General features: G+C 44.0%; 1 protein-coding gene across 1 annotated transcript; it reads right to left on the reverse strand.

Moving 5' to 3' along the window:
* Window positions 1–7,159: 7,159 nt before the first annotated feature.
* Window positions 7,160–48,210, reverse strand: LOC122931068 (short transient receptor potential channel 2-like). The gene is given in 14 exon segments (XM_044284978.1): window positions 7,160–7,821; window positions 10,033–10,072; window positions 10,074–10,163; window positions 10,259–10,328; window positions 10,640–10,767; window positions 10,985–11,177; window positions 11,887–11,979; window positions 13,407–13,569; window positions 13,864–14,064; window positions 16,112–16,286; window positions 22,725–22,889; window positions 23,228–23,431; window positions 24,573–25,265; window positions 48,092–48,210. Coding segments are annotated over 14 exon segments (2,568 nt in total). The 5' UTR covers window positions 48,107–48,210; the 3' UTR covers window positions 7,160–7,483.
* Window positions 48,211–72,089: the final 23,879 nt, after the last annotated feature.

Below are 72,089 nucleotides of genomic sequence, written 5' to 3' on the forward strand. Positions count from 1 at the left end.
ATGGGCAGGAAAGCAGATGGCCTGGTTAATAAGGCTTGAGAAGCCTTGACAAGCCAACGTTGCAGCTACTTTATTTGATAGAACTATTTTATGTGTATAAACCATCTGGACAGCCATCTGAAGATGAAGACTCCCTGAGAACAACTTATTGATTCTCTTTCCCCAAGCAAGGTTTTCAGATAGAACCTCAGTCTTGGAAAGTGCATCCATAAGAGGCCTCTGACATAATAATTGGTCAAGCAACAGCTTATCTTAAGGTAAGGCTACGTCAACATCAGCCTTTCTAATTCCGGTATTCTTTTTCGGTGTAGGAACAGAATTCCGGAATTTTCGGATCCAGCATATGCCAGGCACCACTGGCGCCTTGCAGGTCCCATTCTCTATAGTAGTGTCTGCCTGGTTCCTGGCATGAATGCCAGCATTCTGACAGACAAAATACTACTCATGTTCACGCTGAAAACACTGGAGGATCCAGTCCCTCTTCCAGTTTGTCAGTCTTTTTCACCGAGGTCCATTCTTGTACCCATAGGTGGAAATCCGCATCCTGAAAGGAAAATTCTGTTACTTCAGAGAGAACAAATAATTCAGATCTTCAGGAATCAAATATTCCCCATTTCTGGACATTTTCCGAGAGGGGCTATATACAGGACTTTGTGGGTCATTTGCTAAGTGATATACGGCAGTTTTTTGGCATATATCTGTCGCAGATTATGGTGCAAAGGTTATTTGAGCCACAATCTGTGACTCTTCCCTGCTGACTCCAGATCTAAAATAGTGGTAGTGGCGAGGAAGGGGGCGAGTCGGCAGACCCGTCTCATTTATCATTTTCTACACCCGTTTTAGGAGTATAAAATTATCTAAATTTAAGGCCTCCTACACGCAAACTTTATTTTTTTTTTGTGTTCCGTATACGGACCGTATACAAAGCCATTTATTTCAATGGATCCGTACTCCATATGCCTTCTGTTCAAAGATAGAACATATCCTATTACTGTTTGCATCACGGACAAGGATAGTACTGTTCTATTAGGTGCCAGATGTTCCGTTCCGCAAAAAAACTGAATGCACACGGATGTCATACGTATTTTTTGCGGACTACAAAATACTGAAAACGCCATACGGTCGTGTGAAGGAGGCCTAAGCCAGCAAGGTTCTGTAGATTTAGACCAGTGGTGGATGCGCCAAAGTTATGTAGAGGTTGGCGTCTCTACATAACTTCGGCGGATTCAGCGCAAGGGGTTATTAAGACCATTTTCGCTGTAACTTCTAGAACAACATGTTCACCTTGAAATATTCTCTCATCTTTCCTCCCTCTCACATTTAGACCAGCTACTATCTGGCGTTCAACTGCATTACCACTGAAACTGCACTGACTAAAGTCACTATTGATCTGCTATCTGCCAAATATCATTTCTCTTTTGTCCCCTTCTAGACCTGCCCATTGCCTTCAATATAGTCGACCAGTCCCTCATTCCTCTACATCAGAGACTTGGCCCTCTCCTGTGTCTCCTTGTACCTCACCAACCGAGCATTGTGTCTCTCACTCGCACACTACCTCCTCTTCCCATCTTCTCTCTGTAGGTGACCCTCAAGGCTCAGTTCTTGACCTCCTCCTCTTCTCCATTGATCCTTTCAGTGCCATTTCTATTCTAATGGCACTCAAATGTACCTGTCTTTCACAGATATTACTATCCTACTACTCAGAATTCCAGTGTGTCCTTTAGCTATATCCTCTTTCTAAAACTCATCCAAAAAAAAGAACGACTTCATCTTTCCCCGTCTCACTTAGCCACCCCACCAGACATCAATCCCAGTTAATGTTTCCATGCCTTCTCCATGTCTGCTGCCTTGGGATACCATTTAATTCAGCCCTGTTCTTCACATTGCAAATCCAAGCCCTTACCACCTCCTGCCGCCTCCAACTCAAAAACATGTCTTGTATCTGCTCAATCCTAAATCAACAAAAATGCTAGTGCAAGTCCTCATCGTCTCCTCTAGATTACAGCATCCTTTTCAGTGGCTTCCCATCGAACACCTTTTGAGTCGTAAACTTGGCTGGCCAGTTAATTCACCTCTCCCCTAGTTTGTCCTCCAGCTCTCCCCTCAAACTCTTGACTGGCTCCCCACTGAATTGAATTCCGATTACTATAACATACAAGGCCATTCACAATCCACAGCCATATGAGCAGCTTCTACCGTCATCTACTGTCTTCTTACCTTGTAGATTGTGGACTCATGCAGGTAGGAGCCTCTAAACCTCTGTACCAGTCTGTCACTATATTTATTGTGTTTGTATGAAGTATTTAAACCTCTCTCCATATGGACAGCACCGGGGTATGAATCGTGCTTTAAAATAAATAATAATAATAGTTATTTCAAAGTACTGGATGGTGGTATGGAGAGGAGCCTTCTTTGTGTTCCTGCCCCTGCAGAGGACTGGGGGTATACTCTAGTCGTGCTGTTATCATGGACTAATGGAAACCGAGTTATCACTAGGAACTAATTCCCAATTTGTTTTTTTATTGTGCAAATAAGACCGCTATATGTATATTAGGATTCACCATAATGGTACTGACACGGAGAGTAGAAATGTTCTGTCATTTATGCCACTCAGTAAACACTAAAAAACAATGTAGGTGGTGACATCTGAGAGATTGCATTTCCATAGGAGTAGTGTTGTGCAATGGAGACAGCACTGTTAATGATAATTATCCTATACTGATCATCAGTTACATCCTGTATTATACTCCAGAGCTGCACTCACTATTCTGCTGGTGCAGTCACTGTGTACATACATTACTTATCCTGTACTGATCCTGAGTTACATCCTGTATTATACTCCAGAGCTGCACTCACTATTCTGCTAGTGGAGTCACTGTGTACATTACATTACTTATCCTGTACTGATCCTGAGTTACATCCTGTATTATACTCCAGAGCTGCACTCACTATTCTGCTGGTGCAGTCACTGTGTACATACATTACTTATCCTGTACTGATCCTGAGTTACATCCTGTATTATACTCCAGAGCTGCACTCACTATTCTGCTAGTGGAGTCACTGTGTACATACATTACTTATCCTGTACTGATCCTGAGTTACATCCTGTATTATACTCCAGAGCTGCACTCACTATTCTGCTGGTGCAGTCACTGTGTACATACATTACTTATCCTGTACTGATCCTGAGTTACATCCTGTATTATACTCCAGAGCTGCACTCACTATTCTGCTAGTGGAGTCACTGTGTACATTACATTACTTATCCTGTACTGATCCTGAGTTACATCCTGTATTATACTCCAGAGCTGCACTCACTATTCTACTGGTGCAGTCACTGTGTACATACATTACTTATCCTGTACTGATCCTGAGTTACATCCTGTATTATACTCCAGAGCTGCACTCACTATTCTGCTAGTGGAGTCACTGTGTACATTACATTACTTATCCTGTACTGATCCTGAGTTACATCCTGTATTATACTCCAGAGCTGCACTCACTATTCTGCTAGTGGAGTCACTGTGTACATTACATTACTTATCCTGTACTGATCCTGAGTTACATCCTGTATTATACTCCAGAGCTGCGCTCACTATTCTGCTGGTGCAGTCACTGTGTACATACATTACTTATCCTGTACTGATCATCAGTTACATCCTGTATTATACTCCAGAGCTGCACTCACTATTCTGCTGGTGCAGTCACTGTGTACATACATTACTTATCCTGTACTGATCCTGAGTTACATCCTGTATTATACTCCAGAGCTGCACTCACTATTCTGCTGGTGCAGTCACTGTGTACATACATTACTTATCCTGTACTGATCCTGAGTTACATCCTGCATTATACTCCAGAGCTGCACTCACTATTCTGCTGGTGCAGTCACTGTGTACATACATTACTTATCCTGTACTGATCCTGAGTTACATCCTGTATTATACTCCAGAGCTGCACTCACTATTCTGCCGGTGCAGTCACTGTGTACATACATTACTTATCCTGTACTGATCCTGAGTTACATCCTGTATTATACTCCAGAGCCGCACTTACTATTCTGCTAGTGGAGTCACTGTGTACATTACATTACTTATCCTGTACTGATCCTGAGTTACATCCTGTATTATACTCCAGAGCTGCGCTCACTATTCTGCTGGTGCAGTCACTGTGTACATACATTACTTATCCTGTACTGATCCTGAGTTACATCCTGTATTATACTCCAGAGCCGCACTTACTATTCTGCTAGTGGAGTCACTGTGTACATTACATTACTTATCCTGAGTTACATCCTGTATTATACTCCAGAGCTGCGCTCACTATTCTGCTGGTGAAGTCACTTTCTACATACATTACTTATCCTGCACTGATCCTGAGTTACAGCCTGTATTATACTCCAGAGCTGCTCTCACTATTCTGCTGGTGCAGTCACTGTGTACATACATTACATTACTTATCCTGTACTGATCCTGAGTTACATCCTGTATTATACTCCAGAGCTGCACTCACTATTTTGCTAGTGGAGTCACTGTGTACATATATTACTTATCCTGTACTGATCCTGAGTTACATCCTGTATTATACTCCAGAGCTGCGCTCACTATTCTGCTGGTGGAGTCACTGTGTACATACATTACTTATCCTGAGTTACATCCTGTATTATACTCCAGAGCTGCGCTCACTATTCTGCTGGTGCAGACACTGTGTACATACATTACTTATCCTGTACTGATCCTGAGTTACATCCTGTATTATACTCCAGAGCTGCGCTCACTATTCTGCTGGTGGAGTCACTTTCTACATACATTACTTATCCTGCACTGATCCTGAGTTACAGCCTGTATTATACTCCAGAGCTGCTCTCACTATTCTGCTGGTGCAGTCACTGTGTACATACATTACATTACTTATCCTGTACTGATCCTGAGTTACATCCTGTATTATACTCCAGAGCTGCACTCACTATTCTGCTAGTGGAGTCACTGTGTACATATATTACTTATCCTGTACTGATCCTGAGTTACATCCTGTATTATACTCCAGAGCTGCGCTCACTATTCTGCTGGTGGAGTTACTTTCTACATACATTACTTATCCTGCACTGATCCTGAGTTACAGCCTGTATTATACTCCAGAGCTGCACTCACTATTCTGCTGGTGCAGTCACTGTGTACATACATTACTTATCCTGCACTGATCCTGAGTTACAGCCTGTATTATACTCCAGAGCTGCACTCACTATTCTGCTGCTGCAGTCACTGTGTACATACATTACTTATCCTGTACTGATCCTGAGTTACATCCTGTATTATACTCCAGAGCTGCACTCACTATTCTGCTAGTGGAGTCACTGTGTACATATATTACTTATCCTGTACTGATCCTGAGTTACATCCTGTATTATACTCCAGAGCTGCACTCACTATTCTGCTGGTGCAGTCACTGTGTACATACATTACTTATCCTGTACTGATCCTGAGTTACATACTGTATTATACTCCAGAGCTGCACTCACTATTCTGCTGGTGCAGTCACTGTGTACATACATTACTTATCCTGCACTGATCCTGAGTTACAGCCTGTATTATACTCCAGAGCTGCACTCACTATTCTGCTGCTGCAGTCACTGTGTACATACATTACTTATCCTGTACTGATCCTGAGTTACATCCTGTATTATACTCCAGAGCTGCACTCACTATTCTGCTAGTGGAGTCACTGTGTACATACATTACTTATCCTGTACTGATCCTGAGTTACATCCTGTATTATACTCCAGAGCTGCACTCACTATTCTGCTGGTGCAGTCACTGTGTACATACATTACTTATCCTATACTGATCATCAGTTACATCCTGTATTATACTCCAGAGCTGTACTCACTATTCTGCTGGTGCAGTCACTGTGAACATACATTACTTATCCTGTACTGATCCTAAGTAACATCCTGTATTATACTCCAGAGCTGCACTCACTATTCTGCTGGTGCAGTCACTGTGTACATACATTACTTATCCTGTACTGATCCTGAGTTACATCCTGTATTATACACCAGAGCTGCACTCACTATTCTGCTGGTGCAGTCACTGTGTACATACATTACTTATCCTGTACTGATCCTGAGTTACATCCTGTATTATACTCCAGAGCTGCACTCACTATTCTGCTGGTGGAGTAACTTTCTACATACATTACTTATCCTGTACTGATCCTGAGTTACATCCTGTATTATACTCCAGAGCTGCGCTCACTATTCTGCTGGTGGAGTCACTGTGTACACGAGCTCGCAGCACAAAATGTCCCTTCTTGTCTCATGAGCACGGACTTGCAGACTTAAAAAAGAAGTATATTCACTCCGAAACGCGCTGTCATCTACATCTCAATAAAAAGGAATTATCTTCCATACATTGAGGTCGAGTTTTTGCTCCAATAACTATCGAACCTTACAGACTTTTACAGTCCATGTCTTTCTATTGTCCATTTTTAGATTGTGTCCCTGTAAGTGACGTCATTGTTACCCATAATTCATTGTGTTTTTTATTAGTTCAATAAATATATATCGTTGTATAGACGTTTAAAAGGAGACATCACAAGGTTATGGTTATACAGAGGGAATGTACTCATCCTACTAACCTTCTACCCTAGGACCAGTTACATCAGTTCATTTGCAAACCTCCTGACTTGAGGCTTTTGGCCCCACCTCGACCTGGCCACTGTGTGGTAACCCCCCCCCCCCCCCCCCTCCAGCTTACCCGCTTACCCAGGAAGAGTCAAACTTTCTGCAGGTTTACTTAACACTCTGGCTATGCTGTGACTAAGTCCATTTTTAGCTGTTAGTTTCAATGATCACAGTTGATCTAGATTTTTGGGCATGATCGAGCCCTGGTGGTGTCCGGCTATGCCGGATACGGTAATTCCTGTAGTCTGCTCCTCTGCTGGAATAGATTACTGGATTTACCAAACACAGATGTAAACCTAGTTTATTAGCCATTTGAGGATAACTGTAGGCCTGCTCAATAAAGTCTGTTGTCTCCTATTATCAGCTATTCTAGGCTAGGGAGCCGCTCCTCTTTTAACGCCCCTGTACTTTAATAGGATAGAACTGATTTCAGCTGCTCCTCTTATAATGCCCCTCTACTGTAATAAGTGCCAGATATCAGCCGCTCCTCTTATAACACCCCTGTACTATAATAAGATGTGACTGATATCAGCAACTCCTCATATAATGCTGCTGTACTGTAATATGTATACTACGGTGTGATATTACTGCCATATTCACATTGGGCTCACAGTCTGATATTACACATTAGGGGTAATTATATAGGAAACTGATGGAGGAAACATTGGGAGAACATACAAGCTACATGCAATTGTTAGACCAACTCTGACCCCATCTCATCCCCATTGATGGTCGTTAGTGGTGTCCACAATTTTGTGGTCCAGTAATTTTTCCTGTACATTATATAAAGTATCTAGACAGTCACATGTCCTCTCCAGCCTCGGAATTGTCCCCAACTTGGTCTAGGTCATCAGCGAGTGACACATCTTGGTACGGGGGGCAGTCATCATCTGGGAGAATGTTCTTAAAACTATCTTGATGAACAGTGACTTCTGAAGAATCCTTCCCGGAACTCACTGACTCTTGGTCGTAATTCTGGAAACTGTTCTTAACTTTCATTATGTAGCGGCTCAGCACATTTTCATTTTCTTTAGGAGTGATGTTCGCTCCGGTGTCCGCCAAGGAGCGTCTAAGATGCTTCACGTCTGACTGGAGACGGATGACATTCTTATTTAGCTCTGTGATACGGTTCCCAAGATCTACAAAGAGAAAAGACATCACTATAGACAGCCTGAGGATGATACAGAGTTACAGTGCATGAGAATCTCCGTCTGCTGGATCCTGTACTCTATCCAGTAGTCCACAATAGAGACTCTACAGATAACGATTAAAGCACCACTGAGAGAACTACCCAAATGTGGAGCAAGAAAAACCTCCTAGATAAAACAAGAACAGATATTGACAAGTCCAGTAATTTTTATGGGAAGGGGGTCTTGATCAGGAGTCTGCAGAAACTGGGGCATTAGGAAACCCTAAAGAAACCTCACCTGGACTGATGTAGTTTATCTTATGGAGAAAGCACAGAGCTGACAAAAGGTTGGTCAAGAGTGGACTCATTGGGTGCTCCAGTCTGGAAGAACGTCAGAGAGTACAGACCTTCGAGAACTTGCAAAAGGAGAACTGAACTGGTGACCAAGCAGCATCAATCTACTGGTTCCAGAAGAGCAGACCCAAGACTGTTGGAGTTTGAGAGCCCAATATGCAGTGCATTCATAAAGTTTGCAGACCCTTTCACTTTTTATCACATTATGTTATGTTGTAGCCATGTGCTAAAATAGAAAAAAAAAATTCAAGTTTTCCCCCCATCAATCTGCACTCAATCCCCCATAATGAAAAAGTGAAAAGAGAATTTTAGAAATGTAAGGAAAAAGTTAAATTTTGCATGGACATAAGTATTCACACCCATTGCTCCGACACTTGACATTAAGCTCTGGGGCCTCCTATTTCTTGATCATCTTTGAGATGTTCCTACACCTTGATTGGAGTCACCTGTGGTAAATTCAGTTGATTGGACATGCTTTGGAAAGACAAAAACATTTGTGCACTGAGCGCAGTGGCACATAATTCTTAAATGGAAGAAGTTTGGAACATCCAGGACTTGGGGGGACAACTAAGTAATGGGGGGAGAAGGATTTTGGTAAGAGAGGTGACCAAGAACCTAAGGGTCACTCTGGCTAAGAGTCACTCCAAGCGTTATATGTGGAGGAAACAGGCACTGCTAATCATCTGCCCAATATCATCATCATTACAGTGAAGCATGGTGGTGACAGCATCATGCTGTGGGGGGCAGGGAGACTGGTCATGTTTAGAGAGAAAGCTGAAAGAAGCAAAGTACAGAGATAGTTTTAATGAAAACCTGATCCAGAGCACTCTAGACCTCAGACTGTGCCGAAGGTTCACCTTCCAACGAGACAATGAACCTAAGCACATAGCCAAGACAACACAGGAGTGGCTTAGGGACAACTCTGTCCTTGAGTGGCCCAGCCAGAGCCCTGAACCCAATGGAACATCTCCAGAGAGACCTGAAATTGGCAGTCCATGAATGACCCCCATACAACCTGACAGAGCTTAAGAGGATCAGCAGGGAAGAATGGCAGAAAATCCCCAAATCCCCAAAAAAGGTATGCAAACCTTGTGGCATTAACCCAAGAAGACTGGAGGCTGGAATCACTGCCAAAGGGACTTCAACTAAGTCCTCGATAAAGGGGCCAAAGACTTATGTCAATGTGAGATTTTAGTTTTTCCTTTTCAATAAGTTTGCAAAGATTTCTACCATTCTGTTCTCCCTTTCTCATTATGGGGGATTGAGTGCAGAATGATGGAACTTATACCACAAGGATGAAGATATCAAAATGTGAAAGGATCTGAAGACTGTACAAATGTACTGTATTACCCAAAGGCCAATTTGCAACCCAACCTAGGACTAAATAGCAGAGACAAAGCAAAACATCCCATGCCGGCAGAGGCCAGCTGGTACTAATGAGAATTTTAGTTGACTAAAAGTAAATGAGATTTGAGAGGCTACAAGGATTTCTCTTCATAACATCTTCAAGTATTCCCACTAGAAGGATGTTATGTCAGTGCTCCTTCCGATTTGTGAGCTCTCATGAAAAAACATTCACTGGGATTGCATTTCCTTTGAGCTACTTTGAATATTGAACTGAGGAGGAATAGTCTTCCTTATTTTTATTTCTCATCAATAGGTATATGTAGGAAATCCATACGAGTGACTGATGTGTTGATCCAGAAGAAGCAAAGATAAAACCTTTATGAGATCAGTATCAACTCAAGCCTATCTTACTTTTACAAGACAAATACAGGAATCAGAAGAAATTTGATACAGATAATGATATAACAAAGGTCTCAGCACAATATACAACATGTATGGCTGATGGATAATACTCTGTTACCTTTACGCTTGGCTTCTTCAAATTCCCTTCTAGCTGTATCGAATGTATCTCTGGATCAGAGCCTTGATCACCTGCAGACGATACGAAGTACGACTCTCGCCAAACAACTCTCCACCGATTCCCCTATTGGACTGTACCAAGATAGAAACAATGTAGGTGATCAAAGGTTAAAAAGTAAATGATGTAACAATCGAGCACAGTAATGGAGGAGTTCCCAGGTACTTACGATTGTAGCGATTGGAGGATATTCTTGCTTCTTCTTGGGTTTGTAGCAACATATGTATTTTAAAATAGCCCTGTAATTATAATGCAAAATATGAGATTCTTTTAAATTCTTCTCTATTTATCGACTATAGTAGAGTGACAACTTTCCTGGAGAAAATCTTTTAAAATGTAGCAGCCAGATGTGACACCTGAATGGGAGCTCGGGGTGTCAATGAAATACCTAACCATTAATTCCACACCAAGGCATGGATGAACCTGGGAGAATCTGCCTGAACAGCCAAGGCTTTGTGGAGACTCATTTGAAGACCAACACAAAGTGATGTTCGAGCAGATTTTACTATTCACCAACATGGACGTTAGTTTAGAGGTGAGGAATCCATACCTGACTATGTAGAAGAGCGATTTTGGAGTAGGAATGATATTAAATGGAACAGGCAGGGTCAGTCCTTCTCGGAAATATGACAGATACAGTTTGGAGCGAGCAAATTTCCATTCAACATCAGCATCATCCTGCAAATACAATATCAAGGGATCTATTCACTCCACATTGAGAGGAGGTTATATCTATACCGTACATACAATCAATCCTGAGGTTTATTTAAAAAACTATATAACACTGACATGATATGATATGACTTTATATGGTCTTGCCCTGTAACTATGTTTAATTAAAGGATAAGTCCACCCAAAATGTGTCAATGACAGCTTTTCTGTACTAGGACCTCACCTCGATCTTCTGGAATGAGTTGGTGATCATAGCAATGAGCATGTTGAGCAGGACAATGACCATGACAATAGTATAGAGACCATACAAGGCCCGACCAACAAACTCTGCCACTGCATAGTGACTCATGTCCACTGATGTCCTCTCCACCATCTGAAACATGGTCCAGAAAAGAAACTGGAAGGTCTCATTAAAACTGCAAGATACCAGAACAAACAAAGCAACATCTGAGTCTCTCTGCATACATGATGTAATAAATTATTAGTCAGGTAACTTTACATTCACCCTCATAAAATTGTGATCGCTGTCATCTTATCTCAAAGTACTTACAGTAAATCATGTTGAGAATCTTATGAAGAATGCATGAAACACATATGGTGATCACACCATGCCTCTGCGATATCTCAAAGAAGAGTACAGAGGAACATTACTAACTGGTCTTACCCATTATATGATGACAGGATGATCACACCAGGCCGCTGCGATAACTCAATGAAGAGTACAGAGGAACATTACTAACCGGTCTTGACCATTATATGATGACAGGATGATCACACCAGGCCTCTCTGATAACTCAATGAAGAGTACATAGGAACATTACTAAACCATCTTACCCATTATATGATGACAGGATGATCACACCAGGCCTTTCTGATATCTCAATGAAGAGTACAGAGGAAACATTACTAACCGGTCTTGACCATTATATGATGACAGGATGATCACACCAGGCCTCTCTGATAACTCAATGAAGAGTACATAGGAACATTACTAACCCATCTTACCCATTATATGATGACAGGATGATCACACCAGGCCTTTCTGATATCTCAATGAAGAGTACAGAGGAAACATTACTAACCGGTCTTGACCATTATATGATAAAAGGACGATCAAATACGTACTTCCCCAGCATTTCTGCTTCACTGTAGTTAACATAGATGTTGTTGAGGCCACAGAGGAAGGCGGTAAGAATGATCATCAAGATGAACATGAACCTGGATACAGGAGACACACTTATATTAGCACTTTAGCAGTAGTTATGTTATAAGCCAATTTACCCTATGCCCATTCCATCAAGCTCCAACGGGGGTTGAATCCATCAAGGTAGTGAATGTGACAATTGATAGGGAAGATTAGACTGGACAATTGGTTTTCATATTCTGGTTCTCCAGCTGTTGCAATAATACACTCCTACCTTGCCACCTAGTTTTTCAATGGATGGAGAACCACGGGTTGGAGCTTGTTGGACTAGTTAAATGTAGATGCGATTGTTAACCTATAGATTCAAGAGTAATCCATGGGAAAAATGGCAAAAAAGGGCTTATAGGCAAGGACATCAAGAAGAAGGTCGTGGTCAAGATCCTAAGAGCAAAAACACCCTTTTGATTTGAATTGCTCTTTCAAGAGGAACCCTGCCTCCAGTGATCCACAGTGATAGACATGGCAGAAGATGACACCGTTGAAGTCCACAAAATTATCATAATTCCCTGAATGAAGTTCAAGGAGCCCAGTCCCCTCTATTTTTTGGAATTCCTGTTTAAAGGGAGGCTGTAAGATGATGACTTCCAGCATTTGGTAAGGCACTTAGCAACTTGTTCACACATAACATTGTGTCCTCACATAGCTTCTATATTGTCGTATGCAAATTAGGTGGCAGGTTCTCCAAGGGCAGTTCTTAATTCCAGCTAGTGCGCTGAGTATCACTTGCTAAACCCACCCAACACTGTCCTCTTTGCCTTGATTGACTGACTGACATCAAGCTTGAGGCTGCCCCACATGTTCTACCAGGTGTAAAGGTGATGGTTGTAGCACATGTGCAGTACAACTATAAGGCCTTTGTCTGAAGCTTAGAGAATGGTGCACACATGCTGGGTGGAGAGCAAACTGTGCATCCACAGGATTTCAATATAAGGATGCAAATGATGTCCAAAATAACTGGTGCTGTCAGTCAAAGCAAATGAGGAGGTGTTGGATGGGCTCTGCAAGCAAGACCCGGACTACTTGCTGGAATTGGGACTGCCCCCACGCACATGGCACCTATCTGCATGAAGATTAGAAGTTCTTTTTTGAAGAGGTTACAAAGGGACACAAGGTTCATAAGAACATGTTGCTAAGTGCTCCACCCAGCTCTGGGAGTTGTTTGGTAGCCATATGTTTTTTGCTCTATAACTCTGCAGAGCCAGGAGATGTCATATGACATACTTCCCTGTAGTCCCCAAAGAAAAAGAAAGAAACCTTTGTCGAAAAAGAGGTTGTAGAATCATGACTGTTCCTAAATGACTCTGTGGATGATCAATGGATCAAAGCACTTGTACTCTTTCAATAAGCTTTGATGGTACATCATATGGATGACCTAATCTTATGAAGACCTCTCCTAGGGATCCATTGCCTTGATGGTCCTTAGTAGGATGGCGCTCCTCACCGTATCATGTCATCAATCATTTTGCCTATAGATATCTGTAGGGTCCCGAGGGTCTCATGGGCTGGAAGGATGTAAGCCAGTCGTGTGAAGCTCAGCATACTGGTCACAGCAAATAAGACCTCAGCGATGAACTGTGGGTCCTCAGTGTTCCAGTCTGGACGTTCTGCAAAACAGTTCCAATAGTTATAACCCATTCATCATGAGATGCTAAAATCTAAGGAGGATACGCACATATCACCAGCACAAAAATCCCAAAATCACATCCAGACATTCAGGGATTTAGCATGTTAAAAAAAGAACCCCAGGGGTTCAGTTGAGAACTCATGAAATCTCTTCAACTGAGGCACCAGTGATGGGGGAGGTAGCGGAGCGATCATAATCATAGAGCAAGGGCACCTTGGGTTCTAAAATTCCATTAATTTACATAAACCACTGTATAATAGTATCAGAATCTTACCTGCTTTAGTATAATAATAGCAAATATCTGAATTAGGATCATCATTACAGGTAAGGGAGCCCTTCACCGAGACAAGGATCCTCAGAGAGAAGGACGCCAGGTACATACTGATAGTGACAATGTCCAGAAAGTTCCACCAGTCAAGGAAATAACTCCTCAGCCCCTCAATCCAGACCTCCTTACACTCATGCCACAAGAAACCTGCGGGCACATGATAGCAGTTATATTCCTGTACATCGGAGCAGTATTATAGTAGTTATATTCTTGTACATAGGAGCGGTATTATAGTAGTTATATTCCTGTACATAGGAGCAGTATTATAGTAGTTATATTCCTGTACATAGGAGCAGTATTATAGTAGTTATATTCTTGTACATAGGAGCAGTATTATAGTAGTTATATTCTTGTAAATAGAAGGCAGTATTATAGTAGTTATATTCTTGTACATAGGAGGCAGTATTATAGTAGTTATATTCTTGTACATAGGAGCAGTATTATAGTAGTTATATTCTTGTACATAGGAGCAGTATTATAGTAGTTATATTCCTGTACATAGGAGCAGTATTATAGTAGTTATATTCTTATACATAGGAGGCAGTATTATAGTAGTTATATTCTTGTACATAGGAGCAGTATTATAGTAGTTATATTCCTGTACATATGAGCAGTATTATAGTAGTTATATTCTTGTACATAGAAGCAGTATTATAGTAGTTATATTCTTGTACACAGGAGCAGTATGATAGTAGTTATATTCTTGTACATAGGAGCAGTATTATAGTAGTTATATTCTTGTACATAGGAGCAGTATTATAGTAGTTATATTCTTGTACATAGGAGCAGTATTATAGTAGTTATATTCCTGTACATAGGAGCAGTATTATAGTAGTTATATTCTTGTACATAGGGGCAGTATTATAGTAGTTATATTCTTGTACATAGGAGCAGTATTATAGTAGTTATATTCTTGTACATAGGAGCAGTATTATAGTAGTAATATTCTTGTACACAGTAGCAGTATGATAGTAGTTATATTCTTGTACATAGGAGCAGTATTATAGTAGTTATATTCTTGTACATAGGAGCAGTATTATAGTAGTTATATTCCTGTACATAGGAGCAGTATTATAGTAGTCATATTCTTGTACATAGAAGCAGTATTATAGTAGTTATATTCCTGTACATAGGAGACAGTATTATAGTAGTTATATTCTTGTACATAGGAGCAGTATTATAGTAGTTATATTCTTGTACATAGGAGCAGTATTATAGTAGTTATATTCTTGTATATAGGAGGCAGTATTATAGTAGTTATATTCCTGTACATAGGAGCAGTAATATAGTAGTTATATTCTTGTACATAGGAGCAGTATTATAGTAGTTATATTCTTGTACATAGGAGCAGTATTATTGTAGTTATATTCTTGTACATAGGAGCAGTAATATAGTAGTTATATTCTTGTACATAGGAGCAGTATTATAGCAGTTATATTCTTGTACATAGGAGCAGTATTGTAGTAGTTATATTCTTGTACATAGGAGCAGTATTATAGTAGTTATATTCCTGTACATAGGAGACAGTATTGTAGTACTTATATTCTTGTACATAGAAGCAGTATTATAGTACTTATATTCTTGTACATAGGAGCAGTATTATAGTACTTATATTCCTGTACATAGGGGCAGTATTATAGTAGTTATATTCTTGTACATAGGAGCAGTATTATAGTAGTTATATTCTTGTACATAGGAGCAGTATTATAGTAGTTATATTCTTGTACATAGAGGCAGTATTATAGTAGGTATATTCCTGTACATGGGAGCAGTATTATAGTAGTTATATTCTTGTACATAGGAGCAGTATTATAGAAGTTATATTCTTGTACATAGAGGCAGTATTATAGTAGGTATATTCCTGTACATGGGAGCAGTATTATAGTAGTTATATTCTTGTACATAGGAGCAGTATTATAGAAGTTATATTCTTCTACATAGGAGACAGTATTATAGCAGTTATATTCTTCTACATAGGAGGCAGTATTATAGTAGTTATATTCTTGTACATAGGAGCAGTATTATAGTAATTATATCCTTGTACATAGGAGCAGTATTATAGTAGTTATATTCTTGTACATAGGAGCAGTATTATAGTAGTTATATTCTTATATATAGAAAATATATGTGTAGTGCTTTGCAGTAATAGCTGTTCCAGGGCATATTAATTGGAGCAGGTCACTTGTACACCCACCTGCCACCCAGATCATGTGTAGAGAATTCTGCCATATGGTTTGGTCTCTGCCTTCATATATATCGTGTCTTCTCTCCATGATCAAAGATTCTACCAGAAGAAATATCAGGAACCACAAGTAGGAGGCCGAGTGCAGAAGGAACTTTATGACGGGAATCTTAAGGATTTTTCCAACCTTAATAATAATAATAAATAGAAAAAAACAATGACTAACTTTACTTTCATGAATAACTTTAAAGGGTCTCTGTCATGTGAAGCGAGTCCCCCTTCCATCATGTTGTTTCCTCTCATTATATGACTTCTTCAAGCCTGATTCCAGGATAATTTATGATTGTAATAAAAGCTTGTGTCCTGTGTAGAAGTGGAGCGCACATAACACTTATACACGATCCTGGGAAGTCATCTCCTGACTGTGTCACAATGACAAGTCCAAAGAAGAAAACCCCTTTAAAATGCAATTCTGCTGAAGGATTCCTCAGGGGGCTCTGTATGATCTCCTTGCTATATCCGAAATCCCTCCTCGTGTCTCTAGACTTCGTTGACCATCCCCCCCTCCTTCTTTGCATTGCTGGGATTAACCTTATAAATCCTATTTTTGATAGGCTGCTGGAGATTCGGTTTCCTTGCTTTTGCTGCCGGTGTGTCTCAAGACTTTCCAATCCTGGGTAAGGTTGAAAACCGGTGAGATTGTTCCTTTTTTTTTTTTGACCCCCCTCTTTTGTCTCCTATATGTCCTCTCCCTTGGATGATACCTATTAGCTAAAATTACTTTACCATCTTAAAACATATTTGGTGGCTACAAATATAAAAAGTAGTAAACTATAAAGCATAAGGCGGAAAGTGGAAGAGAGAGAAAGAGTATAAGGGGGAAAAGGAAAGAAAAGAAAGAAAAAAGAAAGAAAAAAGAAAGGGGGGGACAGGGGGGGGGAGAGGAGAGAAGAAAAAAAAAAAAAAAAAGGAGGGGGGAAAGCGGAGAAGGAGTAAAGAAGGGAAAGGAAAAGAAAAGAAAAGGGAAAGGAGAGAAAAAGAAGAAAAAAAGAGAGATACCAATATAAAAGGAGACAGAACACAAAAAAAACACCCAAGTGCGGCAAGGAGATAAGCCACGCCTCGCCCGCCCCTGACTTTCGCGTGGCGGGAGCCTTCTCCAAGAGAAATCCAGGAGAAAAAAAAAAAAAAAAAGAAAAAGACTATAGAAAGGTATGGCTCCAAAAGCTAGCAGCGCTTCGGCTGACCTTTCAAGTCAAAATAGGTTCTAAAACTTTTGAAACAACAAAATAGACAAGTTTCTAGTCCTCCGAGGTTAATAGCGAGGGCGACAAAGGACTTGGCACAAAAAAAAGAAGGACTCAGAGTGACTGCATAGAATCACAAAAGCTTTCAGATACCCCATAGGAGAACGGTATAAGGTGAAGTTATCCCTAATGACAACTCCTCTCCGTTAGAAGAAATACTGCTAGCAGTCAAACAAAATGGGGATCTAATACAGGCTGTTACAACCCAACTCGGGTTTATCCAAGTTGATGTGGGACTAATAAAAGATGAACTGTCCAAAATGCGAGATAGAGTTAACAACCTTGAGAGCTCCGTTGCCCTGATACAGAATGAATCCAAAAAAATAAACTCTGAAGTCTCCACACTTAAATTAGAGTGTAATCTTCTGAAGAAAAAGGTGGTGGCCCTTGAGGACAGGTCACGAAGATATAATGTGAGAATAATAGGGATTCCAGAGGGTGCGGAAGAGAAGAACCCAACCCAATTCATACAGAATCTAATCTTTGAGAATTTTGGGAAAGATTCTTTTTCCGATTTTTTTATGATAGAAAGAGCTCATCGGGTCCCAGGGGGTAAGCCAATTCCAGGGAGACAACCTCGGACATTTCTCGTTAAGCTATTGGCCACAGGGGACAAAGATATCCTTCTGAGAAGGGCGAGGGAATGTTCACCGGTTGTATATAATGGTAACAGATTGGCTTTTTTTCCAGATTTTTCAAAAGACATACAAGAAAAGAGACGCACATTTATGACTGTCAAAAAGAGGCTAAGAGAAAGGGATATTAAATATTCTCTTATGTTCCCAGCAAAATTGAGAATTATCTTCAATGACAAAATCTTATTTTTTGACACCTCGGAAGAAGCCGTGGATTGGCTTGAACGAAATAATCTATGATTTAATTGTTTTAGGATGTGCTGGGAATAATAATGGTTATAAGTGGTCTATACCCCTAAATTTCTTTCTCTTCGCTTCCTAATAGGGGTGGCCGAGCGGGGGGAGTGTGGGAGGGATGGTCATAGGAGAGAAATCTACCACAATATGTGGTGGATTACCTGTATGGGGGGTTGGGGGTTGGGGGGTTGGGGGGTGGGGGTCGGGGTCGGGCTGTGGTGCGTCAGAAAATATTTTTCCCTTTTTTTTTTTTTCTTTTTCTTCTCTCTTTCCCATTTAACCGGTGTTAATAATGTTGACTAGAATTGTTGCCTGGAATATACGCGGTTTAGGGGATAGAGGCAAAAGACAAGCGGTTTTTGACTTCACTCAGGTCCACTTACCAGCAATATGCCTGCTAGAGACCCATCTCACTGAAGAGACCTCTAGGGTGGTCGACAGGGGATGGGCTGCGCACACGTATCATTCTACTTTCTCCAATTATTCGAGAGGTGTTACTGTCTTGATACATAGACTTATTGATTTTGTCTGTGAGGCATCCTCTGTTGACCGTCAGGGGAGATTTATTTTTCTATATTGTAGGTTAAGGGGGAAGATATGTATTTTGGCATTTGTCTATATTCCACCGCCATTTTCTTTTTCGGTTCTTAATTCTTTGGTATTATTTATGGATAAATGGCCAGAGTGTCCAACACTGATTATTGGTGATTTCAACTGTGTCATTGATCCTCTACGTGATAGGGTCTCTACGAGTGTCAAGAGTGATAGTCTGGTTCAGGGGTCTCCCCTGGCACGGTTTTGTCTGGAGGCTGGGTTTGAAGATGTTTGGGAATATCTAGGACAGGGGAAAAGGGCTTTTTCATGTTTTAGTAAAGCAGGTAAATCGATGTCTAGAATAGATCTTGCACTGATAAGTAGTAAACATGTGAAACTGGTAAAGCGAATGAAATATGAAACAAGGTCAATATCGGATCATTCTCCGTTACTACTTGAACTCTGCCTATCTCAGGAAAGATACACACAAAAACCTCCTTTTAGACTAAATCCTTATTGGCTATCAGTTATAAAGACACATGAAATAATCCAAAATGAAATTTGCCGATTTTGGGATAATAACTATGGCTCAGCAAAAATTCAAGTGGTGTGGGACACCTTCAAGGCGTATATGAGGGGATTGATGGTTAGTAACATCGCGAACCTCAGAAAGGAGTATGGGAAAAAACAGAAAAATCTAGAAGAACGTGCATCACTGGCGACAGAATCCTTTTATATGAATAAGACGGAGGAGAATAGGGAAAATATGCAAAGAGCCACACAAATATACTCTAATTTTATATTGGACAAGGCCCAACAGAGCCTTTTTTTTAAAGGGCAAAAATACTTCACGGAGTCAGGGCGACCTGGTAAACTTTTGTCCAGAGTAATCTCAAGCCAACAATCCAAAAAATATATAGATAAGGTTCGACTGACTGATGGTAGGATGGTCACTGGACAGGGTCCGGTAGAGAAGGCCTTTGTAGACTATTTCCTTGATTTGTATAAAGCCGAATCCGAGATCACAGATGATAAGATAGATTTCTATCTTGATGGGATCGTCTTTCCAACTATTACTGAGGCGCAAAAGAAAGCACTTGAACTAGAGGTCTCAATTCAGGAGCTTGAGGGAGCTATTCAATTATGCTCAGCCAACTCCACTCCTGGTTCAGATGGACTCCCATATGAATTCTATACCAAATATGGGGACTGTATTCTCCCTAGATTGCTGGAAGTCTTTTCTGAATCAATGGAGGAAGGGAAGCTGCCAGATTCAATGATGGAAGCTGTAATAATATTAATTCCAAAAAAAGGCAAGGACCCTTTAGATCTAGAATCCTATAGACCAATCTCACTGCTTAATGCAGATGTAAAGCTTCTCGCGAGGGTCCTGGCTACAAGGCTTTCTAGGGTCGTTTCCTCTATTGTCCATCCGGATCAGAGTGGCTTTATTCAAAACAAGGGCACACATCACAATTTACATCGACTCTTTTCTAATATTCAGGCCCCCGGGGGGACCGCTCGCTCCATCCTGTCATTGGATGCCTCCAAGGCCTTTGACAGGGTGGAGTGGCGCTTCCTCTGGAAGGTCCTGGCAAGGATGGGCTTTGAGGAAAGGTTTATAGGTACTCTTAAGTTATTGTATAGATCTCCAAGGGCAAAATTGAGTCTTAATGGAATCCTGAGTAGTAGTATTGACTTATATAGAGGCACGCGGCAGGGCTGTCCATTATCCCCCTTGTTATTCGATATTTATATCGAACCCCTTGCGATAGCTATCAGGCAGGATGATCAGGTTAAAGGATTTGGTACGCTAGGATCACAAGACCGTATCTCCTTATATGCGGATGATGTTCTGTTTTTTATAGACCATACGGAAATTACTCTTCCTAGGATTATTCAAATGGTTAAAGCATTTGGTGAGGTTTCTGGTCTTCTTATAAATTGGGCTAAGACCAGTTTGATGCCAATAGACCCCCTGCCACAGAAAGAGGTTCTTGTGACACAGTTAGACATTGTTGACACTTTTCAATACTTGGGTTTGACTATATCACCTCGGGTTGAAAATTTTGTACAACTTAATTTGATCCCCATAATGGTAAAGACTAGAGCTAAAATAGGGATCTGGCTGAGACTTCCCCTATCCAGAGCTGACCGAGTTTCACTGGTTAAAATGGTGATATTACCACAATTTCTTTATGTGCTCAGGAATACACCTATTTGGATACAAGATAAGTATTTTAAACTCATGGAAAGAATAATTAATGATTTAATATGGGGAAGAAAGCGAGTTCGAATAAAGCTGGAATATTTGTATAAATCAGTGGAGTGCGGGGGGCTAAATCTCCCTTACTTCAAAGGGTATTTTATTGCAGCCCAGTTATTGAGGTGCTATGAATCAGAGAACAGCGCACTGCTGGGGAAGTTGGTAACTAGCCATGCTCATAATAATATTTTTACCTTGTTGGAATCTGGGCTATTGAAGAATTATGAGCGTGGCGATAGAGAGACTATAAAACTACTCCTGAAAGTGTGGGCTACAACTAGGACATGGTTGAAGGTGAAGGGTTCACTTACATTTACGCCCCTTTGGCATAATGTGTATTTACAAAGGCTGGATGATATTGCAGCCGACACATTTTGGCAGAAGAATAAAATTCTGTATATTTCACAGGTAGTTAAGGATAGAGATATTAAACCATTTATAGAGATGACACATAATATAGAAAACCTTTCATGGTTTAGGTATTTCCAATTGCGCTCAGTACTATCCAGTCTGGACGATAAACTGGTGTTGGATATAGATAATTCATCCTTTTTGAATGATTGGGTAGGGGGTACACCTTCTAGAATAAAAATATCAAATATATATAAGTTATTACTTAAGGCACGGTTTAGTGACACACAGTCACCAGGACAAAGAGCGTGGGAGGTGGATTGTCCGAATTTACAAATAGAAGGGTGGGAGAATATTTTTGGGAACTTAGGCTCACTATCCCGGAACTTTAACCATGTTTTAGTACAATTCTATATTTGCCATAGATTATATATCACTCCTTTATGGATGAACAAGTGTGGATTAAGAGACACGTCTAACTGCCCTAAATGCGACACTGCAGGAGCGGATTTTCTTCATATGATATGGACTTGTCCAGAACTCATAAACTATTGGAATACTATAAATAATTGTATTAAGTATAAACTAAAAATTCGAATCCCCTTTGAACTACAAGTACTTGTGCTTAATGATCTTTCCAAACTAAATAATCATAACTATCAAAAGATCCTCCTGAGTAGGATATTGATGCTGGCCAGAGTGCTGATCAGTCGGACCTGGTTTGCTCGATATACTCCAGATATAATTACATGGATAAATCTAATTAATAAGGTAAAAAACTATGAGAAAATCATGTATAAACAGAGGGAAGCTGAGGAGAAGTGGACTAAGATATGGGCTGGTTGGAGGACCTGACTAGTTGTAATAATTTATTATTTTTATTTTTATTTTTATTTTTTTTGACGCACCACAGGTAAGGGGGCAGGGGGGGGTTAGGGAATCGGGGTTGGGGGGGAATTGCATCCTTTTTTCTATTTGTAGTGTTTTGATATATTAATTAATAAAGATAATCAATCTAAAAAAATGCAATTCTGCATGCAGTACTGCTTTTAGCCATTAGAGGTCCCGTTGAGTTTGATTTCTAAGCATAGTCTTATGCGCCTATCATGTGCTCAGTGTGACCCCTGCGGGGGTAGTGAGTAGTAGTTTTATATTTAATGTAGGATTTATGGAGCAAAAAAAGCACCAGAATTCCCCCCCCCCCCCCAAAAAAAAAAAAACGGTGTATTTTTTTAAGGAAGTCCTTTGGCTGACTTTGTGCAGTCCTACAGACATTACATATATATTGTGCTTGCCTTAGACTTTGGAGCCAACCAGTAGATGAGGCACAGGAGCGGCATGGTGAGGAAGATGGCGCAGGAGATGAAAATCTTCCAGATGGTGTTGCTGCCCCTCCAACCTGATAACTGCCCGCTCCAGATAGAGGACAGGACTTGCTGGCAAATGGGATGAGCCACAAACTCGGAGAAGATAAGGGAGACAATTTTAAATCTTCCTCAAATACCCAACGTGCCTAGGATCATTTTACAGGTCAAATCTTCATTACCTATGGAGCCAGTGTACTACTCCATTCACATGCAAAGCCGCAGCCAAAATTCTATTGCCAGCATTGTGAATGCAACTTTGGATGTGGATGGAGTATAGTAAATAAGACAAGTAGCAATGTAAGTTATGGGCAGATCTAATAAGGGTTATATAAAAGGTATATATATATATATATATATATTGCTAATGGGTAAAACACAGTTCTAAGTCATGATCCGGGGGTGGAGGGGAGCCAGTATATAGAGCAGGTTACCCGTTTCTGGTTGTGGTGCACAGCGAGCCTCAGCCGGGCTAGGTTGGGGATTCCTTCCTCGAATGCCTGATTGTCCAACTGTTCTTCGTCGCTGTCATCTCCGCAGTCGTTGAGAACGGCGGTGACTTCACTCTGATTACGGCACATTCCCAGCAGCTCCACCGCAAACTCCTGACACAGGTCCTCCAGGCTCAGGTACTCGGGCTGCAGAGATCACTGGTTATTAAATACTCTTAATATTGTGCACGTTTTTATAGCCAGGTGGTGCCATTTTGGTGGTAAATTTGGTGCCGCTCCTGATTTGATGCAGACTAGGCCCCTATTACAGTAGTGCTCATCCCTGGACCCCATACATTAACTATATAAAGCATCAACTATATAAAAACCACCATCTGCTACATGCAAGTGCCCGACATACAGAGCACCGTACTGCCGTTCAATGACAGCCGCTCCTATAGGTCCTGGGAACCAAACCACTGAGCATTAAGGCCTGGGACACTAAATAACAAAGACCGGGACACTAAACTACTCAGCACCACGGACCCCAAAACCAAACCACAGAGACTGGAAAACTAAACCACTGGACACCAGGAGCTGCAAAACCAGTCAGTGGTTATCATCTGTAGACAAATTCCATAATGGCTAAACATATAAAAAGGGAGGCCGTCAGCAGTTTTGCCCATGCTAGGATGGTGACAACACCAGGACAAATATACTTTTGGAGAGTTTGAATATAAAGATTTATTCCACCAGATTCTCTTCCTGCAAGTGTCTAGGAGGTGGAGCTTTCTTAAAAAGTGCTCTCCGAACTGCTTTACAGCCCTTCCCTTCTGCTGTGAGTGGTCTGATTGGATGCTACAGCTGTCACTCAGAGCAGAGGGGCGGGCTGTGAAGTAGGTCAATGCAGAGAGCATTTCACCATGAATCTCCGCCTCCTGGGCAGTTGCAAGAGAAGAACCTGGCAGAATGAAACTTCATAGTCTCACTACTCCTGGTGATAAAAGCTCCACAAAGGGAATGTTTGTCCTGCTCTTCCCAGGCTTACCTAGAGCTGTCAGCAGATTACCATGCTCAAAACTTTAATATATTCCATATTTATTTTTCATTCCCCACCCCCATGTGACGTGTGAAGGGAAGTATACTTACTAGCTGCCCGCCACTCACCTCCAGCCACCTATCTCACCTGCGGTCTTCACTCCACTTCCAGTCCCTCCATGTAACATCCTGGAGGGGCCGGGACACATGCTGGTGCAGTCCCCAAGTGGCACATTGCTGCCAGGTTCTGCCACTTGGGGACACAAATCAGGCCAGTTAGGCATCAGAACAAAAAACATAATTAACCAACCTTAAACTCCGGCTCTTTCCTTGAAAGCCTCTTAATTTCACGACTCAGCTTGAAGGCTCTCAACATGGCATCTTCGCTGGCAATGGACAGATAGGCCCTGCTGGCGATTCCTTTGTACGTGTTGATTCGAGACAGTGAGAACTTCAGGAGATCATACTTGCGCCCATTGCTGCACTCCAGACACGCGCAGGAGATCTTGTGCGGTGTGGTGATCACATGACCTTTCTTCATCAGCATCTCCACAATTTCATAGAGGTCCTTCTCACAGGCCAAGGTGAGCGGAGTGACTCCAGGAGCAAAGCGGGAGTTGTCGATGGAGTTGTCAAAGAATGCCAATGAGAATGACTTGATGTCCATCTTGAGCCCCTTCTCTTGGTCCAGTCGATCCAGTAACATCTTAACCACGTGAGGTTGGTTGGTGTCAACAGCCACAAGAAGAGCTTCATGGATCTGTCTGAAGTCAAACTTCACACAATGCAACAACGTCTTCATAATCTCCTCATTTCCTGTGCGGATGGCGAGATTGAGAGCCTCCCGCCATGATCGGTCTTCACTATCGTCCAACTGACGCAAGATCCCGTCACTGACCTGCAGAAGCTGCTGCACCTGAGGGAGGTTCCCATCGTGTATAGCATTGATGAGAGTCACAGGAAACTTCAGCTTCTTATTTACGATTTCTCTCCAGTGAGCTTGCTAAAAACATAAAGAAAAATTTATTTGATCTAATTACAGTCTATAGCACAGTGGTGTACAAACCAGTCCTTGTCCAAACTGGAGCTCACAATCTAATTTCCAAACTACCCTTGTAGTACGGGAAACTTTTGGCGCATGGTTCATTGCAAGATGATGTTGACGTTGGCCGGATTGGACACAGGACATCAATACTGCAGGGCAACCATGCAAAACACAGAGGCAACGTGCTGCCCACAAGGGTAAAACTCCTGTAATATTCAGTAACTATAGTGGTGCTTGAATGTTTAGGAACCCTTTGGAATTTTCTATATTTCTACATAAATTTGACCTAAAACTATATCAGATATTCACACAAGTCCTAAAAGTGGATAAAGATCAAACAAATTGGTCAAAAACACCTTGGAACCAAACCAGAGTTCGGGAAATGTTTTTTATAGTAGAAATCAATTTATTAATTTATAATACTGCCTCCTATGTACAGGAATATAACTACTATAATACTGCCCCTATGTACAGGAATATAACTACTATAATACTGCTCCTATGTACAAGAATATAACTACTATAATACTGCTCCTACGTACAAGAATATAACTACTATAATACTGCCTCCTATGTACAAGGATATAACTACTATAATACTGCTCCTATGTACAAGAATATAACTACTATAATACTGCTCCTATGTACAATAATATAACTACTATAATACTGCTCCTATGTACAGGAATATTACTACTATAATACTGCCTCCTATGTACAAGAATATAACTACTATAATACTGCCTCCTATGTACAAGAATATAACTACTATAATACTACTTCTATGTACAGGAATATAACTACTATAATACTGCTCCTATGTACAAGAATATAACTACTATAATACTGCCTCCTATGTACAAGAATATAACTACTATAATACTACTTCTATGTACAGGAATATAACTACTATAATACTGCTCCTATGTACAGGAATATAACTACTATAATACTGCCCCTATGTACAGGAATATAACTACTATAATACTGCCCCTATGTACAAGAATATAACTACTATAATACTGCTCCTACGTACAAGAATATAACTACTATAATACTGCCTCCTATGTACAAGGATATAACTACTATAATACTGCTCCTATGTACAAGAATATAACTACTATAATACTGCCTCCTATGTACAAGAATATAACTACTATAATACTGCTCCTATGTACAGGAATATTACTACTATAATACTGCTCCTATGTACAAGAATATAACTACTATAATACTGCCTCCTATGTACAAGAATATAACTACTATAATACTACTTCTATGTACAGGAATATAACTACTATAATACTGCTCCTATGTACAGGAATATAACTACTATAATACTGCCGCTATGTACAAGAATATAACTACTATAATACTGCTCCTATGTACAAGAATATAACTACTATAATACTGCTCCTATGTACAAGAATATAAGTACTATAATACTGCTCCTATGTACAAGAATATAACTACTATAATACTGCTCCTATGTACAAGAATATAACTACTATAATACTGCTCCTACAAGAATATAACTACTATAATACTGCTCCTATGTACAAGAATATAAGTACTATAATACTGCCTCCTATGTACAAGAATATAAGTACTATAATACTGCCTCCTATGTACAAGAATATAACTACTATAATACTGCTCCTGTGTACAAGAATATAACTACTATAATACTGCTCCTATGTACAAGAATATAAGTACTATAATACTGCCTCCTATGTACAAGAATATAAGTACTATAATACTGCCTCCTATGTACAAGAATATAACTACTATAATACTGCTCCTGTGTACAAGAATATAACTACTATAATACTGCTTCTATGTACAAGAATATAACTACTATAATACTGCTCCTATGTACAAGAATATAACTACTATAATACTGCCTCCTATGTACAAGAATATAACTACTATAATACTGCTCCTATGTACAATAATATATCTACTATAATACTGCCTCCTATGTACAAGAATATAAGTACTATAATACTGCCTCCTATGTACAAGAATATAACTACTATAATACTGCTCCTGTGTACAAGAATATAACTACTATAATACTGCTTCTATGTACAAGAATATAACTACTATAATACTGCTCCTATGTACTAGAATATAACTACTATAATACTGCTCCTATGTACAAGAATATAAGTACTATAATACTGCCTCCTATGTACAGGAATATAACTACTATAATACTGCCCTCTATGTACAAGAATATAACTACTATAATACTGCTCCTATGTACAAGAATATAACTACTATAATACTGCCCTCTGTGTACAAGAATATAACTACTATAATACTGCTCCTATGTACAAGAATATAACTACTATAATACTGCTCCTATGTACAAGAATATAACTACTATAATACTGCTTCTATGTACAAGAGTATAACTACTATAATACTGCTCCTATGTATAAGAATATAACTACTATAATACTGCCTACTATGTACAAGAATATAACTACTATAATACTGCTCCTATGTACAAGAATATAACTACTATAATACTGCTCCTATGTAAAAGAATATAACTACTATAATACTGCTCCTATGTACAAGAATATAACTACTCATTGTTATGTGTCCCCGGTTTGGAAGGGCATGTTGGTGGAGTGGTCTAAAATGATTCAATCCCGTACTTTTAGCTTCCCGAACGCTTGTATGCCGCTTAGACTTCTTCAATGTCACCTACACCCTGCTGTGTCACGCCCCTCCGGGATTTGGTCTAAGCTCGCTGACACTGCTCTGCGGGATGTCCTTCTCCCGGACGGTAGCTGGCACTGGGATTCAGTAATGGACCTCCCTGTGGTCAAAGCTGCACCCTTTTTCCATCTAGCGGACTTCCAGAGGGATACCAAACTTTGTGTTAGACTCCTCTCTGGTAGTGGCTCTCCTTCCTGGCTTGAAAGGAAGGTTTTGACTACTAGGCCTCTTATTCGGCCGTTATCTCAGATGTATAAAGAATTGCTCTCCTCTCTGCCCCCGGAGCTTCGTTTCATGGCGTTGTGGGAACGTGAACTCTCCATAGCCTTCACGGATCCAGAGAGGGCGTTTATTCTGGCTCATTCGCACGGTTTCAGCCGATGTGTGAGAATCCAGGAGAACTCATTTAAACTTCTCTGCAGGTGGTACAAAACACCTGAGTTTTTGCATAAACTGAACCCAGAGGTCTCCGAAAAATGTTGGAGATGCGGCATAGACGCTGGATCTCTATCGCATATTTGGTGGTTCTGTCTTAAGATCCGGCCGTTCTGGAGCGCGGTTGAGGCTCTAATCAACCAAATATGTAATACTGAGATATCACTAGATGTTAAGCTCATCCTATTATGGTGCCCAAACAAGTCCCTTACACCTACCAAACATGCCCTTCCAACGATGTTGCTCACAGCGGCTAGGTTGATCATACCCTTTTTGTGGAAAAACGATTCCCCGCCGACTGCCCTTATGTGGTCTGAGAAGGTGGACCAGATCTACCGTTTCGAGGAGCTAGCGCATTGGGAGACTAACTCACGCTCTCGCTTCTTCAAATTGTGGTCTCCATGGAAAGTCTACAGAAACTTTACTTGATGGAGCAGCTGTGTATGTATCCCTTCCTTGTTTCCCTCCCCTCCCTCCCCTCCTGATGTCCTCTTTCCCCCTTTTTTCTCTTTTCTTTGATTTCTTTGTCTGATTAATGTCAATGACAGCTGGTACTGTTTGCACTTGACATGTATGCTGGATGTTTATCTTGTATCCTATTGCCATCATTGTACTGTCATGTGTGGGCTATGGCTTTGTTTTTCTTTTAATAAAAAGAAATTTGGTTAGGAATATAACTACTATAATACTACTTCTATGTACAGGAATATAACTACTATAATACTGCTCCTATGTACAGGAATATAACTACTATAATACTGCTCCTATGTACAAGAATATAACTACTATAATACTGCCTCCTATGTACAAGAATATAACTACTATAATACTGCTCCTATGTACAAGAATATAACTACTATAATACTGCTCCTACAAGAATATAACTACTATAATACTGCTCCTATGTACAAGAATATAAGTACTATAATACTGCCTCCTATGTACAAGAATATAAGTACTATAATACTGCCTCCTATGTACAAGAATATAACTACTATAATACTGCTCCTGGGTACAAGAATGTAACTACTATAATACTGCTCCTATGTACAAGAATATAAGTACTATAATACTACTTCTATGTACAGGAATATAACTACTATAATACTGCTCCTATGTACAGGAATATAACTACTATAATACTGCCGCTATGTACAAGAATATAACTACTATAATACTGCTCCTATGTACAAGAATATAACTACTATAATACTGCCTCCTATGTACAAGAATATAACTACTATAATACTACTTCTATGTACAGGAATATAACTACTATAATACTGCTCCTATGTACAGGAATATAACTACTATAATACTGCCGCTATGTACAAGAATATAACTACTATAATACTGCTCCTATGTACAAGAATATAAGTACTATAATACTGCCTCCTATGTACAAGAATATAAGTACTATAATACTGCCTCCTATGTACAAGAATATAACTACTATAATACTGCTCCTGTGTACAAGAATATAACTACTATAATACTGCTCCTATGTATAAGAATATAACTACTATAATACTGCCTACTATGTACAAGAATATAACTACTATAATACTGCTCCTATGTACAAGAATATAACTACTATAATACTGCTCCTATGTAAAAGAATATAACTACTATAATACTGCTCCTATGTACAAGAATATAACTACTCATTGTTATGTGTCCCCGGTTTGGAAGGGCATGTTGGTGGAGTGGTCTAAAATGATTCAATCCCGTACTTTTAGCTTCCCGAACGCTTGTATGCCGCTTAGACTTCTTCAATGTCACCTACACCCTGCTGTGTCACGCCCCTCCGGGATTTGGTCTAAGCTCGCTGACACTGCTCTGCGGGATGTCCTTCTCCCGGACGGTAGCTGGCACTGGGATTCAGTAATGGACCTCCCTGTGGTCAAAGCTGCACCCTTTTTCCATCTAGCGGACTTCCAGAGGGATACCAAACTTTGTGTTGGACTCCTCTCTGGTAGTGGCTCTCCTTCCTGGCTTGAAAGGAAGGTTTTGACTACTAGGCCTCTTATTCGGCCGTTATCTCAGATGTATAAAGAATTGCTCTCCTCTCTGCCCCCGGAGCTTCGTTTCATGGCGTCGTGGGAACGTGAACTCTCCATAGCCTTCACGGATCCAGAGAGGGCGTTTATTCTGGCTCATTCGCACGGTTTCAGCCGATGTGTGAGAATCCAGGAGAACTCATTTAAACTTCTCTGCAGGTGGTACAAAACACCTGAGTTTTTGCATAAACTGAACCCAGAGGTCTCCGAAAAATGTTGGAGATGCGGCATAGACGCTGGATCTCTATCGCATATTTGGTGGTTCTGTCTTAAGATCCGGCCGTTCTGGAGCGCGGTTGAGGCTCTAATCAACCAAATATGTAATACTGAGATATCACTAGATGTTAAGCTCATCCTATTATGGTGCCCAAACAAGTCCCTTACACCTACCAAACATGCCCTTCCAACGATGTTGCTCACAGCGGCTAGGTTGATCATACCCTTTTTGTGGAAAAACGATTCCCCGCCGACTGCCCTTATGTGGTCTGAGAAGGTGGACCAGATCTACCGTTTCGAGGAGCTAGCGCATTGGGAGACTAACTCACGCTCTCGCTTCTTCAAATTGTGGTCTCCATGGAAAGTCTACAGAAACTTTACTTGATGGAGCAGCTGTGTATGTATCCCTTCCTTGTTTCCCTCCCCTCCCTCCCCTCCTGATGTCCTCTTTCCCCCTTTTTTCTCTTTTCTTTGATTTCTTTGTCTGATTAATGTCAATGACAGCTGGTACTGTTTTGCACTTGACATGTATGCTGGATGTTTATCTTGTATCCTATTGCCATCATTGTACTGTCATGTGTGGGCTATGGCTTTGTTTTCTTTTAATAAAAAGAAATTTGGTTAGGAATATAACTACTATAATACTACTTCTATGTACAGGAATATAACTACTATAATACTGCTCCTATGTACAGGAATATAACTACTATAATACTGCTCCTATGTACAAGAATATAACTACTATAATACTGCCTCCTATGTAACAAGAATATAACTACTAGAATACTGCTCCTATGTACAAGAATATAACTACTATAATACTGCTCCTACAAGATATAACTACTATAATACTGCTCCTATGTACAGAATATAAGTACTATAATACTGCCTCCTATGTACAAGAATATAAGTACTATAATACTGCCTCCTATGTATACTACTATAATACTGCTCCTATGTACAAGATATAACTACTATAATACTGCTCCTATGTACAAGAATATAACTACTATAATACTGCTCCTATGTACAAGAATATAACTACTATAATACTGCTCCTATGTACAAGAATATACTACTATAATACTGCCCTATGTACAAGAATATAACTACTATAATACTGCTCCTATGTACAAGAATATAACTACTATAATACTGCTCCTATGTACAAGATATAACTATAATACTACTCCTATGTACAAGAATATAACTACTATAATACTGCTCCTATGTACAAGAATATAACTACTATAATACTGCCCTATGTACAAGAATATAACTACTATAATACTGCTCCTATGTACAGAATATAATACTATAATACTACTGCCTCCTATGTACAAGAATATAACTACTATAATACTGCTCCTATGTACAAGAATATAACTACTATAATACTGCTCCTATGTACAAGAATATAACTACTATAATACTGCTCCTGTGTACAAGAATATAACTACTATAATACTGCTTCGATGTAGCAAGAATATAACTACTATAAATACTGCTCCTATGTACAAGAATATACTACTATAATACTGCCTCCTATGTACAAGAATATAACTACTATAATACTGCTCCTATGTACAATAATATACTACTATAATACTGCCTCCTATGTACAAGAATATAATCTACTAAATACTGCTCCTATGTACAATAATAGATCTACTATAAGACTGCTCCTATGTACAAGAATATACTACTATAATACTGCTCCTATGTACTAAGAATATACTACTGTAATACTGCTCCTATGTACAAGAATATAAGTACTATAATCTGCCTCCTATGTACAGGAATATAACTACTATAATACTGCCCTCTATGTACAAGAATTATAACTACTATAATACTGCTCCTATGGTACAAGAATATAACTACTATAATACTGCCCTCTGTGTACAAGAATATAACTACTATAATACTGCTCCTATGTACAAGAATAGAACTACTATAATACTGCTCCTATGTACAAAATATAACACTATATACTGCTCCTATGTACAAGAGTATAACTATAATACTGCTCCTATGTATAAGAATATAACTACTATAATACTGCCTACTATGGTACAAGAATATAACTACTATAATACTGCTCCTATGTACAAGAATATAACTACTATAATACTGCTTCCTATGTAAAAGAATATAACTACTATAATACTGCTACCTATGTACAAGAATATAACTACTATAATACTACTTCTATGTACAGGAATATAACTACTATAATACTGCTCCTATGTACAGGAATATAACTACTATAATACTGCCGCTATTGTACAAGATATAACTACTATAATACTGCTCCTATGTACAAGATATAACTACTATAATACTGCTCCTATGTACAAGAATTAAGTACTATAATACTGCTCCTACAAGAATATAACTACTATAATACTGCTCCTATGTACAAGAATATAAGTACTAATAATACTGCCTCCTATGTACACGAATATAAGTACTATAATAACTGCCTCCTAGTGTACAAGAATATAACTACTATAATACTGCTACCTATGTACAAGAATATAACTACTATAATACTGCTCCTATGTACAAGATATAACTATATAATACTGCTCCTATGTACAAGAATATAACTTACTATAATACTGCCTCCTATGTACAAGATATAGCTACCTATAATACTGCCTCCTATGTACAAGCAATATAACTACTATAATACTGCTCCTATGTACAAGAATATAAACTACTATAATACTGCTTCCTATGTACAAGAATATAACTACTATAATACTGCTCCTATGTACAGAATATAACTACTATAATACTGCTCCTATGTACAAGAATATAACTACTTCTAATACTGCCTTCCTATGTACAAGAATATAAACTACTATAATACTGCCTCCTATGTACAAGAATTATAACTAATATAATACTGCCTCCTATGTACAAGGAATATAACATACTATAATGACCTGCTCCCTATGTACAAGAATATAACTACTATAATACTGCCCTCATATGTACAAGAATATAGCTACTATAATACTGCTCCTATGTACAAGAATATAACTACTATAATAAAAACTTGGCTTCCCCTAATGTCAAGAATATAACGTATTATAATACGTGCTGCCTTATGACAGGAAATAATACACTACTATAATACTGCCCTCATAGTACAAGAAATATACTACTATAATACTGCTCCTATGTACAAGAATATAACTATATATACTGCTCCTATGTACAAGAATATAACTACTATAATACTGCTCCTATGTACAAGAATATAACTACTATAATACTGCTCCTATGTACAAGAATATAACTACTATAACTGCTCCTATGTACAAGAATATAACTATAATACTGCTCCTATGTACAAGAATATAACTACTATAATACTGCTCCTATGTACAAGAATATAACTACTATAATACTGCTCCTATGTACAAGAATATAACTACTATAATACTGCTCCTATGTACAGAATATAACTACTATAATACTGCCCTATGTACAAGAATATAACTACTATAATACTGCTCCTATGTACAAGAATATAACTACTATAATACTGCTCCTATGTACAAGAATATAACTACTATAATACTGCTCCTATGTACAAGAATATAACTACTATAATACTGCTCCTATGTACAGAATATAACTACTATAATACTGCCCTATGTACAAGAATATAACTACTATAATACTGCTCCTATGTACAAGAATAAACTACTATAATACTGCCCTCTGTGTACAAGAATATAACTACTATAATACTGCTCCTATGTACAAGAATATAACTACTATAATACTGCTCCTATGTACAAGAATATAACTACTATAATACTGCTCCTATGTACAAGATATAACTACTATAATACTGCTCCTATGTACAAGATATAACTACTATAATACTGCCTCTATGTACAAGAATATAACTACTATAATACTGCTCCTATGTACAAGAATATAACTACTATAATACTGCTCCTATGTACAAGAATATAACTACTATAATACTGCTCCTATGTACAAGAATATAACTACTATAATACTGCTCCTATGTACAAATATAACTACTATAATACTGCTCCTATGTACAAGAATATAACTACTATAATACTGCTCCTATGTACAAGAATATAACTACTATAATACTGCTCCTATGTACAAGAATATAACTACTATAATACTGCTCCTATGTACAAGAATATACTACTATAATACTGCTCCTATGTACAAGAATATAACTACTATAATACTGCTCCTATGTACAAGAATATAACTACTATAATACTGCTCCTATGTACAAGAATATAACTCTATAATACTGCTCCTATGTACAAGAATATAACTACTATAATACTGCTCCTATGTACAAGAATATAACTACTATAATACTGCTCCTATGTACAAGAATATAACCTATAATACTGCTCCTATGTACAAGAATATAACTACTATAATACTGCTCCTATGTACAAGAATATAACTACTATAATACTGCTCCTATGTACAAGAATATAACTACTATAATACTGCTCCTATGTACAAGAATATAACTACTATAATACTGCTCCTATGTACAAGAATATAACTACTATAATACTGCCTCCTATGTACAAGAATATAACTACTATAATACTGCTCCTATGTACAAGAATATAACTGCTATAATACTGCTCCTATGTACAAGAATATAACTACTATAATACTGCTCCTATGTACAAAAATATAACTACTATAATATTGCTCCTATGTACAAGAATATAACTACTATAATACTGCTCCTATGTACAAGAATATAACTACTATAATACTGCTCCTCTGTACAAGAATATAACTACTATAATGCTGCTCCTATGTACAAGAATATAACTACTATAATACTGCCCTGATGTCTACAAGAATACAACTGTTACAACCTGCACGGAATGTTGTGGTAATTGGCTAGAGTACTGCAGTTTTCATTGTACATCACAGTGCGGTATATATTATGTGTAGCAGTTTTCAGGATATGCAGCCACGCTGTTGTTTAGGGATACTTGCCCCGGGGGAGCACAGATGATAACGGCACAGGGGATTTGGTTTTTCTGCAGCTAATGAATTTCTCCTTCCGTTTCTCTCTGTACTGGAGACATTCTCATCCTTTCTCATGTTTTTTTGGGGGGTTCATTAAAGATCACAGAGATGTCAGTAATGTCACAGTATCGCAGTATGATCCATGTACAGCTGATGTGGGTACAATCGTCTCAGTTCTAGGCATATCAGCTAAACACATCACACTAGAGGCTGCACAAATCTCTGCTACAATGTGTCAGTATGTACCCTGAACTGTTTGTCTCACAGAGCATTGGCTAGAACTGACACAATTGTAACAAACCCTCAGCAGAGAAGATGACACTGGGTGATCTGTGGATGACACTGTTATAGGGGATCTGTGGGTGACGCACTGTTATGGGGGATCTGTGGATGACACACTGTTATGGGGGATCTGTGGATGACACACTGTTATGGGGGCTCTGTGGATGACACACTTTTATGGGGGGTCTGTGGATGACACTGTTATGGGGGAATCTGTGGATGACACTGTTATGGGGGGATCTGTGGATGACACACTGTTATGGGGGCTCTGTGGATGACACACTGTTATGGGGGGATCTGTGGATGACACACTGTTATGGGGGCTCTGTGGATGACACACTGTTATGGGGGGTCTGTGGATGACACTGTTATGGGGGGATCTGTGGATGACACACTGTTATGGGGGGATCTGTGGATGACACTGTTATGGGGGGAATCTGTGGATGACACACTGTTATGGGGGGTCTGTGGATGACACTGTTATGGGGGGTCTGTGGATGACACTGTTATGGGGGGAATCTGTGGATGACACACTGTTATGGGGGATCTGTGGATGACGCACTGTTATGGGGGGGATCTGTGGATGACACACTGTTATGGGGATCTGTGGATGACACACTGTTATGGGGGGTCTGTGGATGACACACTGTTATGGGGGGTATCTGTGGATGACACACTGTTATGGGGGGTCTGTGGATGACACACTGTTATGGGGGATCTGTGGATGACACACTGTTATGGGGGGGATCTGTGGATGACACACTGTTATGGGGGAATCTGTGGATGACACTGTTATGGGGGGAATCTGTGGATGACACACTGTTATGGGGGGGATCTGTGGATGACACACTGTTATGGGGGGTCTGTGGATGACACACTGTTATGGGGGGATCTATGGATGACACACTGTTATGGGGGGTCTGTGGATGACACACTGTTATAGGGGATCTGTGGATGACACACTGTTATGGGGGGTCTGTGGATGACACTGTTGTGGGGGGAATCTGTGGATGACACACTGTTATGGGGGGATCTGTGGATGACACACTGTTATGGGGGGTCTGTGGATGACACACTGTTATGGGGGATCTGTGGATGACACACTGTTATGGGGGGGATCTGTGGATGACACACTGTTATGGGGGATCTGTGGATTACACACTGTTATGGGGGAATCTGTGGATGACACTGTTATGGGGGGAATCTGTGGATGACGCACTGTTATGTGGGGATCTGTGGATGACACACTGTTATGGGGGGTCTGTGGATGACACACTGTTATGGGGGATCTGTGGATGACACACTGTTATGGGGGGAATCTGTGGATGACACACTGTTATGGGGGGGATCTGTGGATGACACACTGTTATGGGGGATCTGTGGATTACGCACTGTTATGGGGATCTGTGGATGACGCACTGTTATGGGGTGATCTGTGGATGGCACTGTTATGGGGGGATCTGTGGATGACACTGTTATGGGGGGAATCTGTGGATGACACACTGTTATGGGGGGTCTGTGGATGACACTGTTATGGGGGGGTCTGTGGATGACACTGTTATGGGGGGAATCTGTGGATGACACACTGTTATGGGGGATCTGTGGATGACGCACTGTTATGGGGGGGATCTGTGGATGACACACTATTATGGGGGTCTGTGGATGACACACTGTTATGGGGGGTCTGTGGATTGACACTGTTATGGGGGGAATCTGTGGATGACGCACTGTTATGGGGGGATCTGTGGATGACACACTGTTATAGGGGATCTGTGGATGACACACTGTTATGGGGGGTCTGTGGATGACACTGTTATGGGGGGAATCTGTGGATGACACACTGTTATGGGGGGGATCTGTGGATGACACACTGTTATGGGGGTCTGTGGATAACACACTGTTATGGGGATCTGTGGATGACACACTGTTATGGGGGGGATCTGTGGATGACACACTGTTATGGGGGATCTGTGGATGACACACTGTTATAGGGGATCTGTGGATTACACACTGTTATGGGGGAATCTGTGGATGACACTGTTATGGGGGGAATCTGTGGATGACACACTGTTATGGGGGGGATCTGTGGATGACACACTGTTATGGGGGGTCTGTGGATGACACACTGTTATGGGGGGATCTGTGGATGACACACTGTTATGGGGGGTCTGTGGATGACACACTGTTATAGGGGATCTGTGGATGACACACTGTTATGGGGGGTCTGTGGATGACACTGTTGTGGGGGGGAATCTGTGGATGACACACTGTTATGGGGGGATCTGTGGATGACACACTGTTATGGGGGGTCTGTGGATGACACACTGTTATGGGGGATCTGTGGATGACACACTGTTATGGGGGGGATCTGTGGATGACACACTGTTATGGGGGATCTGTGGATGACACACTGTTATAGGGGATCTGTGGATTACACACTCTTATAGGGGAATCTGTGGATGACACTGTTATGGGGGGAATCTGTGGATGACACACTGTTATGGGGGGATCTGTGGATGACACACTGTTATGGGGGGTCTGTGGATGACACACTGTTATGGGGGATCTGTGGATGACACACTGTTATGGGGGGAATCTGTGGATGACACACTGTTATGGGGGGATCTGTGGATGACACACTGTTATGGGGGATCTGTGGATTACGCACTGTTATGGGGGATCTGTGGATGACGCACTGTTATGGGGTGATCTGTGGATGGCACTGTTATGGGGGGGATCTGTGGATGACACACTGTTATGGGGGATCTGTGGATGACACTGTTATGGGGGATCTGTGGATGACGCACTGTTATGGGGGATCTGTGGATGACACACTGTTATGGGGATCTGTGGATGACACACTGTTATGGGGGATCTGTGGAGGTCACTGTTAAGGCAGCAGAGTACTGTCACGTCACTGTTAAGGGAGAGGGTACTATAGAGGTCACTGTTAAGGAGGCGGACCCCTGAGGAGGTCACTGTCAAGCGAGTGGGGTGCTGTGAAACTCACTGTTAAAGGGGTGGGCAGCTGTGAAGGTCAAAGTAAAGGGGATGGGCTGCTGTGGAGGACCCATTTTAAAGTGGCGGGGCACTGTGGGGGGGTCAGTGTTAAGTGGTGGGGACTGTGGAGCTCACTGTTAAACGGTCGGGGTGCTGTAGAGGTCACTGTTATGGGGGATACTGTTGATATCTTTTAACGACACAAACATTATATAAAGTAGATGAAATATACCCGAGCGAAGCCCTTCTGCTATTAATATATACTAATAGTACAAATGACACATAACCGTATAGAGAAGATGCTGGACAATTCTACAGGTGATGTGGATCTCTACACAATGTAACAGCCGGCAGTGTTCAGAAAGATATCTAATAAAAAGCTGCAAGAAAAGGTAACGCAATATAACTGTGTCTCAGGGAGGACTCTGCCCCCAGACCAAGGTGCCGCTGGAACACGTGTTGGGGTGTTTTTATGTGGATGGGTATGCTAGACATGTGGACTTCTCTGTAACTTCTCCCTCTTGATATTTATGCTTTGATCTCTTCCTCCCCCTCTATGTGTCTCTAGCCGTTTACTACAGTACTAGCCTCTTGCTCGGTATACCATTTTGAGACATACTGTAGTTCTAATGCTTTACATTTACTTTTAGCTTTTTATTATACATTCTCTTGGATACCAGCAGGTGTCTATACATAAGCTGTATTTTTCGGATCAAAAGACGAGCATAGGAATTAGAGAAGAAAAATTAGAAAAATATATTTTTTATCAGACCTCAGATCAGACCCCCAAGCTTTATCAACCTCAGATCAGACCCACCAACCTCCATCAGCCTCAGATCAGACCCCCAGCCTTTAATCGGACCCCCCCAGCCTCCATCACCCTCAGATCAGACCCCCTTCCATCTGACTCAGATCAGACTCCTCTATCAGTCTCAGATCCACCCCATCAGCCTCAGATCAGACCCCTAGCCTTTAATCGGACCCCCCCCCCCCAGCCTCCATTACCCTCAGATCAGACCCCCTTCCATCTGACTCAGATCAGACTCCTCTATCAGTCTCAGATCCCACCCCATCAGCCTCAGGCCAGACCCATCCATCAGCCTCAGATCAGAACTCCATCCATCAGACGTCAGTTCAGAACTCTAACCATCAGACCTCAGATCAGAACCCCCTCAGATCTCAGATCAGAACTTCATCAGACCTCAGGTCAGAAACCCATCCATCAGATCTCAAGTCAGAAACCCATCCATCAGACCTCAGGTCAGAAACCCATCCATCAGACCTCAGGTCAGAAACCCATCCATCAGATCTCAGGTCAGAAACCCATCCATCAGACCTCAGGTCAGAAACCCATCCATCAGATCTCAAGTCAGAAACCCATCCATCAGACCTCAGATCATAAACCCATCAGACCTCAGATCAGAACCCCCTCAGACCTTAGATCAGAACTCCATCAGACCTCAGATCAGAACCCCATCAGACCTCAGATCAGAACCCCGTCAGGACTCACCGCTCCCTGGTCTTCCGGCCCGCTCTTCCCTGTGACATGACCTCGTACAGCATCAGGTCATAGAGCACACCTACGTGCACTACATCCTGATGCTGTACACAGTCCGGACCGTGCAGAGCAGGGCCCCGAGGAAGATCAGGGAGGGTGAGTAGAGCAAGCATAGCTGTGCATTCATCTCTCCTTATGCCAACTGCATGCTAAAGACCGAGCAGTCGTTAGCATTCAGACTATAAGACTTATGGCCACTTTTCCCTCATTTTTGAGGTCCGAAAAATATGGTAATAGTCCAGCATTATCCTAATACTGGCAATTTGTACTATTATTATATAGTGAGGTAGTCACATATATCGCTCACCCATACGATGTATACTAGCTGCACACTGGGCAGCACCGTGGTTGGCGGTGGCTTAGTGGTTAGCACTGATGTTCTGGGTTTGAATCCAACGAAGGAGAACATCTGCATGGAGTTTGTATGTTCTCCCCGTGTTTGTGTGGGCTTCCTCCGGGTTCTCCGGTTTCGTCCCACACTCCACAGACAATACTGATAGAGGACCTGGAATGTGAGCCCCACTGGGGACAGAGTGATGATAATGTCTGTAAGGCGCTGCGGAGTGTGTCAGCGCGATAGGAGTGCGTGTAATAAATACGGAATCGTTGCTTGGAACTGCAGAATATTTCTCTTTGATGAGATTCATTTTTTTATGTTTTATTTTAATTACTTAAAAAATAATAAAACATTTATGAGGTCACTTATCAAATTGGTGGGAAGTAAAACTGCCGTAGGGTCGCCGCACTCTGCATGCAAACGGATACCATTGGTTGTCATCCGGAAAAACTGATCCGGTATTTATCTTTTTCCCTTTTTTAAAGGTCTGCGTACGCGCAGACCGCAAAACCGGATCCATTTTTTAATGCATTTCCGGCAAGTGTTCTGGAATTTTCGCATGCTGCTGTATTTTCTCCGTCCACAAACACCGTACAGTGACTGAGCGGATGCATCCTGAGCGGATCGCTCTCCATTCAGAATGCATGGGGATAAAACTGATCAGTTATTTTCCGGTATAAAGCCCGTAGGACGGAACTCAGTGCCGGAAAAGAATAACGCTAGTGTGAAAGTAGCCTTAGATGCCCAGAGCAACCAATCAGATTCGACCATTCATTTCTCAGAGCTCCTTTGGAAGATAAAAGCTGGAATCTGATACGTGACCCCATCAGTGTCCGCGCTCTTTGACGAGTCTTTTATTTTGTGTCTGTGCAGTAGTCGGGTCAACGCCTTATGTGAGGAAATAAACAGGGGGGGGGGGGGGACTAGTTATAGGTATTACTAGTTATTGTTCCCACATTTGTTCATTATACTGATATGGGGGCAGTCTCTGGCACTATTATGGGGACAGTCTCTGGCACTATTATGGGGACAGTCTCTGGCACTATTATGGGGACAGTCTCTGTGACTCTGTTATGGGGGCAGTCTCTGGCACTATTATGGGTGGCAGTCTCTGGCACTATTATGGGTGGCAGTCTCTGTCACTCTGTTCTTGGGGCAGTATCTAGCACTATTATGGGGGCAGTCTCTGTCACTCTGGTATGGGGGGCAGTCTCTGGCACTATTCTGGGTGGCAGTCTCTGGCACTCTGTTCTTGGGGCAGTCTCTGGCACTATTATGGGGGCAGTCTCTGGCACTATTATGGGGGCAGTCTCTGGCACTATTATGGGGGCAGTCTCTGGCACTATTATGGGGGCAGTCTCTGGCACCATTATGGGGGGGCAGTCTCTGGCACTATTATGGGGGGGCAGTCTCTGGCACTATTATGGGGGGGCAGTCTCTGGCACTATTATGGGGGGCAGTCTCTGGCACTATTATGGGGGCAGTCTCTGGCACCATTATGGGGGCAGTCTCTGGCACTATTATGAGGGGCAGTCTCTGGCACCATTATGGGGGCAGTCTCTGGCACTATTATGGGGGGCAGTCTCTGGCACTATTATGGGGACAGTCTCTGTCACTCTGGTATGGGGGCAGTCTCTGGCACTATTATGGGGGGCAGTCTCTGTCACTATTATGGGGCAGTCTCTGTCACTATTATGGGGGGCAGTCTCCGGCACTATTATGCGAGGCAGTCTCTGGAACTATTATGGGGGACAGTCTCTATCACTCTGCGATGCGGTCAGTCTCTGGCACTATTATGGGGGAAAGTCTCTGTCACTCTGTTATGGGGGCAGTCTCTGGCACTATTATGGGGACAGTCTCTGTGACTCTGTTATGGGGGCAGTCTCTGGCACTATTATGGGGACAGTCTCTGTGACTCTATTATGGGGGTCAGTCTCTGGTACTATTATGGAGGGCATTCTCTGGCACTATTATGGGGACAGTCTCTGGCACCCTGTTATGGGGGCAGTCTCTGGCATTATTATGGGGACAGTCTCTGTGACTCTGTTATGGGGGCAGTCTCTGGCACTATTCTAGGTGGCAGTCTCTGGCACATTATTATGGGCAGTCTCTGGCACATTATTATGGGGCAGTCTCTGTCACTCTGGTATGGGGGGCAGTCTCTGTCACTCTGGTATGGGGGCAGTCTCTGGCACTATTCTGGGTGGCAGTCTCTGGCACTCTGTTCTTGGGGCAGTATCTAACACTATTCTGGGGCAGTCTCTGGCACTATTATGGGGGCAGTCTCTGGCACTATTATGGGGGGCAGTCTCTGGCACTATTCTGGGTGGCAGTCTCTGGCACTCTGTTCTTGGGGCAGTATCTAGCACTATTATGGGGGCAGTCTCTGGCACTATTATGGGGGCAGTCTCTGGCACTATTATGGGGGCAGTCTCTGGCACTATTATGGGGGGCAGTCTCTGGCACTATTATGGGGGGGCAGTCTCTGGCACTATTATGGGGGGGCAGTCTCTGGCACTATTATGGGGGGGCAGTCTCTGGCACTATTATGGGGGCAGTCTCTGGCACTATTATGGGGGCAGTCTCTGGCACTATTATGGGGGCAATCTCTGGCACTATTATGGGGGGCAGTCTCTGGCACTATTATGGGGACAGTCTCTGTCACTCTGGTATGGGGGCAGTCTCTGGCACTATTATGGGGGGCAGTCTCTGTCACTATTATGGGGCAGTCTCTGTCACTATTATGGGGGGCAGTCTCTGGCACTATTATGGGGGCAGTCTCTGGCACTATTATGGGGGCAGTCTCTGTCACTCTGGTATGGGGGCAGTCTCTGTCACTATTATGGGGGGCAGTCTCTGTCACTATTATGGGGCAGTCTCTGGCACTATTATGGGGGCAGTCTCTGAAACTATTATAGGGGCAGTCTCTGGCACTATTATGGGGGCAGTCTCTGAAACTATTATAGGGGCAGTCTCTTGTACTATTATGGGGGGCAGTCTCCGGCACTATTATGGGGGGCACTCTCTGGCACTATTATGGGGGGCAGTGTCTGTCACTCTGTTATGGGGGCAGTCTCTGGCCCTATTATGGGGGGCAGTCTCTGGCACTATTATTATGGGGGGCAGTCTCTGGCACTATTATTATGGGGGGCAGTCTCTGGCACTATTATTATGGCGGCAGTCTCTGGCACTATTATGCGAGGCAGTCTCTGGAACTATTATGGGGGACAGTCTCTATCACTCTGCGATGCGGTCAGTCTCTGGCACTATTATGGGGGAAAGTCTCTGTCACTCTGTTATGGGGGCAGTCTCTGGCACTATTATGGGGACAGTCTCTGTGACTCTGTTATGGGGGCAGTCTCTGGCACTATTATGGGGACAGTCTCTGTGACTCTGTTATGGGGGCAGTCTCTGGCACTATTATGGGGACAGTCTCTGTGACTCTATTATGGGGGTCAGTCTCTGGTACTATTATGGAGGGCATTCTCTGGCACTATTATGGGGACAGTCTCTGGCACCCTGTTATGGGGGCAGTCTCTGGCATTATTATGGGGACAGTCTCTGTGACTCTGTTATGGGGGCAGTCTCTGGCACTATTCTAGGTGGCAGTCTCTGGCACTATTCTAGGTGGCAGTCTCTGGCACATTATTATGGGCAGTCTCTGGCACATTATTATGGGGCAGTCTCTGTCACTCTGGTATGGGGGGCAGTCTCTGTCACTCTGGTATGGGGGCAGTCTCTGGCACTATTCTGGGTGGCAGTCTCTGGCACTCTGTTCTTGGGGCAGTATCTAACACTATTATGGGGCAGTCTCTGGCACTATTATGGGGGCAGTCTCTGGCACTATTATGGGGGGCAGTCTCTGGCACTATTATGGGGCAGTCTCTGGCACTATTATGGGGGGCAGTCTCCGGCACTATTATGGGGGGCAGTGTCTGTCACTCTGTTATGGGGCAGTCTCTGGCCCTATTATGGGGGGCAGTCTCTGGCACTATTATTATGGGGGGCAGTCTCTGGCACTATTATTATGGGGGGCAGTCTCTGGCACTATTATTATGGGGGGCAGTCTCTGGCACTATTATTATGGGGGGCAGTCTCTGGCACTATTATGGGGGAAAGTCTCTGTCACTCTGTTATGGGGCAGTCTCTGGCACTATTATGGGGACAGTCTCTGTGACTCTGTTATGGGGGGCAGTCTCTGGCACTATTATGGGGACAGTCTCTGGCACTCTATTATGGGGGTCAGTCTCTGATACTATTATGGAGGGCATTCTCTGGCACTATTATGGGGACAGTCTCTGGCACCCTGTTATGGGGGCAGTCTCTGGCACTATTATGGGGACAGTCTCTGGCACCCTGTTATGGGGGCAGTCTCTGGCACTCTGTTATGGGGGCAGTCTCTGGCACTCTGTTATGGGGCAGTCTCTGGCCCTATTATGGGGGGCCGTCTCTGGCACTATTATTATGGGGGGCAGTCTCTGGCACTATTATTATGGGGGGCAGTCTCTGGCACTATTATGGGGGGCAGTCTCCGGCACTATTATGGGGGGCACTCTCTGGCACTATTATGGGGGGCAGTGTCTGTCACTTTGTTATGGGGCAGTCTCTGGCCCTATTATGGGGGCAGTCTCTGGCACTATTATGGGGTGCACTCTCTGTCACTCTGGTATGGGGGGCAGTCTCCGGCACTATTATGGGGGGCAGACTCCGACACTATTATGGGGGGCAGTCTCTGGCACTATTATGGGGGCAGTCTCTGGCACTATTATGGGGGCAGTCTCTGGCACTCTGGTATGGGGGCAGTCTCTGGCACTATTATGGGGGGCAGTCTCCGACACTATTATGGGGGGCAGTCTCTGGCACTATTATGGGGGCAGTCTCTGGCACTATTATGGGGGCAGTCTCTGTCACTCTGGTATGGGGGGCTGTCTCTGTCACTCTGTTATGGGGGCAGTCTCTGTCACTCTGGTATGGGGGGCTGTCTCTGTCACTCTGTTATGGGGGCAGTCTCTGTCACTCTGTTATGGGGGCAGTCTCTGTCACTCTGTTATGGGGGCAGTCTCTGTCACTCTGTTATGGGGGCAGTCTCTGGCACTGATTTTGGGGGCAGTCTCTGTCACTCTGTTATGTGGGCAGTCTCTGTCACTCTGTTATGGGGGCAGTCTCTGGCACTGATTTCGGGGCAGTCTCCGGCACTGATTTCGGGGCAGTCTCTGGCACTGATTTCGGGGGCAGTCTCTGGCACTATTAGGTGGGCAGTCTCTGTCCCTCTGTTATGGGGGCAGTCTCTGGCACTGATTTCGGGGGCAGTCTCTGGCACTATTAGGTGGGCAGTCTCTGCCCCTCTGTTATGGGGGCAGTCTCTGGCACTGATTTCGGGGCAGTCTCTGGCACTGATTTCGGGGGCAGTCTCTGGCACTATTAGGTGGGCAGTCTCTGTCCCTCTGATATGGGGGCAGTCTCTGTCCCTCTGTTATGGGGGCAGTCTCTGGCACTGATTTTGGGGCAGTCTCTGGCACTGATTTCGGGGCAGTCTCTGGCACTGATTTCGGGGCAGTCTCTGGCACTATTATGGGGGCAGTCTCTGTCCCTCTGTTATGGGGGCAGTCTCTGGCACTGATTTCGGGGCAGTCTCTGGCACTGATTTCGGGGCAGTCTCTGGCACTGATTTCGGGGCAGTCTCTGTCCCTCTGGTATGGGGGCAGTCTCTGGCACTGATTTCGGGGCAGTCTCTGTCCCTCTGGTATGGGGGCAGTCTCTGTCCCTCTGTTATGGGGGCAGTCTCTGGCACTGATTTCGGGGCAGTCTCTGACACTCTGATTTCGGGGCAGTCTCTGTCCCTCTGGTATGGGGGGCAGTCTCTGACACTCTGATTTTGGGGCAGTCTCTGTCCCTCTGGTATGGGGGGCAGTCTCTGACACTGATTTCGGGGCAGTCTCTGGCACTGATTTCGGGGCAGTCTCTGTCCCTCTGGTATGGGGGCAGTCTCTGGCACTGATTTCGGGGCAGTCTCTGGCACTCTGTTATGGGGGGCAGTCTCTGTCACTCTGTTATGGGGGGCAGTCTCTGACACTCTGATTTCGGGGCAGTCACTGGCACTGATTTCGGGGCAGTCTCTGTCCCTCTGGTATGGGGGGCAGTCTCTGACACTCTGATTTTGGGGCAGTCTCTGTCCCTCTGGTATGGGGGGCAGTCTCTGACACTCTGATTTCGGGGCAGTCCCTGGCACTGATTTTGGGGCAGTCTCTGGCACTGATTTCGGGGCAGTCTCTGTCCCTCTGGTATGGGGGCAGTCTCTGGCACTGATTTCGGGGCAGTCTCTGGCACTCTGTTATGGGGGGCAGTCTCTGTCACTCTGTTATGGGGGGTAGTCTCTGACACTCTGATTTCGGGGCAGTCACTGGCACTGATTTCGGGGCAGTCTCTGGTACTATTATGGGGGCAGTCTCTGACACTCTGATTTCGGGGCAGTCTCTAGCACTGATTTCGGGGCAGTCTCTGGCACTCTGTTATGGGGGGCAGTCTCTGACACTCTGATTTCGGGGCAGTCACTGGCACTGATTTCGGGGCAGTCTCTGGCACTCTGTTATGGGGGGCAGTCTCTGGCACTATTAGGTGGGCAGTCTCTGTCCCTCTGGTATGGGGGCAGTCTCTGGCACTATTAGGTGGGCAGTCTCTGTCCCTCTGTTATGGGGGGCAGTCTCTGGCACTATTAGGTGGGCAGTCTCTGTCACTCTGTTATGGGGGGCAGTCTCTGACACTCTGATTTCGGGGCAGTCACTGGCACTGATTTCGGGGCAGTCTCTGGCACTGATTTCGGGGCAGTCTCTGACACTCTGGCATGGGGGCAGTCTCTGGCGCTGATTTCGGGGCAGTTTCTCTTCTCCTGTTTTCTTCACACACTGAACATAAAACATTAGAAATGCATCAAGATGAAAGAACCGCAGCAGAGACTGCGCCTCCTGATTGGCGGATTATTCGATCACTGAGGGTCTGTGTTGGGTGACCCCCGAGCTCTCAGTATATAGGGGTCTCACTGGGTGCTGCCAGGATGTAGGTGTGCAGTGGAGGAGAAGGGGTTAACACTCACCGTTAGGTTCTCCATTGCTCCGTCTCTCGCCCGCTCGCCCTCTCCAGCGCTGCCGCTCTCGTCTCTCACCTGCTCCTCTCAGCTCTGTCTCTCCAGAGTCATTATGGAAAGAATTAGCCTGCGCTGAGCTCTGTGGCCCCTGGGGACCCGACCAGCACATTACATGTGTTATCTTGTTGCTATTTTTTTTTTTTCACTTTGCTTTTAACCCCTGGAGTGCCACAGAGTTGTCAGCACCAGCACCTGTCACCATCTGTGTGCCAGGCAGTGGAAGGACACGGAGGGTGGGAAAGGGTTAACCCCAGTCACACGAGTCTTTAGGCCCCTGAGGCAGATTGTGAACCTGAGAGCGCACGGTATGGCAGCGAAGACGGCAGCAGATGGGACTCCTCTCACACTACTTCCACAAGGCTTTCAGTACCACTCCTCAGAGCGCCCCCTGCTGGTCGCTGTGCCCCATTACACCACAAGACATGAAGGTAAGCCATGCCACCACTGTAATCCTGCAATAACATTACAACTAGAGAGGTTTCAAAAATTCCATCTGGACGCTTTCTCCAAGAAATTTGCTTTGTTGAATTAATTTTTCACAAATCGTTAAATCTTTATAAAGATATCTATGTCCCCGCCGCATCTTTATAAAGATATCTATGTCCCCGCCGCACCAAGCACCCGCTCTGATGCCACACTACTGGCCGGGAAGGAAAGCTTGTCCAGGGCAAACTCGGCCAGTGCGGCTACAATTCTAGCTTGGCTGCCCAGTAGTCCAGGGGACCTTGGATCTGGGGTGACAGAATGCAGTCCAAGTATGCCACAACCTGATGGTTCATGTTCTGCTCCATGTCCTGCTGCTGGTGGGTGGTTTCTTCAGAAGGTGGCTAAAGAAAAGTGCTCAAGTTGCTGCTGGTGGAGCTGGTGCTGGACCTGCCCCCCGCAGTCATGGCAGTGGAACGTGAGTGCAGAGTGCCCCCCACCTCCCACCTTTGTGAGGATGGACGACGGAGCACATTGGCAGCAGCCAACTGACTACATAGGATGTCCTAATAGTTGAGTTTTTTATCCCTCTCAGAAGGTGTAAAAAAAGGCCCCCATTTTGGACCAGTAGCGAGGGTCCAACATGGTGGAGAGCCAGTAGTCATCCCTCTGTCGAATGGTGACACTTCGGCTGTCACTACGCAAGCAACTCAGCATGCATCTGGCCATTTGCACAAGGGACTCGGAGAGACTGCCTGCCTCCAACTCCACTACATACAGCCATGGTGTGTCTGGGTCATCTGCCTCTTCTTCCTCATGGCCCTTTAGCTCCTCCAGCTCCTAGTTTCCTGTCACCTGTGTAGAAAAACCACCCATTTCTCTACACATTGCTTGTGTGTGAATGTCCTCCTCCAGTTCAGCCCCCACAGAGCTCAGGAGGCCATGAGATATAGACGCCACGTCTTCTGCCCCCTGGCCAGCCAGATTTATCAGCATCTGCTCCAGGACATGAAGGTGTGGAATGACATTGTTCATCCCGTAGCGACTGACAAATAAAGTGGCCTCCTCAAAGGGCCTAAGCAATTGGCAGGTGTCACACATGAGCTGCCTGTCACGGCCATGGTCATGGACGTGACTCCTGAACCGCATGTTGTTGCCTGCGGTTTGGTTTGGTTGTTCAACCACAGGTGAGGGCCGCTAGTGTGTTGCCTCACTTGTGGTTGCCGCGGGCAACAAGTTATTTTGTATTGTCGCAGTAGAGCAGCCTGAGATGGTGCTAGGCAGCTTGCGGCAATGTTCTCTGTTAGGTGTGTGTGTATGTTATGCACTTTGTATGTCTGGTGTGCACTCTGTGTTATGTTAGGTGTGCACTGTGACTCTTCCCTTCACTGTGGCTGCCCGTGGCAACGTTTGGTTTGGATATGTACATGTGGTGGCAGTGTCTCGGCCTTCTGGCTGACTCCCAGGACATGGTTGCCACCCATGTCGTTGCCTGCGGTAACAGCTGCAGTGTGATATTCTTTTGGACACTTCCCCTTTAAGTGGTTTCACTCCCTGGTTAGTGTTGGAAGGGTTAATTCCCTCTCCTGTGTGTGTCTGTGTGGGTGTGGCCACTTTGGGCTATAAAGCCTCTTTGGAGATCAGAAGCTGAGGGGTTCTTCAGCCATGCTTTGCTGGAGACACCCTCCTGGTAATTCCATCTGCCAGTGTGGGCCACCCTTGTGGTCATAAACAAATTGTTATGTATTGTTATACACGATGTTCTGAGGATGTGTTTGTGTGTCATGTCTATTTATTACAGTGTATGGTTTCCTGGCGTCCTGTGTGGTGTGTGTGCTCTGTCTGGTGTTGTTGTGGACAGCAGCTCTTATACTTGGGTCCCAGGCTCTGTGTCTGTGGCAGGTAAGTGTTAGTACTAGTTGCACTTACCTGCCATTGCCATATGACTGTTTCTGTTTCCCCTGTCTTTATAGTTTGGCCATCTTTAGGCTCCTATTTCTCTATGTCCAGGAGGAACAGGTAGTCTACCCAGCTCCTAGCTTAGGGACCTGCGGAGGGCTAGTAGGGACCCGAGGTTCCAGAGCATGAGCCCTCCTACCTTCAAGGTCGGCTCATGTCGCTAGGAGTTAGGATCAGATTAGGGAAGCAATAGGAGGTGACCTGCTCCCTAATTCTGTGGTTCTGGCTAAGTCGTGACTACCATCTTCTGTCATCGCACGGCTGAGGGTTTTCCCCATCTCAGCCGTGACACTGCCACTGGCTAACGTCGAAGTTACACAGAGGAGTACCTCTGTCCTCCTGCATCATCAAGAAATCGTTTACGGCCTTTCTCTGCTCATATAGTCAGTCCAACATGTGGAGGGTGGAGTTCCAACAGGTGGAAACATTGCATATCAGTCTATGTTGGGGAACACTATTCTGCGTTTTTCATTGTAAGAGTGGCTGAAGTGCATACACAGTTTCCTAGCCATTTTCAGGATGTCTTGCAGTTGGGTGAAAGACTTCAGGAACCGCTTTATAATCAGATTAAAGACGTGTGCCATGGAGGGCACATGGGTCAGCCCTTGACACAGCTCCGACAGAATGTTCTTCTCATTATCGGTGACCATGGTTCCGATTTTCAGTTGGCGAGGAGATATCCAGCATTCAATTTTTGGGTTGATGACGCTGAGCAGTTTCTTCCCAGTGTGACTCCGTTCGCCCAGGCTGGCCAGATGTAGAACAGCATGACACCTCTGTGCACTGAATAGGTGGTATGCTGGAGGACCACTCAGAACTGTGCCTACAGTGGAGGCTGGGGACACGGTGGAGGATAAAGAGACAAAGGATGACACTGGCGCAGGACTCAAAGCTTAAGAATGTGGAGGCAGCAGTGCCGTCACCTGGACAAGTTGCTGGTGTGCCTGTGCAGGAACCACATTTACCCAGTGGGCCGTAAAGGACGTATATTGTCTTTGACCATAGTAACAGCTCCACGCGTCGGCGCTGCCATGAACTTACCAGACACCAACAGGCTCAAGGACTGGCCCACCTTCTGCAGAGGTGTGCAGAGCTGGTACAGCTTTTTTAGAGAAGTAGTGACGGCTCGGCACAAGCTATCAGTTCTCTGAAAGGTGCAGAGTCCACCACATGGAAAGGTAGGGACTGTAGTACCAGCAACTTGGCCAGGAGCACATTCAGCTTGTGCGCTGTTGGATAAGTGCACGCATACAGTTTTTTTGCAATCAACTCGGTGATCGATTGCTGGCAAAACATGTGACGAGGAAGAAGAGCATCAGGACAAGTAGAAAATGGGAAGGAAACACAGCTTCTTTCTGCTAAGGTGGTGGAGCCCTGACTACTGGAGAAGGGGTAAGGGCCTGTCAGTATTGGGTCCATGACCTCACCGCAGTGTGGCAGACCACCATCTAATGCAGCACCATGGGTCCCTGCTCTGGCCTACCTCACAGGAGGAGCAGCCACCCGTCAGTATACCGCCGCATCCGCCCTCACTGCCAGGTCTCGTCTTATGCGCTATAGCCGCACGCGCGTGCACCTCTCCCTTTGTTATAGGAGAGAAGAGCATGCTTCCTGATTACTGTCCCCGCCAGGAGGTAGGGCTACTGGTATTTAGGACAGCTTCACTGACCATGAAGTGCCCAATCCTGGTTGTTATACCTGATAACCTCTGCTGAATTCTCCTGCTGATCTGCCCTGCTGTGTACTGGACTTTTTGCCAATTAACCCTGACCTTCCCTGCCTGTCTGACTCCAGCATTGAGCCCTGCATTGCCTGACTACGATTCTGCCTGCCGTCTGCTACTTGGATTACCTGGACTATTGACCCCTGCATTGCCTGACTACAATTCTGCCTGCCGTCAGCTACTTGGATTACCTGGACTATTGACCCCTGCATTGCCTAACTATGAATCTGCCTGCCGTTATCTGTAAGTTCGTGTGGACCTCTGACCTTGCACTGCCTGACCACGAGTCCGCCTGACCCAGTATACCGTATTCTGAACTTTGTTTTGTCTTTGCTTCAAGTGACTTTTGTCTACCTTCTGCCAGTAAAGATCATCTGTTCCATTTCTCTGCCTTTGTTGGACTCTGTACACACTGCTGCAGTTAGCTGCTTTCTGGGTGACTGGTATAAACACCAGGGCCCCGACTCTGGGAGTCAGCAGTCAGCAATATTGGGCTAATTCCTAGTCCACTATCAGTTGACCCTGAGGATTCACATCCTCTGGTCGTAACAGTACGCTTGGGCCATGGATCCCGCTGAATCTAATCCTGGAATGTCTGAAGTACTGCAGGAACTTGGACAACAGCTTACCACCCAGAAACAAGTGGTGAATTACTTGCAGCATGTAGCTGCTCGCCTGGATTCTCTCTCTACAGCACAGTCTGCACAGGCTCCTGTAGCGCCTGCTGTCCCTGCTGTGGTTGCAGCGCAGTCAGTTCTTCTGGACCTTGTTTATCTGCTCCGTCCCGTTACAGTGGCAACCTGAAAACCTTTTGTGGGTTTCTCAATCAGTACACAATTCCCTTTGAGCTACTTCCTCATCACTTTCAATCTGAACGAGCTAAAGTGGTGTGCATTATCTCTCATCTCGAGGGAGAGGCCCTGGCCTGGGCGAATCCAATATGGGAGAGATCTGGACCCATTACCAGTAATGTGGCTCTAATTATGGACTCTTTGAAGGGCCAGGTCGAGCTTATTCTGCAGCCTCCTCTCTGCTGCACGTCAGTCAGGGGAGCCGGTCTGTGGGTCAGTATGCGATCCAGTTCCGCACCTTAGCATCTGAAGTGTTATGGAACGAGGAGGCCTTGGTATCGGCCTTTTGGGAGGGTCTGTCTGGACGTATTAAGGACGAACTCGCAGGACGTGATGTGCCTACTTCCATTGAGTCTCTGGTCTCTCTGGCTATAAAAATTGATATACGGTTTTCTGAGCGGGCTTGTGAGGTCAATCAAGAGAAAAGACTTTCACAACGAATGTCAAGGTCAAATATGTCTTAGCTTCCATTACACTCCTCCTTTCCGGATCCTGAATATATACAGGTAAATTCCACTCGGATGAGGAACGCCGTCATCGTATGTCTTCTGGACTCTGTCTCTACTGCAGTGGTCTGGGTCACCGCAGCTGTCCCCAGAAGTCAGGAAACTCCAGCGCTTAGGGTCATTGGGGAAGGTGGCTCTAGACGAAAACTGTTCCACTCTCCAAATACCTGTGATCCTGTTTCTTGGAGGTACCAAGGTCTCTATGTCCGCTTCCTTGGATTCTGATTCTGCAGGGAACTTTATACCCCAAGCTATGGTGAATCAATATCACATTCCTGTAGACCTGCTAAAGAATCCCCTGCTGGTGACAGCCGTCGGCGGACAAGTGTTGACGGAGACAGTGCTTTTCATCACTGAGTCGTTGAGTGTTACATGTTGATAAGATTTCTCTGTATGTTCTTACAGAACTGTTTCATTGTCTCTTGCTGGGGTTGCCTTGGCCTAGGATGCACATTCCGGTAATCTATTAGAGCTCAGGAGAAGTTCTTTTATTGGGACAGCTGTGCCAAGGCAAGTGTTTACGTTCTATTCAACCTAGGGTTTCTATATCCCTCCCTAAAAGTATGGAGCCTCTGCTGGTGGCCTATCATTCTTTTGCAGATATGTTTGATAAAAAGGAGGCTGAGACACTACCACCCCATCACCCCTACGATTGCCTAATTGATTTTCTGCCAGGAACATCTCCTCGGGGTCGTGTTTATCCTCTGTCTCCCGCCGAATCACAGGCAACAGCAGATTACATCACGGAGAATCTCGAGAGGGGTTTCATCAGGAAGTCTTTACCAGCAGGGGAAGGATTATTTTTTGTGTAAAAGAAAGATGGGTCTCTTCTCCCCTGTATAGACTACTGTGGTCTGAATAAGATCACCCTAAAGAATAAATACCCTTTACCGTTAATTTCGGAGTTATTTGATAGACTTCAATGGGCCAGGATCTTCTCTAAGCTGGATTTACGGGGAGCATACAATTTAATACGTATTCGTGAGGGTGACAAATGGAAGACAGGGATGGCCATTATGAATACCTTGTTATGCCCTTCGGCCTCAGTAATGCCCCCGCTGTCTTCCAGGAGCTTGTCAATGATATTTTTTGAGATCTGCTCTATTCTTGTGTTGTTGTCTATTTGGATGATAGTCTTATTTTCTCCAGGGACATTAGAACTCACCATGTGCAGATGGTCTTACAACGGTTACAAGAAAATCGTCTTTACGTTAAATTGGAGAAGTGTGTCTTCAAAAGGTCATCCTTGCCCTTCCTGGGATACATCATCTCAGATCAGGGTCTCAAAATGGATCCAGGAAAGGTGGCTACATTGCTGGACTGGCCCCATCCCTCCGGTCTAAAGGCAATACAGAGGTTTTTAGGTTTTGCTAACTATTATTGACAGTTCATCCGTAATTTTGACAGGAAGGGTGCCAATCCTAAACAATGGTCAACTGAACCAGAGATGACATTTTCTTCCCTCGAGAAGGCCTTCTTTTCAGCCCCAGTCCTTAGACGCCCAACAAACAGTCCTCTTGGAGGTGGAACACATCCTCCATTGGAGCCGGGGCGGTTCTGTCAAGAAAAATGCCTAAAGAGAAACTAGTCTATTGGAGCCAGGGAACTTTTGGCAATTAAGATGGCTTTAGAGGAGTAGAGGTATCTTCTGGAAGGTTCTATTCTGCCAGTCATAATTTACACTGATCACAAGAACCTTACGTACTTGCAGGCGGCTCAATCGCTCAATCCTCGTCAGGCTTGTTGGTCTCTCTTCTTTGCCCGATTTAATTTCCAGCTTCATTTCTGGTCTGCTGACAAAAATAACAAGGCCAATGCTCTCTTCAGGTCCTTCGAAACCACGGATATGGAAGACGAGCCCTATTTTATCATTGAACCAACTAAAGTAGTCCCAGTGGCTCCAGTTAACCTGTCCAAGGTTTCCCCAGGTAAGATCTTTGCTCCAAAATCCAAACAAAGGAAAGTTTTGCTGTGGGGACATGCGTCCAAGATTGCTGGTCATCCAGGTCAACGTGGGATCTTGAATCTCATCTCCCATCTTACTGGTGGCCATTGATGTCAACGGATATTAGAGACTTTGTGGCTTCCTGTACCTTGTGTCCCCATAACAAGTCTCCTAGGTTGAGACCTGCAGGTCTATTATTGCCACTGCCAGTGCCTGAGGTCCCCTGGCAGCATATTGGTATGGACTTTGTGACCGATTTACCTGTCTCTAATGGTTGTACAGTCATCTGGGTTGTCGTTGACCGTTTTTCTAAAATGTAATTTTATTCCGCTTCAGGTGTTCCATCTGCTCCCCGTCTGGCTGAGCTATTCATTCTTCAAATTTTCTGCCTGCATGGATTTCCTCACCACATTGTCTCGGATAGAGGGGTACAGTTCACCTCCCGCTTCTGGAGAGAGGTCTTTATGTAAGTCTCTGAATGTGTCTTTGGACTTATCCTCTGCTTACCACCCACAGTCTAACGGCCAGGTGGAGCACATTAACCAAATACTGGTCAACTTCCTGCGACATTTCACCAATGCCCATCAGGACGACTGGGTGAATCTTTTTCACTAGGCGGAGTTTGCTCATTACAATCGAGTCAGCCAAGTGTGGGGATTCACTCTGGTAGAAAGGGTGTGCGGACGCAGTACAGAGGCAAATTACCAGTTCTTAAATCAAACTTCTGTGTTTATTCACACATAAAGAAAAACAAAACATCACTTTGCAGTCTTGGTGTTAGTTCACAAAAATCATCTTGTTGGCAGTTCTGCCTCCAGCAGTCCATAGCAGGCTTTTAGGGGGCCCGTTTCCCTTACAGATGGGTCTCAGCCCTCCAGTACAGCACAAGCCTCAGATCCCTGCACACACACCTCCTGAGCTCCACTGTCAGACTGAGGTAATCCTCCTCACCTGGCAGTGCTGGCTGTTTTTTAGGCCTGGCAAAACCCGGTCTGGAACATGGGGAGTAGTCACCCACCCAGCCCTTTGACTACTCCTAGAAAGAGCCATCCCGGACCATCTATACAGCCATTCTAAGTACTAAGGTGTCAAACAGCAACTGCTGCTGACACATAAAAACTGTCTCTTACTCCACTGAGGCCAGAAACCTCGGTGACACGTACCTATCATCCACGATGATTCCTTGTACCTTCTTACACACCTCCCCCTCTTTGTTCAACCCTGAGGGGGTGAACACATGCCATACAGTATACTCAGGACAGGGCATCCGCATTTCCCTGGAACAGGCCTGCCCTGTGTTCTACGGACAACTTAAAGTTTTGTGAGGACAGGAATCACCTGGTGACTCAGGCATTTCTCTCTTTGGCCTTGCTCATCCACTTGAGAGGGGAGTGGTCAGTCACCAGGCGGAATGTTCTCCCCAACAAATAATAGCGGAGAGACTAGAGTGCCCACTTGATGGCCAGGCACTTTCTCTCCACTATACTGTACCTGGTCTCGGCTGGGGTGAGCTTGCAGCTTAGGAAGACAACGGGATGCTCCTCCCTGTTGAATTCCTGAGACAGTACAGCACCAAGGCCTATTTCGGTGGCATCTGTCTGCACTATGAATTCCCGCTTGTAGTCAGGTGTCACCAAAACCGGGGACCCACACAGGGCCGACTTCAAAGCGGATTAAGCCTCTTCTGCCCGGTCATTCCAGTGAACCATCACTGACTTGCGTCCTTTCAATAACCCTGTCAATGGCGCGGCTACAGTAGCAAAGTGGGGAATAAATCTTATGTAATAGCCTATCATTCCTAGGAATAACTTTACTTGTTTAGTGGTGACAGGTCAGGGCCAATTTCTTAGCGCCTCTATTTTGTTTACTTGGGGTTTGATCATTCCGCACCCAATGACATACCCCAGGTATTTAGTCTCCTCTCACCTTGCGAAAGGAGTCCTCTACAGACTGCACTTTGGGTAGGTGACTTTCCCAATCGGTACTGTGGATGACAATATCATCCAGGTAAGCCGAAGCGTGCCGACGATGTGGACGCAGCACAATGTCTATAAGCCGTTAAAAAGTGGCGGGGGCACCATGCAGACCAAAGGGTAGCACATTGTACTGATACAGCCCCTCAGGAGTGATGAAGGCAGTTTTCTCTTTGGCAGCCTCCGTTAAGGGCACCTGCCAGAACCCTTTCTTGAGGTCCAAAACTAAAAAATACCGGGCTTGTCCTAACCTCTCAATAAGCTCATCCACCCAGGGCATGTGATACGCATCGAATTTGGAACTCTAATTCAGTTTACGAAAATCGTTACAGAATCGCAGTGTCCCGCCCGGCTTGGTTATTGGCACTATAGGACTAGCCCCCTCACTTTTAGACTCCTCAATGACGTCTAGCCTCAGCATCATCTGCACTTCCTCAGAGATGGCTTGTCGCCGAGCCTCGGGTACTCGGTATGTTTTAGCCGGACTTTCGCCTGAGGCTCAGTGACAATGTCATGTCGAATTGTGGAAGTGCGTCCAGGGAGATCCGAAAACACATCCGTGTTCCGGCTAATAAACTCCCTGGCCTCCTGAGCCTGCTTAGAGGAGTCATCCTGATGTCTCCTGACAATTATTTTTAGAAGTGGACGCCTCCTCCATAGGAGCCAGTGCTGTTTTACTACAGAAAGGTTCCAAGGGCAAGATGTTTACATGTGGATTTTTCTCCAAGCACTTCTCACCGGCTGAGAGGAATTACTGTATAGGAGATAGACAGCTTCTGGCCATAAAACTTGCCTTGGAGGCGTGGCATTATCTATTGGAGCAGGCCCAGCATCCAGTGATAATCTTCACAGACCACAAGAACCTTACATATCTGCAGGCGGCCCAGCGTCTGAACCCTCACCAAGCCAAATGGGCACTCTTCTTCTCCCGTTTTGATTTTGAGCTTCACTTTCGCCCGGCCGAGAAGAACATCAAGGCGGATGCTCTGTCTCGGTCATTTGACTACTCCGACCAGCAGGAGGAGCCCCAGTACATTGTAGATCCTGCTCGCTTGATCACAGTGGCTCCTGTTCTGGTAAAAGACATCCCTCCTGGGAAGGCATTCATGCTATCTGCCAAGAGAAAATGTATTCTAGTTTGGGGGCACAACTCCAAACTGGCTGGTCACCCAGGAATCCGCAAGACCACATAACTTTTGTCTCGCTTCTACTGGAGGCCCACACTGTCTAAGAATGTGTGTGATTATGTGTCTGCCTGCACCGTCTGTGCTCAGAATAAAGTCTCCAGGACCAAACCACCCAGGCTGTTGTTACCTCTTCCTGTTCCTAATGCCCCATGGCAACACATTGCCATGGACTTTGTTACAGATCTGCCCTCTTCTGCTGGATGTAATCCCCAGACCAATGGGCAAGTAGAGCGGATCAATCAAATATTAGAGAACTATCTCCGGCATTTTGTTTCAGCCCAACACGACAACTGGGTACAATTGATACCTTGAGCTGAATTCTCCTATAACAACCACTTTAGTGAGTCTGCTGGATCCTCTCCATTCTTTGTCGTTTATGGACAACACCCTCGTACTCCTCTCCCTGTTCCTACATCTTCTGGGATACTTGCTGCAGATTCCTCTTTTAGGGATTTTTTTAAGATTTGGCGTGACACCAAGGTCTGCATCAACAAAGCGGTGACTCGCATGAAAACGAATGCAGACAAGAGAAGAAGAAAAGCGCCTTAGTTCTCGTCTGGAGATAAGGTAGGTCTCTCCTCTAAAAACATCTACTTAAGGGTTTCCAGTTTCAAGTTTGCTCCTAGATTCCTTGGACCCTTTGAAGTATTGGGGAGGATCAACGAAGTGACATATAAGTTACGTCTGTCTCTCTCTCTCTGTGTATTCCTATCGCCTTCCAAGTGTCCTTACTAAAACCAGTAGTCCTTAATAGCTTCTCAACGGCTCCTTCTACTCCAACTCCGGTATCTGAAGATTCTGACGAGATATTTGAGGTCAAAGATGTCCTGGACATCAAGAAGCGTGACAAGAAAATGTACTATCTTGTGGACTGGAAGGGCTTTGGTCCCGAGGAGAGGTCTTGGGAACCAAAAGAAAACATTCATGCTCCGAACTTCGTGGACTCAAGAAGAGGTGGCGTAAAGGGGGGGTACTGTAACAGCTGCTGTTGTGCGCTGCTGTTCCCCTGCTTACCGCCGCGAGCCTGGCTGTGGTCTGCTGCCAGTGCTTCCCATTCACCACTGCAGTCCTGGGTTCTGTCTGTGTAGGTACTGTTGTTCTGGGATCCGCTCCACAGTTTTCTCTCAGCCCTGAACACAGCATGCTTGCTGCTTGTTCCCTGCGGCACTTCCTTAAGGGCCGGCGTGCGTCACTTCCTGTGCTTTAAGGGTTAGGTCATGTGACCTCGCTGACCAATCCTAGCCCTCCTGCACATATATAAGTGGCTCAGCCCCCTTCCTAGGTTCCTGATATCTGCTTGTGTTCCTGTGTCCCTGACTCGTACCTGTATTCCTGGACTCTGCTACCTGCTTGATCCTTGCCTGCTTGCCTTGACTCTCCTGTTGCCGAACCGCATTGCCTGACCTGTACTTGTGCCACCTGCCCTGACCTATTGCCTGTCTGACTTTGCCTCTGCCTCATCCTTCAGTCCTGCACTGTTGCTCCTGGTTACGACTCAGTCTGCTGACAACGCCTGTACCTCTGGTACCTTGCTCAGGTACCTTCTGACCAGCTGCTTCGTGTGAAAATCCTTCTCAAGATAAGTAACGAAGTCGGCCGGCACTCGCTCGTTGTGCACTTTGCCACGAGAAGGAGCGAACCCCACACACGCGATATGAAGAATTCCAGCAGCCGTGTATTCTTATGAAAATGTTAGCTTTATTCCATCAACATAGTATGTCCCAACAACCAGGACGCATTTCGGCTAAATGCCTTTCTCAACAGGTACCTGGACTAACATTCCTACCAGAGGGACAAAATAGCTAGTGCCCAAGTAGGCCCAATCCATGATGGAGTCAAGGAGGGTGCTAGCAGAAGTATAAAAGTGGATCTTTCAGTTGCAGCTCTTAAGGCTTAGAACATTACTCACCCCTCCCTCCCCAGGCAATATGGATCACGGACCTGAGAAAGAATGGTGATGGCACAACAGGTGCAACTTGTCCTGTACTGCCTAATACTTGATGATGGCATAATGTGGGCCAATAAAGACAAAACAGGGGCCAGTCTCGGGTATCTCACCCACATGAAGCTTGTCAGGCTCCTGGATCTTCTGGCTTGTTAGTAGTGTTGAGCGTGAATATTCAAATCGTGAATATCACCACTTCGAGAATTTGCAAATATTTTGAATATAGTGCTATATATTTGTATTTGCGAATAGTGTTGAATATTCTAATCGCGAATTTATCGCAAATATATTACATTGCCGATTTTCACAATCAAGTAAACAATGACTGGAGATCACGAATTCTCGAATTTGCGAATTTATGGTGAATATTCGGCCAAAAATTTGCGAAATATTGCGAATTCGAATATTGCCTATGCCACTCATCACTACTTGTTAGAAGAAAGTTTTCAAATTAGAGAGTGGAATTCGTCCTCCTCTTCTCCCAGGTTGATGCACATGGCCTGCACATGAAGTACCTCTGGCTCCAGTGGCAAACAGGCCTCAAGATACAGCCAAGCAATAAACTCCCGTTGGTACTGTTGTTGCCCCTACACACGGGGGTCCGCAATGGCCCAGGGTTGATGTTAAAGGGGTTGTTCCATCTTGGACATTAGGGAATATCGCTAGATTATGCCCCCTATGTCTGACAGGTTCGGGTCCCACCTCTGTGACCGGCCCCTATTCTTAGAACAGAGCTCGCACTGCGCATGGGCATTCGCCCTCCATTCATTTCTACGAGAGTGCCGAAAATAAGGCTGGCTCAGCTATTTCTGTAAGCCCCATAGACAGGGGCGTAGCTAAAGGATCATGGGCCCTGGTGCAAGAGTTCAGCTTGGGCCCCCCTTCCTTCGGTGCTTTATGGCCAGGGACAAGGAAGCACATTGCCTTCGAGCTACATAAGGCAAACATTTAAATGGCACCCTACTGTCTAAATTCTTGACATTACCCCTTTTCCTCCAGCCAGAGGTGTAACTTGAACAGCTGCACCTTCTATAATACTGTGTCTTCTTATGTGGCACAGGGGTCTTTGGGCCCCCTCAGGCTCCTGGGCCCGGTAGCGACTGCTACCTCTGCACCCCCTATAGCTACGCCCCTGCCCATAGAAGTGAAGGGTGCTTTGGCTGCCCTTCCCATTCATTTCAATGGGACTTCTGAAAATAGCCGAGCACTTTGCTACCACTATTTTCAGCACTCCCATAGAAATGAATGGCGATTGGCTGCGCACGTGTCCTCTATCCGTTCCAATGATGCAGGTTCGAAAGGTAGGACCGTCACCTACCAGACATTGGGGGGATATCCTAGTGATATGCCCCAATGTCCAAGAAAGGACAACCCCTTTAACCACTAGGTTGATGTTGATTACAGTGGTTGCTGATGGGGGCTCTGGCAATCCTGGGATTAAGGTGCCGGATGGGGTTGCAGCAGGGGCCCATTGTGAAAAATCCATCAGTCAACTCTCGCAGGCCTCGCAATCAGGATGGCCCCTGCAGATCTTCCGGCAACCATCGGCTTCGCCAGGTGCGTCATGGGGGCGCTTTTCCTTTTTAACCTTTGCTCTTCATAAACCCTAACTGATGGTTACAGCCAAATAAGACCAAAACATTATATTAGATTACAATACAAACTATATACATTTGTAGTACCCCCGGGGTCTGGGGTACTACACATACAGTGGGGAAGGGGGGTCCTGGAGTCATCCTACCATCTTTGGGCCTTCACCCTTTTCAGCCTGCGTTGGCCACAAGTAGTCGCATGTTCCTTTTGTGAGGGGCAGAGCCTTGTAATGATCTCAGGATGCAGCCTGTAAGGGGTTGCTAGTGGGATACCCTTTAAGAACGATCACAGAACCTAGGTGTTGAACAGATGGTTTTATTTCCTTCACGACAGAGGCACCAGTGCTTGATGGTTACAAACACAGAGGGGCACAGTAAGTTCAGTGGTTGTAAGGTGGTACAAAACACTTGAAAACCACAGAGACTAACCTTAAATCAAATTATCAGTGGTCCTCTACCAGGGCGGGAAATTGTGCAGTTTCCTATGGGTTCAAAAAGCTCTGTGTATCTGGGGGGGAGATCACCTGCTATAGTGCGGCCCACCTGGACACAGCAATCTGCCCAGAGCCTCCATGAGTTTGTGTGACTCCTAGAATGAACAAGCTTTTGGTCGGTCATTGGGTGATCGTCAGCACCTTTTACAAAGTTAATTATCAGGAAAGAGCATTTATAAAAACGCTCATCCTTTAATTAAAGGGCTGATAATCGGTCCTTGTAAAAGGACCCTTAGACCCCTTTCACAAGGGCGAGTATTCCGCGCACTGAATCCGGACCCATTCATTTCAATGGGGCTGTGTACATGAGCGATGTCTTTCATGCATCACTTGTGCGTTGCGTGAAAATCGCAGCATGTTCTACATTCTGCGTTTTTCACGCAACGCAGGCTCCATAGAAATGAATGGGGCTGCGTGAAAATCACATAGCATCCGCAAGCAAGTGCGGATGCAATGCGATTTTCACGGATGGTTGCCAAAGAGACGAGGAATGAGCGACCGGGACCCTAGTTACTTTATTATTTTCCATTATAACATGGTTATAAGGGAAAATAATAGCATTCTGACTACAGAATGCAAAGCCTAATGTCAATTGAAGGTAAAAAAAAATTATAAAAACATTACTCACTTCCTTCACTTGATCGCGCAGCCGGGATCCTCTTCTTTGTTCTTCTTGAAGGACCTGCAAAAGGACCTTCGCCGACGTCATCGCGCTCACCACGTGGTTAAGCGCAATGACCTTTTGCAGGTCCTTCAAGAAGAACAAAGAAGAGGATCCCGGCTGCGCGATCAAGTAGATGAGGTGAGTAATGTTTTTATTAATTTTTTTTACATTCAATTGACATTGGACTTTGCATTCTGTATTCAGAATGCTATTATTTTCCCTTATAACCATGTTATAATGGAAAATAATAAAATCTACAGAACACCAAACCCAAACTTCAGTGAAGAAGTCCAGGTTCGGGTCCGGGTACCACATTCAGTTTTTTATCCCGGGCGTGCAAAACACATTGCACCCGTGCGATAAAAACCGAATGACTTTGCCTGCGAACTCGCTCAGTTTTCACTGAACGCAGACGCAACGCATCCGGACCTAATTGGGACACGCTCGTCTGCAAGGCGCCTTAGGGTCCTGTGACACAGACAGACAACTGCCTGGAGTGCGTTATGTAGAAGACATCAGGTTGATCTGCACTCATTTAAAGGGCCTTCACACGGCCTGATGCAAACTGAATGGGGCATGAACAACTACTACATATTGTTGGGGGCTCCTCTGTTTTACATGGGGAGGGGCTGCTGAAAGATCCGATCAGCCATCTAACTATCCTTTGCTCATTTGTCAGCTAATTGCTGGCTGAAGATCACTGGAACGAATGTTCTTAGGAACGTGGCTTGTGAAATGGCCTTTAGGCTTCTTGCACACGACCGTATGTTTTTTGCGGTCTGCAAAAATACGGATGACCTCCGTGTGAATTCCGTATTTGTCATAACAGAACAGCTGGCCCTTCATAGAACAGTACTATCCTTGTCCGTAATGCGGACAAGAATAGGACGCGTTCTATCTTTTAGCGGAATGGATGTATGGAAATGGAATGCACACGGAGTACCTTCAGTTTTTTTTGTGGACCCATTGAAATGAATAGTTCCATATACGGTCCGCAAAAAAAAAGGAACAGAAACGGAATGAATATACGTTCGTGTGCAAGAGGCCTTACTCTCAGGGCTGCTTCACAGCCCGTGCTATCACATTTATAGCCCCTCTGCTACAACAGGGCCATCCGGTGGTCACAACCGACATTGCAGTATATGCTTTCACACATTAGATTTCTGGGTCTGTTGTCACACATAGAACTTCCACCTACATCTACAACCACTTGTAATATACTACGGACCTTCTTCTTTCATTGCAGAGCAATCTCCCCAGGAGACCCATCAACAAAGAAACTTAATTCAGGATATAAAAAAATAAAAATGTCTTGAATACTAATTAATTTTTAATAATAAAGAGCTCCTGAGGGGCTCAGCCACACAGGCATGGCGGGTTTCCTCGCTGGGAACATAAACCTGACAAACTGGGATACAGAGGCAAAGGAAGTATTCTCAGAAGCAGACCTAACGTCACCACTCAGAAGTCTCAACATCACAAGTTCCTTGAAAGTTTTGACCAAACTGTACAAAAGCCACATCAGAAGCTGTTGGGAATTGCAAACCCTAGAACACTATCTTAAACACAAGATAGTACCAAGGGGTCTTCTCATCTCACTCCTACCAGCGACCAGAGTGAGATCCACTGAATTCAGTAAAAAGTGGGAGAAGGAGTCTCTAGAGGTGTCGTTAAGGCTCATGTCCCTCTTGCTAGAAGAAAGTAAAAGTGAATTAGAGGAGTGCATTGAGGCTACAAGAAAATTTAGCATTCACCCTGATTACACCAAAAAAGAATCCGCACTACAACAGACAGTTGAGAAGTACACCGCGGAACTAAAAGAACGTAAACAGTCACAATTTGTGAGTGATATTAACGATTTCAGAGAGGGGCGAGTTCTGGACTTTGGGGCTCATACATCTAAGGCACTTGAAGTTGAAACAGAACCATCCTCCGTGAGGGACCATCAACATCCAACAGTGCCCCCTTTAGACATCCTCCATCAAGAGGTAGACGACCAAATCAAAGGGGTCGTGCCCAGGGAAGACCCAGAGGTAGTGGTTCGCCCCCCCCCCCCCCCCCCCCCCGTAACCACCGAATATCTACTACGCAATCGGGAACACAAGAACCAACCCTGAGCACAGTTAATACGCCCTCCGACAATCTTCAAGTTTTGAATCTGTCTTATTAAACATCTCTTCACTGCAGAACTCACCCTACTGAATAAAGGGTTATCATTGGTCCCCACCCATAAATTTGATCTATTCTAGTGGATAAAAGACATAAATTTGTTGTGCAGAAAACTAAAGTGGCGAAATTTGTTTGCCACCCATGACAAACAGGAAGCCACCGCATTAGGTCTCAAGGTAGATTAATTAACGGATGTTCGTTTACTGGCAGATCTCCTAGGTGAGAGTGACAAAACACCCGGAACAGGAGCTTTCACCAATTTACGCCTACCCTCTAACAAATACCCACCTATGAGCGACCATACTCCTATAGACACCTTTTTAAAGGTATATGAAAAAGAAGATGGCTTCGGCAGCATGTAGCAGTATCAAAAACTTCTTTATTTGTACCTCCAGACACAAATGGCAACGTTTCGACTGTTCACCAGTCTTTGTCAAGCCTAATGACATCAGTGTTGGTAGGCATATAAATACCCCCCATAATAAAAAACACGCCCCACATTTAAATCAACAAAGCTAATCATTGTGATGGAATAAATCTGTACAAGTTGTTACTTACTGAAACCGGCATGGACTCCCTCCTCCTCATGTGCGCCACAGCGTGTTATTTACTCCATTGCGCAGCCGCGGCTCACCGGCTACACATGCCGGAAGTGTCGTCAGTTACCATGACTACGGCAGGCGTTGACGTCTCCGGCCAATAGATAGCCAGAAGAGAACATTGTCGTCATCATCTGCGCGACGCCCACGTGACACCCCACATGGTGCGCACAACCGTGCGTCAATCTCATGGGTCACATGGGCGGCGCAGCCAATGGAGACATAGTGCAAGTGTCGGAGCCATGGAAACCCCGACGCCGTGGACTGCGCAACTTGTCCTAAGGTGATGTGCATGATCCATATGTCAACATGCACACAATGGGTGACTGGATGAACATTGTCAGATCAAGATCGCAACAATGATCACCACATTCTCCCTAACTGATGCCCAAATCAAACAGAGGTGGAGACCATGTCCGGCGTCGCATATCATTATGTATAGCACATATTTCAAAAATGACACCCATCAGACAATAAAAGGCATTATATCATACAATTATAGCAATCACTATAATGGGGATGTGTTATCACATATAAAAAAATTAATTATAACAAATTAATTAATGATGTCCCTATACTGAAGAGGACCATCGAACGACCCACATCAGTCGATGGATGTAACGTTAAACTCCAAGTTTAACCCATAGGGTTGAAGGGATCTAAGGGTATGGATCCACTTAAGTTCCTTTTTCCTTAAGATCGCCTTCCTATCGCCACCCCTTCTCAGATACCCAACGCTGTCTATTGCTCGGAATCTTAATTGATTAATAGCATGTTTACAATCAATAAAGTGTTTGGCAACCGGTTTGTCAATGGCTCCTGTTCTAATAGTACTCTTATGCTTATTAATCCTTTCCCTCAGTTCCATTGTGGTTTCACCCACATATATTAGGCTACACGGACACTGTATCATGTAAACCACATCTGTGGATTTGCATGTGAAGTGTCCCTTGATCTTAAATCGTTTACCACTATAGGGATGAGTAAAACCATCACCTCTCATGATGCAACTGCAGTTGCAGCAGGAGAGGCAAGGGAAATTACCATTCCTAAGTGGTGCCAGTCTTTTCTGTTTGTCTAAATCCTTACCTCCTATGTCCGCTTTAACCAATCTGTCCAGCATAAGAGTACTATTAGAACAGGAGCCATTGACAAACCGGTTGCCAAACACTTTATTGATTGTAAACATGCTATTAATCAATTAAGATTCCGAGCAATAGACCGCGTTGGGTATCTGAGAAGGGGTGGCGATAGGAAGGTGATCTTAAGGAAAAAGGAACTTAAGTGGATCCATACCCTTAGATCCCTTCAACCCTATGGGTTAAACTTGGAGTTTAACGTTACATCCATCGACTGATGTGGGTCGTTCGATGGTCCTCTTCAGTATAGGGACATCATTTATTAATTTGTTATAATTAATTTTTTTATATGTGATAACACATCCCCATTATAGTGATTGCTATAATTGTATGATATAATGCCTTTTATTGTCTGATGGGTGTCATTTTTGAAATATGTGCTATACATAATGATATGCGACGCCGGACATGGTCTCCACCTCTGTTTGATTTGGGCATCAGTTAGGGAGAATGTGGTGATCATTGTTGCAATCTTGATCTGACAATGTTCATCCAGTCACCCATTGTGTGCATGTTGACATATGGATCATGCACATCACCTTAGGACAAGTTGCGCAGTCCACGGCGTCGGGGTTTCCATGGCTCCGACACTTGCACTATGTCTCCATTGGCTGCGCCGCCCATGTGACCCATGAGATTGACGCACGGTTGTGCGCACCATGTGGGGTGTCACGTGGGCGTCGCGCAGATGATGACGACAATGTTCTCTTCTGGCTATCTATTGGCCGGAGACGTCAACGCCTGCCGTAGTCATGGTAACTGACGACACTTCCGGCATGTGTAGCCGGTGAGCCGCGGCTGCGCAATGGAGTAAATAACACGCTGTGGCGCACATGAGGAGGAGGGAGTCCATGCCGGTTTCAGTAAGTAACAACTTGTACAGATTTATTCCATCACAATGATTAGCTTTGTTGATTTAAATGTGGGGCGTGTTTTTTATTATGGGGGGTATTTATATGCCTACCAACACTGATGTCATTAGGCTTGACAAAGACTGGTGAACAGTCGAAACGTTGCCATTTGTGTCTGGAGGTACAAATAAAGAAGTTTTTGATACTGCTACATGCTGCCGAAGCCATCTTCTTTTTCATATACGTATTCTAAGGCCTGATGGATCAAGGGCCTACGGCTAGGCTGCTGCATTGAACAACGCATTATCTTGAGACCGTAAGGTGCTGCTTCTACACTTTCACATTTACCTTTTTAAAGGTAGTCACTGACCAACTATCTAAAATAACCCCTAATTTGGTTGGCAGAAATCATCTTAAACCTGAAGGAATTCAAGACATTGGAATCGGACGACTCAATTGTCATCAAACCTTCAGATAAAGGGGGCAACATCGTTGAGAAGTACAAAGAGATGTGCCACAGGATATTAGATGATCGGGAAGGTGAGAACATACTTGACAGCAATTCAACCATCGGCTATAGAAGGGACTTGAAGACACTGCTGGATATGGCCCAACAACAGGACCTGATAAGCAGTACGGAACACAATTTTCTTTTACCTGCACACCCCCAGATGGCGTGTTTTTACTGCTTACCGAAAGTCCATAAAGGTCAGTCCCCCCTGAAGGGGAGGCCAATTGTATCTGGCACAGGCAGTCTCACTCACCATTAAGGAATTTACGTGGACACCATCCTAAGACCCTTGTGTTTGCTCTACTATCATACACAAGTGACTCTATGGATGTCCTATAAAAGTTGGATGACATCGAAATTGACCCAGATACCCTTCTTGCTAGCCTCGATTTCGAGGCACTATATAGTAGCATTCCACAGGATAAGGGCTGCGAAAAAGTGGCCCAGTTTTTACTAGAAAGGGGTGAACATCTACAGTATATCCGCACAATAAATTTGCACTGTCTCTCTTACAATTCATCATCATCAAAAATACTTTCCTCTTTAACAGAAAGATCTACCACCAGCTCAGGGGGGTGGCCATGGGAAATCCATGTGCCCCCAGTTTTGCCAATGCCTACCTGGGCTGGTGGGAACAGAATGTAGTATTTGGGGACACCACCTCGGACTGGTCCCAACACATCGTACTATGGCTTTGATATATAGATGATGTGTTCAGCTTGTGGAAGGGGACGGAACGTCAATTTCATTTGTTCGTCGACACATTGATCAACAACGAACTCTCCCTATTCTTTACGGCCGACCTCCACACAGATGAAATCACATTCCTTGATCTCGAGATTTCCAGGGGACAAAATGGGAGTATTGTCAGCAACATCTTTCGCAAACCAACTGCCACAAATACATTGCTGCACTTGGACAGCTGGAATCCTTACCCACTGAAAAGAGGCATACCCTGAGGCCAATACCTCAGAATACGACCTAACTGCAGCTCACTTGACAAATATCATGTGGCCGCAAAGGATCTTCACAAGAAGAGGATATCCACCGAAAGTGCTCCACGAGGCCCACCAACATTCCTTATCTAGAAACAGGGATACTTTATTGAATCCGAGACCTAAACCCGAGGGTGACAACTTAGCCCGTATTATTATTGCAACTTTTGATACTGCGCATGTTGGTTTCCGTTTCTGAGATCCGTTCAGGGCTCTCAGACGCGGTCCAAAACGGATCAGTTTTGCCCTAATGCATTCTGAATGGAAAAGGATCTGCTCAGAATGCATCAGTTTTCCTCCGTTCCGCTCTGGAGGCTGCTTGCAGAGTTTTGGTGTCCGTCTGGCGGATCCGGATCCGTTTTCTATGACACAATAGAAAACGGATCTGTCCTCCATTGACTTTCAATGGTGTTCTAGACGGACCCGTCTTGGCTATGTTACAGATAAAACAAACGGATCCGTTCTGAACGGATGTAGGTGGTTGTATTATCTGAACGGATCCGCACCAAACGCGAGTGTGAAAGTAGCCTTAATTGGTCCCTACAGTGGAGTGGTGACGCCGATATGAGGTACTACCAGTCATCATAACACCTTGACAACTAATACAACTTTAAAATGTATTTCCTAGATTACTTCCGATGCCAGAACCTACTTTTTGAAAACACGGTTACCCCCCCCCCATACCGGTCATTTATTCACCAGGTACCTATCTAATCGGCTGAGGACCGAACGAGGACGGAACATGCACCTCATCTCCGCCTCACCTGACTGGCCCCTGCAGCTGGATAGGGCCAATTACTTACCATGGGTGGGGTGTAATATTCATAAGGGACAGGTGGAGGCGCGACAGCAGGGGCTGCGTTCTATCCTCCTTTGTCAGTTGATAGCTGAAGCTTTATGCCCGACGCGCAGCCCCTCATCATCATCATCAGTAGGGCTGCGCGGTTGTTGTATGGTTTAATCCTGACTTAATCAGGGTGTAAGCTCGATCCCCCAACACCAGGGAATATCGCGCGCTCTTCATCTACGTGCGCCATATCCATCCCTCTGATACTTTGCGTGATGCCATCTTACAAATTGTATCAGTCCTTTTACCATATTAGTGTTTGGTGTCGCCCTTTCACGTCTGAGGCTCCTGATGACCTGGTGCTAACCCGAGAAACGCGTTGAGCACCGTAGATATAAGTGTTTAAGCGACAAATAATCTACATATACATTTTGTGTTGATGCATTTAATCAATCGCCCATATTAGATCCACGGGTGGACAACTAGTTTCAGGGCCGTTCAGTTTCAGGATGCATAAGGCCGGGTTCACAAGGGGCGTTGCGGGCGACGTGTGGGAAAAGGCGCGATTTTTCCCTGCAAGCGCAAAGCGTTTTAATGCGTTTTGCACGCGCGTGAGAAAAATCAGCATGGTTGGTACCCAGACCCACAGCCGGACTTCTTAACAGAAGTTCGGGTTAGGTGTTGTGTAGATTTTATTATTTTTCCTCACAACATGGTTATAAGGGAAAATAATAGCATTCTTAATACAGAATGCACAGTAACATGTCCATTGAGGGGTTAAAAATAATAAACAAAGTTAACTCACCACATCCACTTGGTCGCGTAGTGGATCTCCTCTTCTTGACCTGGCAAAAGGACCTTTGATGACGTCACTGCGCTCATCACATGGTCCATCACCATGGTGATGGATCATGTGATGAGCGCAGTGACATCACCAAAGGTCCTTTTGTCAGGTTCTGAAGAAAGAAGAGGAGATCCGCTACGCGACCAAGTGGATGGGGTGAGTTAACTTTGTTTATTATTGTTAACCCCTCCATTCCTATTTTACTAAGCATTCTGTATTAAGAATGCTATTATTTTCCCTTATAACCATGTAATACGGGTCCATTCACACGTCCGTAATTTGGGTCTGCATTCGTTCCGCAATTTGCGGACCCATTTACTATCAATGGGGCCAGAATGTGCTGCCCGCATCCGCAAAAAAATAGAATATGTCCCATTCTTGTCCGTAATTGTGGACAAGGAAAGGCATTTTCTACGAGAGTGCTGGTGATGTGCGGTCTGCAAAATGCGGAACACATTGCCGGTGTCTGTGTTTTTCAGACAGTCAGGTCCATAAATATTGGGACATTGACACAATTCTAACATTTTCGGCTCTATACGCCACCACAATGGATTTGAAATGAAACAAACAAGACGTGCTTTACCTGCAGACTGTCAGCTTTACCTGCAGACTGTCAGCTTTAACCACTTAAGGACCACAGGTTTATACCCCCCTAGTGACCAGGCCCTTTTTTACAAATCGGCACTCCACAACTTTAGCGGTTTATTGCTCGGTCATGCAACTTACCACCCAAATGAATTACCTCCTTTTCTTCTCACTAATAGAGCTTTCATTTGGTGGTATTTCATTG

This window comes from Bufo gargarizans, chromosome 3 (assembly GCF_014858855.1).
Source record: "Bufo gargarizans isolate SCDJY-AF-19 chromosome 3, ASM1485885v1, whole genome shotgun sequence".
Lineage (NCBI taxonomy): Eukaryota > Metazoa > Chordata > Amphibia > Anura > Bufonidae > Bufo > Bufo gargarizans.